Here is a 72,089-nt window from a genome sequence, read left to right as displayed (position 1 = left end):
ATGGTGTTGTGAAAATTACCCAGTTCGAAGTTTCAGGAATTTTTCGATTATTGAATATATAACAAGAAATGTAAATCATTGAGTCTACTCTCAGTCGTCTAAAGTCAGATGTGTTATAACTTGTAGTTTGAATGCTTATTGTCTTGACTCTTTTAATCCTACTTTTTGTATCTGATCATCGCTGATTGTTATGTCGGAAACACTTATCACCTATACTTGGAACGAGGGACCTCTGCAATTCCTACGACGCGAAAGTAAGAACACAAAGACTAGTATAAGTGAAGATTTATTAACCGCAAAACACGACGACGACGACGATCCTAATCGAAAATACATTCATTTATATATTGATTGTTCACGCATTTTGATTAATAATTAGAATGTAATCATATATATGAAACATACTTAAAGTCATAACAAATCACATACTGAGCATAGGTTATATCAATCGAATACAAGAATATCGTATATTATACAGAATAAAATATCAATACAAATACTCCATTGAGTAATCATTCCATTGAATCAAAATGGAAGTAATCTTGAACTAAACTCATAATGAGTAAATCAATCGAAAATTGACTTTTCTTTCCTTCATACCAATATGCTCATTGGAAAGTCAGAAGGTTCTGGATTGTAAACACCAAATGAAAATAGAGTCCCATAGTTGAACAAAACAGAGATCCAATACTTTTCAGATTTCCACCAGTTTTCTAACCAAAGTTGATCTATTATGTAAACTTTTAAGTTCAACAATCAACACAACACTCTATAATTACATGATTGATGTAACACCATAAATCTAGACGATATTTTTAAAGCTAAATGTCATCGGGCATATGATTACTGCACTAATATAATGATGATGATGATGATGATGTGTGTGTGTGCTACATATATCGACTGACATAAGTAATATATAATACCAATCGGAAATCGAAAACCTGACAGCAGAAAGCTAAGAAGATCAATTTAAAGATCATAGAAAGGGAAATAGAAAGAAATTGTCAATAGGAAGAACCATAAAGAATGTGAAAGCCATATCATGGAAATTCTTAAATGAAGTATTCAATGTATTTTAGATTGTAATGTCATATTTTTCATTAAAATACATCAGTTCTCCCCCCCTCACCCTATTTATGTTTTCGCCTACAACAATAATACATTGTGAATACTGTAAGAAGAAGGAATTACTTTCTGTCATTCGGTTATTTGTTTTAACTCTTTGTTATTTAAATAGCCATATAAATTACTGTACTATTGTTATGTAATAGTACATATGCATAATCTATTGCATAATCACTCGTATATACATACATTGTTCTAATGAACACAATTGTTACCTTGATAATTATTGAATTAATTAATGCAGCATTCTACTTCCTCTACTGTTTCATAATAACATGATAAGTATAATAGTGGATATGAATAAATATATATGAAAGAAATCACTTAAATAGATTATAATTAGCAACAATGTATTCATAAGAATAGGTTGATCTAGGATTACTTCAAATAGGTTTGAAGTTATTCATCCAATTGACTTTCGAACTTACCTACTTACTTACTTACTTACTTACTTACTTACTTACTTACTTACTTACTTACTTACTTACTTACTTACTTACTTACTTACTTACTTACTTCTACACTTACTTACTTCCAAACTTACTTACTTACTTACTTGTGTCTGTCACCCCTCGTCGAGGAGCATAAGCCGCCTAAAAGCACACTTCATCTCACTCTGTCCTCGATAATCCTTTCCACTTCTTTCCATTTGCTATTTATCCTTTCCATGTCTGCTTCCAATTCCTGCCACAATGTGTTCTTTGGTATAATTTCTATAGAATATTTTATTTATATCCCTAACATTCATTGTATCTGTGTGTCTTTCATCCGGTATGATGGAATATACTAATGCTGATATTCATAATCGACAGATCTAAATCAATCGAAATGTGTTGAAATGAAATATCCAATGAAAATTACACTTATATTTTTTTACAGCATTTATCCATTAAGTGAACGGGAAAATTTATTTATTTATTTGAACACATAAATATTGATACAAAAGGGCACCGATTACACATGCACCGTCCAATCACTTGATTTGTGTGCGCTATGATACTACTGCCCAGGTGCCCAGACCGAAGCGGAAGGTTTCCTTAGAGGGCCACACCCGGAACCTTCGATCTAAAGGTCTGATTCACAAGGCAGTGGAACAACGTCAGGAGATGTAATCCCATGTTAGCCGATAATCAACAATTGGCTCATACACCATTTGTTTCCTTAGAATCCTGGAACCCATATCCACGATTGATTTGGAATCAGGGTTTTACAACTCCCCTAGGTGTATCCTCCGTGTCCAACAACCCGGACAAAGCGCCGAACATTCGCTTTTCATCCTCTCAATTTCGTAAACAACATCCGTTGTGTGAGAAGGCAGTGAGTAGGTTTTCCCTAGGAGAGTTTACATACGCGTGGCATTCCGAGCGAGAGAGAAAACTCTCCGAACTCTCGGCCATACCAGGGCATTTGGAGGCTAATTGATAAATACCCATACACTTATTAAATAGAATGGATAGATGAACTTACTTTACAAAATTATTTCCAGATTTATTTGTAAATAACTATTACCTACCTGCCATCGTTAAAAAGATACAAGTATTCATAAGCAATCGTCTACACAAGATATTCAATGGTCGTTGACCGAATACCATTAATAACAATTTACTGTGAAACATAATAAACCAATTTTCAACTGAAGAAGAAATCAGGTAAAGACATTCTAGGTGGATGGGACATACATCACAGAAATCATGAAATTGCATCATGAAACAAGTGGTAACTTGGAATCGTGAAAGAAAACGAAAAAGTGGAAGACTGAAGAACATACTATATCGAGAATAGGAGGCAGACATGAAAAGGATGAATAGTAACTGGAAACAAGTGGAAAGGACATAGTTGGATACAGAATGCTGATAGATGACCTATTATTCTCCACAAGGGGTAACAGGTGTAAGTGAGTGAGTATTATCTATCCATTATTTAAATTATAATTAAATATTTCTATTTTGGTGAATGTTATTTATGTCGATAAAAATTGAATGTAGAGGACCTGACAAGTCAGCATTGTTAAGGATGTCAGAGCGACAGCGGACTCAACATTGTGACGGGGGTCGTGGCACAGACTATGGTAACAAAAAAGATTGGACGGTGAGTAGAACAACTGCAAGAGTGACCATTTCAAAGGAGGGACGAGTATGATGTATGCTACTCATATCGACAAACATAAGTAGTATAGGACATCAATCAGAAGTGGAATGTCAATCAAAGAGAGATTGAACTGAAGAAAGCAAAAAGAAATTGAGAATTGGAAGAATCCTGAAGAATGTAAAGGAAAATTGACAGAAGATTTACAAATGAAGTATTCAATGTATGATTTTCACATTTTTACAAAGCAACCTGATTCACACGTTCTCGTCGTGCCTCCTGGATAGTGGAACTCAGTCCCATGAACTAACGTAAACAGTAACCCGAGTGGTAGAGATCGGGTTAATCAATCTCTCGACCGATACTCACAAACTGATTACGAAACCCACGAAAAATCAAAGCACAATTACTCCTAGATTGCAGAACGACAAAGAAATTCATAAAAGTGGTGTATGGTATGTAGGGGGTTGGGCAAACTCCAACTGATTGCACGAAACATCTATTCTAGCCCCAGTAGTTGTGGCATGTTTCTCTTTACAAGGGCCTACTAGGCTGGAAGGGGCACCAACTTTATCATTTCCTATTCAACAATAAATTAGTTATCCCCATTTAAGTTCTCGTTCATAACACTAAATTATAGTAATAACATTCAAATAATGAGTGAGACATCATAATTACTTCTTCTCTTCTGTACAACATTTTCTCTCTTTTTTTCTCCTTTTTTTTCTTTACTAAAAAGAGAGACAGAGACAGAGAAAGGGGGAGAAACTTGTCTCGAATGAAAAGATCTCATGTATTGATAATTGGATAAACATTTATCATCAAAACTAGAAAACGATAAAAAAAAATAGTTCAGTTAACTAATGTTGACGAATTGAAAATTGTGAAATCTGTTTTTTCGTTTTTTTGTTGTTTTTTTTGGTTCCTTTTTTTGTTTTTTGTTTTTGAGAAATGCCTCCACTAAATTACACTTTATTCTCTTATATTGACGAATAACTTTCACATCACCTATCCATCCATCCATCCATCCATCCACCCATCTATCCAACCATTCTTTCTTTCATACTATTATGATGAGTTGTTAGCGAAGGAGCCAAGGAGAAAGAGAGAGAGAGGGGAGGAAACATTTTTCTCTTAGTAACCATGCTCTAATGATAGTCGTTTTTTGCAAAGAAAAATTTTTCGTTTCTCTGTTGTTGTTTTTGTTTGTTTTTGCTTTTTTGTAATTTAAAATAAAACTCACTAATTCACAACTAAATTTTTATTACTATTCTATTCCAAGTTACAATCATGATATTTTAAACAGTTTTAAACAACTTGGCGGCCTGTTTGAATATCTAGGCTACATGTTCCTTACTTACTTACAATACGTCTGTTACTCCTAATGGAGCATAGGCCGCCGATCAGCATTCTCCAACTCGCTCTGTCTTGGGCCTTCCTTTCCAGTTTTGTCCAATTTTTGCTCATTCTTATCATGTCTGTCTTCATTTCTCGCCGTAATATGTTCCTTACCATCTAGATATTTTAAAAAGTTACCTGTTTGTTATTTGTTTTTTTGTTTTAACATATCATTATATCTATTCATCGCACAACTTATTCAGGTTCATTTCTGAAAAGTGTACAACCTTTCGTTGTACACGTTACAAGTTACATTGCAACTTGGGTGATAGCATTCGATCTGCATTAAGAAGGACTTGAAATACATGACATTGATCATCACACAGTGATCAATCAATTGTAAATACATCACAGTCCTAAAGGATGTCAGTAGCGGCCCGGATAGCTCAGTGGTAACGTCTCTGACTGTGAAGCTGGATGACACGCGGTCGAATCCGTCAGGGAACATCAGTCCCCCAAAGTTACAGGTATACTTTGCTGAGTAGTGCCATGTAGCACGAAACCTAGGTTCACGGTTTCCTATTACTACTTCCAACCACCATCTACGTTACAAAAGAGCCCAATTAGAGACATCATGGTGGATAGCAGGTAATATACATTGAAAAGAATGTACATTATTCAGATGCTTATTCCTGAACTGTTAACATGTAACTAACGATCATTCTATATTTATCATCAACATCAATTAAGAAATTCATTTATTTTATTCTATTTCAAAAACTTATTACTGTTATTAAAATAATGTTGAGTTAAGTTAAGAATCATACTGTAATACTTTTATGATTTTCAAATTACTTTTCCTAATAGAATTAACGTAATCTGTTAACGTTGATTCATGAATTCAACTATGAAAATACTACAATCTCCACAAATCCATATACTAGTAATTATCATGTGCTAACTAGTGACTAACTTCAAGATGGATTTCTTGGAGTTCCTAGTGGGAAACAGTCCCCAGTGGAGTCAAATCCGTGTCTGTTGTGAGGCAGTTACTCGCCAAAGACAATAGAAGATGGTTACACAATATCGTAGATTGATTGAAACTAGACATAAACACCGTCGGATGCCTACTCGATCATCTAGAACTTAAGCATTAGCGCGCGAGACCAAAGGCTTTGGGTTCGAATGCCACGAGTGGGATGGCGAATGAGTACTGGTGAAGAGTTTCATACTGGGACGAGACGCCCTTCCAGTGCTTCCAGGTTTCCCATAGTGGTCTAACACTAATTGATTCATAATCTCAACTAAAAACTTAAGAATCTTTACGACCCCCATATATTTTCACTGTGAATACTAAACCATAAACAAATCTGTGACCTTTTTTACATTTTCAGTCATCTAAAATTGCCTAACACATTCTAGATCTATAGGGAATCCAACACTAACAAACTTCACTATGATAGATCATCACCTAGCTACTTGAAGTAAACATATGAGATAGCATGATTAGCATTATAACAATAACAATTTGTCTTTAGCAACTTCAAAATATTACAGTATTATCAGTTTAGGTGTTGTGAAGATTAAGTTTTTGACTGAAATCACGAGTCAATTGAAGCTAGATCACCATGGAAAACCTTAAAGCACTGGACGGCCGTTTCTTCCTAGTATGGGACTGATAATTACCATGTGCTCACTAATGACTAGCTTCGTGAGAAAATTCTCGGAGTTCTAGTGAGAAGCCGTGACCAGTGGAGTTAATCCATGTCGGGTAGAAACAGGTATCTACCTCAGTACAATGGAAGTTGGTCGCGCAATTTCGTGGATTGGTTGATGTTAGACACTATCACCATTGGATACCGGCTCAGTGGTCCAGTAGGTTAAGCGTTCGCGCACGAGACCGGAGGCCCTGGGTTCGAAACTCGCGGGGTACGGTATCGTGGGTGTGCGCTGCTGAGGAGTCCCGCGGTGGGACGAAGCAGTAGTCCAGTGCTTCCAGGTTTTCCATGGTGGTCTAGCTTCAGTTGACTCATGATTTCAATCAAAAAATTACAGTATTTGTTGAAAGTAGATCCTAAATCATAAGTGTAGAAAACTACGTTTTTGGTTGGTTGTAAGGTAAAGGAACAGAGATGAAAGCGAACATATTTGACGCTGTTGAAAAATATTATTCCCTTTTTCATTGATCACCTTCATTAAGATTCACCTATTTGGTGATTGTCTATGAAAATGCTTGTCCTTATAAGCGTATGCTCTGTTTATCCGGTCGCTATTTTCATACAACCTCTTGATAGTTTCCATTTTACTTGCACCCTTTCAAATGAATACCAAATTGTCTTACTGAGTTGTTGATTAACTTCTTTTCTTGTTTTTTTCTCCTATACTACTCATTACATTCTAAAAGTATGCAATGTACCTTCAAGGTAGACGTAAACCTGGTAAAGGTTACATGTTACTTGTTAATTTGTACATACTGAGCTACAATATGATAAGTTCCAGATTATCCCTCCATTGATTTCAGATTTCAATATTTATCTAACTGTAACTAAGGCATATTAATTTTTATAAAAAGGTTGTATCGACAAGTTTGGTTTTGATTTAGATCATGAACCGATTGATGTTAGACCACCTTTGGAAACCTGGAAGCACTGGACGGCTGCTTCGTCCCACTACGGGACTCCTCAGCGGCGCACACCCACGATACCGTACCCCGCGAGTTTCGAACCCAGGGCCTCCGGTCTCGTGCGCGAACGCTTAACCTGCTGGACCACTGAGCCGGTATCCAATGGTGATAGTGTCTAACATCAACCAATCCACGAAATTGCGCGACCAACTTCCATTGTACTGAGGTAGATACCTGTTTCTACCCGACATGGATTAACTCCACTGGTCACGGCTTCTCACTAGAACTCCGAGAATTTTCTCACGAAGCTAGTCATTAGTGAGCACATGTTGATTACTAGTATAGGGGTTGTGGAGATTATCAATCAGTTCATGATCTCAATCAAAAACTTAATAATCTCCACAACTCCTATACTAATAAAGTTTCATTTTCTTTTTAGTTTGATATCATCAGAAAAACTGTGTAATTTACAATCTAATCAATCAAACTGTCCTTAAAGTTTTGTATCCCAATATAAAAGTATCATGAATTGACCACTTCATGATTCATGTTAATCAATTTTAACGATGTTTGAGAGATCCAGAAAATTCCCCGAAAAGTCACACAAAAAAAGTCTTTGAAAACTCTGAGAAACATCTTATCCAGTCAACTAGAAACATCTAGAAAGTCACATGTCACGTTTCTGATTGGATAATTACCCATACTATTACTATGTTTAGTAGTATTCTAGAACTTTCCAGAAACCCGATGTCATCTAAAATGCTAGAAAAACCTTACATTTCCCTTACATAAATGAACCTTTGAAGTAAACCATTTTCTTTTATATTTCTTGCCTTTTCTATGGTGTTCAAGTTGCTGTGTAAATTTAGTCTAGGGAGGGAGGAGAGGTTACTATAAGAACCAAATCTTACTTTGGAACCAAATCTAGCTTTCAATTAGAAAACTTATCAAGTGAATTAATAGAAAATATTCTAAATGTATTATTTTAATACAGAGAAAGGGAAAAGGTCTAATGATTAATTATTTATGATTATAAACCATTACAAATACCGATTCATCTTGATCTTTTATCTACTAACAGTCATGAGAAGGTGACCATTTGTTTGTTTGTTTTTCTTGAAACCAATTAGATTTTGTTATGTAACACAGTAGAAAGAACATTGAAACTGATCTACATAAGGGATGAAATGTTCTAGAATTAGTCATGTTTAATTGACTTTTTCTAAATTGTTACTTAATGTGAATACTGATTGTAATTCACTTCTCAAATACAAAAGAAAACAATTTACAAATGATTGATCATTGGATGATAATCAATGTCATGTGTGTCAAATCCATCTTAGTGCAGATCGAATGCTATCGATCAAGTTGTAGTGTGATCACTAGTCTAGGTGAGTTGACACTGTTTGTACTATGTTATGATAAAATGGTGGTTGTAGGTAGACAACAGAAAATCCTGGAACTATATTTCGCGCTACTGGGTACTCGTCTGCAAGGTGTACCTGTAATCTTCAGGGAACTGATGCTCCCTGATGGATTCGATCCCGTCTCAGCTAGCTTCACAGTCGATAAGATTCGATCTGCACTAAGAAATACCTGAAATTCATGATACTGATCATCATCCAGTGATCAATCAATTGTGAATACATCTCAATCCTAAAGGATGTCAATCACGGTTCGAATGGCTCAGTGGTAACTTCTCTGACTGTGAAGCTGGATGACACGCGGTCGAATCCATCAGGGAACATCAGTCCTCCAAGGTTACAGGTAAACCTTGCTGAGTAGTGCCATGTAGTACGAAACCTAGGTTCAGGGTTCCCTGTTGACTACCTCTAAACACCATCTTATAGAAAACAATTGATAATCTAAGCAACTAACTGACTCAATTCAGTTAGTTAGTTAGTTCCCTATAAACAACATGAAATCTGGTATAAATTTTCATTGGTATTGTAGCGGTAAATAAATCCCCAAAATAAATAGCACTAAGTTTTCGACATTGGATGCTGACCATATGTTTTAGTGAACTCACCTAGCTGAAGGCGCTCGGTCAGGCATCCGCACCAGATCACGTGTGGTAACGCCGTGCTCAACATCAACCGCAATCGCTAGCCAGATTAGATCAGAGAATTCCGATATATTGGTCATCGCCAAATATACTCTTCCGATCTCCTCGACTCTGTCTTTTGATTTCTCTGGGCGGGAACGAAATATATTAGAAGGTGTTACTGGGAGAAGCGTTGTCAAACACTGAATACCTGTGACATCATCATTGGTGAGCCCGACGTGATCTGGTACACCTAATTGCAACTGTGAGTCTGTTCCTTTTTGGGATTTTTATATATCATTGCCTTATTTTTTTTACTTTTTTTTAAACATTGCGATTTTTTTCGTGTTTTTTCTTGGATATATATATTTTCCCCTCGTTCATTATCGTACTTCATACTTCATCATGACTGAACAGACACCTAAAGTACTCAAGCTTAAGACTTTGTCCCCACCTTCGTTTCAACTGATGCCTTTCTGGCCCGACAACATCGAAGCCTGGTTTTGCTACGCAGAAGCCGACTTCTCCGAGCACGGCGTGATCGACACACGTGCACAAGTACTCGCTGTAGTCAAGGCACTACCGCGCGAATTCAACAGGTACGTAACACCTAGTATGTTTACTAGTGATGTTTCCGATCCTTACGAATTCTTAAAACGCTCGATTCTTAAACGAGGAGACCTAACCTATCGACAAAGGTTAGATCAACTCTTCAACAATATCGACCTGCAACACGGTTCTGCGACAGACATGTTGCAACGGATGAGAGAGGTTATAGGCCCAAGAACTTTCGACGAAGGTCTATTCAAACAACTCTTCTTGTCAAAACTCCCTCAACAGGTGCAAGCAGTTCTGGTCTCGTTCCAGAACAACGCCTTAGACGAGCTAGCTGCATCTGCCGACCGCATTTTAGAAATTACGAAATCTACTACCGAGGTATTTTCAGTCAAAGAAAAACCTCAGAATGATATAACCGACTTATGTCACACTCACGCGTTATCTTAGTCTTCGTACCGACCGTAAGAGATCGCGCACACCACGTAGAAACATTTCTCGTAAGCGATCTGTCTCTAGACCACGAGAGACAGATAACCCCGACTGGTGCTGGTATCATAACCAGTATGGAAAGTTTTCCAGAAATTGCAGAAAACCCTGCAATTTTCCCAACACGAAACCGACTGATTCGAAAAACAATTCGGGAAACTTCCAAGCCGGCACGCGTTAACGGCAACCGTAGCCGGCGAACAAAGCCGTCTGTTATACGTCACAGATGTGACAACGAGAGTTCGCTACCTCGTCGACACTGGCGCAGAAGTTAGCGTTCTCCCAGCAAATCCTAACGACCAGCTTCAGGAATCGGCTTTTAACTTACAGGCGGCAAACGGAAAACCGATCGCTACGTATGGCAAAAGGTACGTTTACCTTAACGTGGGTTTACGCAAACCCATCCACTGGATTTTCGTTATTGCAGATGTTTCTATGCCAATCATTGGTATGGACCTTCTACAACACCACAATCTGATCATCGACACGCGCAAACGGAGGCTAGTAGACGGAAACACTAATTTGTCCGTTTGCGTAACTTCCTTTTCTGGTTGCAAATTATCCCCAGTCACAATTAAGCACATGATAGACCCACTCTATCAGCCACTACTCGATAAGTACCCTGGGATACAACAAACTCAACCGAAACTACCGTGTGTAACCAACGACGTTACACACCACATCACGACTACAGGACCACCTGTATTCTCTAAAGCACGACGACTAGCTCCTGGAAAGCTAAGGTTAGCGAAAAACGAATTCGATCACATGATGGACTTAGGAATCATACGACCGTCAAGTAGCCCATATGCATCTCCGTTGCACATGGTCCCTAAAAAGGACAGCAACGATTGGCGTCCAACTGGTGACTATCGGCGATTGAACGCGAAAACCATTCCCGATCGTTACCCGTTGCCTCACATTCACGATTTGACAGCTACCTTGAAAGGTACAACTGTCTTTTCGAAAATCGACTTGGTTAAAGCGTATAACCAAATCCCTATGGCTACTGACGACATACCGAAAACAGCTATCATAACTCCTTTCGGACTCCATGAATTTTTGCGAATGCCTTTCGGTCTAAGGAATGCTGCTCAAACATTCCAAAGATTCATAGACGACGTTTTTTGAGGTCTCAACTTCGTACACGCGTATGTTGACGACTGTCTAATCGCAAGTCCGGACAGAGAAACACATCTCAAGCATCTGGATCTTGTTTTTCAACGACTACAAAAACATGGCATTACTGTTAACGTTCAGAAATGCCAATTCGGAACCGACTCGTTAGACTTTCTGGGACACACTATCGATGCTCAAGGTATCCGACCTCTTAGGACCAAAGTGGCGGCCATTCTGGATTACCCAGAACCGACCACGATCAAGCAACTACGCACGTTCAACGGCCTCGTAAGTTTCTATAGACGTTTCATACCCAAATGCGCATTACTTATGAAACCTCTGACCGACCAACTTCGGGGAAATGCGAAATCCATTAATTTGGACGACACCGCACGAAAAGCATTCTCCACAGTTAAGGAACTGATTGCTAAAGCAACAATGCTCGCACATCAGGACACCCGAGCACCCATTAGCATCGCAGTAGACGCATCGGACTCGGCAATCGGAGGAGTCTTACAACAATGGGTTAACAACTCCTGGCAACCCTTGGCATTTTTCTCTAGAAGGTTGCTAGACACCGAATCGAGGTACAGCACATTCGGTAGGGAACTCCTAGCTATGTATTGTGCTGTACGGCATTTCCAACACTACATCGAAGGTCGTGAATTCACTCTTTTCACGGACCATAAACCGCTCACTTTCTCGTTAAGCTCTCCTTCTGACAAGTACTCTCCCCGTGAGTCTCGACAACTGGACTACATTTCGCAGTTTACTTCAGATATTCAACACATCTCTGGAGCAAACAATGTAGTTGCAGACGCTTTATCTCGTATAACTTCCTCGAACAGTTTCCAAGGAATCGACCTTCTTAAACTCGCCGAGCTTCAAAAAGAAGACAGTGATCTTCAGCACGAGTTATCGTCCACAACACTTAAACTACGCATCAAACAGATGGGAACAGGTAAGGAAACCTTACTTTGTGACACATCTACAGGTAGGGATCGCCCAATCGTGCCGAAACATTATCGACGCAATGTCTTCAACACATTGCACAAACTTTCGCATCCAGGTGTTCGTGCAACCATCAAGCTTATAGCAGAAAGGTTTTGCTGGCCTGGAATGAATAAAGACGTGAGGGAGTGGGCACGCCCCTGTGTAAGCTGCCAAAAATCTAAGGTTATCAGACACAATAAATGTCCCTTAGGCTCGTTTAAAACTCCCGATGCTCGTTTCGACCATGTTCATCTGGATTTGGTAGGACCTTTACCAGATTCAAATGGATACTCTTATCTCTTAACCTGCGTAGACCGTTTCACTCGATGGCCAGAAGCTGTACCTATCAAGGACATCACTGCTGAAACAGTGGCCCGCACCTTCGTCGAGCGATGGGTAGCAAACTTCGGTTGCCCTTCAACCATCACCACAGACCGCGGACGTCAGTTTGAATCTGAACTTTTCCGTCGTCTGACTACACTTTTAGGGATCAATCGCTTCCGAACGACCGCCTACTATCCACAAGCAAACGGGTTGGTAGAACGTTTTCACCGACAACTGAAAGCTTCGCTATCAGCTGCAAACGTTTCACAGTGGACCGACGCTCTTCCACTCGTCTTACTAGGTATCCGCAATGCAGTGAAAGCTGACATTGGATACACTGCGGCTCAACTCGTTTATGGAACGACACTTCGACTTCCAGGAGAATTCGTGGATCCTTCATCCTCTTCAATGAACATGGATCTAACCTCCTACACGAACAGGCTTACAAACGCAATGCGTTCAGTTAAACCTGCTTCCACTCGACCTCAATCAACTGATGTTTTCGTTCAACCTGACTTACGATATAGTACACACGTTTTCGTTCGTCGAGACTCGCATCGACGACCATTCGAATCAGCATACGAAGGACCCTTCAAAGTTCTTCAACGTGAATCTAAGTACTATATAGTCGATAAGAACGGAACCAACGATAGCATCAGTATCGATCGCTTGAAAGCAGCGTATTTAGAAGGAAATCCTATCTACGTGGATTTTCCTTCGGTACAGTCGAACGACACGACTCCGACACTTATAATACCTCATCCGACAACCAACACACACGATGATACTTCGACAGTATCCGAAAATAAACTTAAAACGACGCGTTCTAGAAGAAGGGTGAGATTTCCAGAACATTTAAACGACTATTGCACGTAAGGCACTTCTCGACATTTTATATTATTTTTTTAAAAAAAAAAACAATTTCAATATGGTTATATATTTTTATTTCTATTAAAAAAAAAACAATTTTTTTAACGCTATTACGTGTTCATGAGTTTATTTTCCATTTTTTCCGCCGACATTGTGTTTTTACGCACATACGAGTGTATTTCGACATGCACTTACATTTTATTTTTTCTTTTCCAGGACGGCTTGAAAAGAACGATGACGTTTATGAGGATCCGAAATTTTCATTGTACATTTTCTTTTTTTACTATGTTGTACCTCCGTCCCATATAGTAAGGAAAGACGACCAGACGCTGCTAAATTTAGTAAGCTATCAGAAGAGTGTTTACCAACGACAAACTCGTTGGGTTTAAACTTCTGGCTGGCCACGTCTTAGGGTCGTCACTGCCCCACTAGGGGGGAGTGATCTGTAGCGGTAAATAAATCCCCAAAATAAATAGCACTAAGTTTTCGACATTGGATGCTGACCATATGTTTTAGTGAACTCACCTAGCTGAAGGCGCTCGGTCAGGCATCCGCACCAGATCACGTGTGGTAACGCCGTGCTCAACATCAACCGCAATCGCTAGCCAGATTAGATCAGAGAATTCCGATATATTGGTCATCGCCAAATATACTCTTCCGATCTCCTCGACTCTGTCTTTTGATTTCTCTGGGCGGGAACGAAATATATTAGAAGGTGTTACTGGGAGAAGCGTTGTCAAACACTGAATACCTGTGACATCATCAGTATCAAGGTTCTATACCATATGAAGAACATGAAATGAAATTATTTATGAGAAATGATAGAGTAATAAAAATGGTATTAATCTTAGTGGTAATGTGTTGTGTGCTACTGATGTCGACAGATATAGGCAGTATGTATTATCAATCGAAAGTGGAAGAGCACGAGAACAGAGAATGATTGGTATGGAAACGAAAGTACAATCAAGTCTGAAACATTTAATGAACATTTTGGCAATGAAGTATTTGCTGTATGGTTCTCATACTTTACTAAAATGTTCTGTAATTTGTATTCAAATACATAAGACCATCCCTACTTGTATTCTCGTTCACTACAGAGTAACACAAGAGATAAGGTGTATAAAATGCATATTTTTGAATAGAAAACAATGTAAAAGAACTTGATGTAGGGTGATTGTTTTGTCAAGTTATGAACGTCTACGTCTGAAACCATCTTGATTTTCCAGACTTTGCTCTTCAAAAGACCTAGTTAAGCTTTGGAAGATTATTGAGACTTATATTTTCGATAATATGTTAGCTAGGGTTTTCTGCCATTTCTTATTAACTGAGACAACCAGCTATCGAGATCAGTCAAATAGAATCACATTCAATTTCTAGACCCTAGTTAGTATCTTGGTCAATTCAACGGTCAAAACGGAACCATCGATGTGAGACTCTTCTTTGTTCGACAATAATAAAAACAATTTCATTATTAATAATAACCGGTAGTCTATACTTCTGTCGTTATCAAATAATAAAAACAATGTTAATTTGAGTGTTGATGCCAGTTAAGTGAATAATTCATACATCTTAATTTTCAGCTGAAATTTTACCTACTCATGAGTAGCTCTTTAAGTGCTAATTAATTCTTTCTATAGTGTCAGAATCAAATACCGTTTACAACTTTCGATGGAGTTTTGTTCTCTGAGCTGGATGGTTTGGTCATGGAGCTTTCATCGTTCTTCTGAACGACATCATCAGCACAAACTTTTATCTGTGCTGATGATGTCGTTCAGAAGAAAGATGAAAGCTCCATGACCAAACCATCCAGCTCAGAGAACAAAACTCCATTAAAATCATCCACCTGAGCTTCAAATCTTCTCTACCATTGTTTACAACTACAGGAATAGTAAATGTACCTTGCGTTTACTGATATAATACTTTTAATGGCTCAATTGAATCTTATTGTGTGTAGAAAACTTTAATTAAACTTTTACTTAAGGAATTTATGTGTATTAATGAGACTATAATTTATGGAAGACCTTCGAGTGATGCTAAACTAATCTTGAGAGTGTACACCAAATAATAAGGACCAAATGAGGGTTATAAACCTGTGTGAGGAATTAGACATGATTTGCAGTTGATGACTAATGTTAGAAATTAGATTTAGGGTTTTATCGCGTGTGCATCCAGCTTCACAGTCAGAGAAGTTACCACTGAGCCATTCGAACCGCGATTGACATCCTTTAGGATTGAGATGTATTTACAATTGATTGATCACTGGATGATGATCAGTATCATGAATTTCAGGTATTTCTTAGTGCAGATCGAATCTTATCGACTGTGAAGCTAGCTGAGACGGGATCGAATCCATCAGGGAGCATCAGTTCCCTGAAGATTACAGGTACACCTTGCAGACGAGTACCCAGTAGCGCGAAATATAGTTCCAGGATTTTCTGTTGTCTACCTACAACCTGTAATCTAATACCTGATTCGTTCGCCCATAAATTATATATAATCGTTCTTCTACGGATAACAATATCCAATCTCAGGTCTGATACTCTTAATGGGCATAACATCTCTTGATGACTCCATCACTTCGTAATGTTGGCTGTTAAGGATAACGGATATTGATTGATTTAAATGCTTTACGATTTTCGAGTAAGGTATCTATGTGTTTGGTCAATGATTTACACATGATGTGCAATTGTGAAATGTAGTTTTTTAACAGTTTTGTAAGAAATCCTCCAAAATACCCATATTATATGTATATACAGTTATATCGCTATAGAGCTTAGTTATTTAAATCACCTACGCAATAATCTGCGTCCATGATTGCGGTCTATTCAAGTTATACGGAAATAATGTGACCTCCTAACTTGCATCGAAGTCACACTTAGAGGTTAATACTTAACCTAAATTACCCTTTCGTGATATTCAGAGGCTATGGTTACCTTGATGACCATTTAAAATAAACATGTCGTTGGCGAAGAAATGTATTAGTAGGAGTAGTTAGAAAAATAGTACGACCACTGCCAAATGAGCCAGACCATGTTATGCAAATGAATGATTAGCGTTGGTTGTCTTGGACCCTACTGAGGGTCTGTTAAACATTCGACAGTCAGGGACCCACTTACAAGATGATCTGGCTAGAGCCCAGTGATATTTCACTGGCCCTACATTTATACCACAGTATTACAGGCCTTTTAAACTCTGCCCTGGGAGTCAGAAGATCTTCATTTAGAAGAATTATGACGCCTCATGATGAAAGCCGAATCCCTTCGGAAGTTACGAGGCCGATGCCCCTTCTGACAACCAGAGCGACCATTTATTTAGGTACATGGAATGTTCGTACAATGTGGGACACCGGAAGAGCCTTCCAGATTGCTGCAGAAATGAGAAGATACAACCTAGAGGTACTAGGGATCAGTGAAACACATTGGACACAAGTTGGACAACAACGACTAACTACAGGAGAGCTCCTGTTGTACTCCGGCCATGAAGAAGAAAATGCACCACATACACAAGGAGTTGCATTGATGCTGTCCAAACAAGCACAAAATGCACTTATAGGATGGGAATCTCATGGACCAAGGATCATCAAAGCCTCGTTTAAAACAAAGAAAGAGGGCGTTTCAATGAACATCATCCAATGCTATGCGCCTACCAACGACTACAATGAAGACGCTAAAGATCAATTCTACAATAGGCTGCAGTCAATAGTCGAGAAGTGCCCAACAAAGGACCTGACCATTCTGATGGGAGATTTCAACGCCAAGGTTGGAACGGACAACACTGGATATGAAGACATCATGGGACGATACGGACTGGGAGAAAGAAACGAAAATGGTGAGAGATTTGCAAATCTATGTGCCTTCAATAAGCTGGTCATAGGCGGCACCATATTCCCACATAAACGCATACACAAAACCACATGGACTTCACCGGATCACTCTACACAAAACCAAATCGACCACATCTGCATCAACAAAAAGTTCAGGAGGACGTTGGAAGACGTGAGAACCAAGAGAGGAGCTGATATAGCATCAGATCATCACTTACTGGTCGCCAAGATGAAACTGAAACTCAAGAAGCACTGGACAACGGGGCAGACAGTATCACAAAAGTTCAATACGGCCTTTCTTCAGGATACTAACAAACTCAGTGAATTCAAGATAGTCCTCAGCAACAAGTTCCAGGCCTTTCATGATCTACTCAATGGAGAAGGAACTACTGTGGAGAGCAACTGGAAGGGGATCAAAGAGGCACTCACTTCAACATGTCATGAGGTCCTGGGTCACAAGAAGCACCATCACTGTTGATACACTGGATAAGATTCAAGAAAGGAGAAACAAGAAGGCAGCAATCAATACCAGTCGAACAAGAGCAGAAAAAGCCAAGGCACAAGCTGAATACACAGAAGTAAACAAACAGGTGAAGAGGAGCATCAGAACCGACAAACGTAAATATGTGGAAGATTTAGCAACGACGGCGGAAAAGGCTGCAAGAGAAGGAAACATGAAACAATTGTATGACACGACAAAGAAACTCTCTGGAAATCGCCGCAAACCAGAACGACCAGTAAAAAGCAAGGAAGGCAAGGTAATCACCAACATTGAAGAGCAACAAAACAGGTGGGTAGAACACTTCAAAGAACTGTTGAATCGACCAGCTCCACTGAACCCACCCAACATCGAAGTAGCACCCACGGACCTCCCAATCAATGTTGGCCCACCAACAATTGAAGAAATCAGCATGGCCATCAGACAAATCAAGAGTGGCAAAGCAGCAGGACCAGACAACATCCCAGCAGAGGCACTAAAAGCAGACGTAGCGGCAACTGCAAGGATACTCCACATTCTCTTCAGCAAAATTTGGGATGAGGAAGAAGTACCAACAGACTGGAAAGAAGGACTTCTGGTCAAAATACCGAAGAAAGGCGGTCTCATCAAATGTGATAACTACAGGGGCATCACTCTTCTCTCAATACCGGGAAAAGTCTTCAACAGAGTATTGTTAAACAGGATGAAGGACTGCGTAGACGCCCAACTTCGTGACCAACAGGCAGGATTCCGTAAGGATAGATCGTGTACAGACCAAATCGCAACTCTACGGATCATTGTGGAACAATCAATTGAATGGAATTCATCACTCTACATCAACTTCACTGACTACGAAAAGGCATTTGATAGCGTGGACAGAACAACACTATGGAAACTTCTTCGACACTACGGCGTGCCTCAGAAGATAGTCAATATCATACAGAGTTCATATGATGGATTACACTGCAAAATTGTGCATGGAGGACAGTTGACAAAGTCGTTCGAAGTGAAGACCGGTGTTAGGCAAGGTTGCTTACTCTCACCCTTTCTCTTTCTCCTGGTGATCGACTGGATCATGAAGATGTCAACGTATGAAGGGAAGCGCGGGATACAATGGACATCTAAGATGCAGTTGGATGATCTAGACTTCGCAGATGATCTGGCCCTTCTATCCCAAACGCAACAACAAATGCAGGAGAAGACAAACAGTGTGACAGCAGCCTCAGCAGCAATAGGTCTCAATATACACAAAGGGAAAAGCAGGATTCTCCGATACAACACAGAATGCACCAATCCAATCACAATTAACGGAGAAGATTTGGAAGATGTAAAAACCTTTACGTATTTGGGCAGCATCATTGATGAACAGGGTGGATCTGATGCAGATGTGAAGGCGCGGATTGGCAAATCAAGAGCAGCATATTTACAACTGAGGAACATCTGGAGCTCAAAGCAACTGTCAACCAACACCAAGGTCAGGATTTTCAATACAAATGTCAAGACAGTTCTACTGTATGGGGCAGAAACCTGGAGAACTACGAAAGCCATCATCCAGAAAATACAGGTGTTTATTAACAGTTGTCTATACAAAATACTTCAGATCCGTTGGCCGGACACTATTAGCAACAGCCTACTATGGGAGAGAACAAACCAGATTCTAGTGGAGGAAGAAATCAGAAAGAAGTGCTGGAAGTGAACAGGACACACATGGAGGGAAGCACCCAACTGTGTCACAAGGCAAGCCCTCACATGGAATCTTCAAGGCCAAAGGAAAAGAGGAAGACCAAAGAACACATTACGCCGAGAAATGGAAATAGACATGAGAAAAATGAACAAGAATTGGATGGAACTAGAAAAGAAGGCCCAGGACAGAGTGGGTTGGAGAATGCTGGTCAGCGGCCTATGCTCCATTGGGAGTAACAGGCGTAAGTAAGTAAGTAATTACAGGTCTCAATACTTTTTCACATATCTACGAACCTTCGAACTGGGTCTTTAGCTAAAGTGTTAAATAATTAAAATTCCTTCACTTGGTGATACTGATTTTAGTTCTGTGACATAGCAATAATAATAACATTAGTAATATGCAACTGCGTTTTAATAACATACTGAAGCGAAAAACCATATCAATCATCCTGGAACTGGAGTTTTTAGTATTCAGATCACTGTACATACCTTAATATATGTAACATTATTCTCCTATAGCTTCAGCTTTCTTAAGAACTAGTCAGAAGTGTTTGATAGTATGCTTTTGGGGAGAATTCTGAGTCAACCCTACCTCAATTTCCATCCTATTGGGATTAGCAGTGAATTCTTATTACATATATTTGTAAACCTTAAAAACAGGACATCACGAGTACAGTACGTAAGACTTTTTACATTTCCAAAGATGTATCGTATGATACTTAATTATGATATCAGCATAGATTTAAAACTTCACAAGTTGAGTATGTTTGGTGGCAAATAACTAAGTTTTATTTCCGCGTCACCTTATTACTCATACTTGAAAACAGAGAACTGCTACGATCTCTACGACACGAACAAGGTTGAGTTGCAACGAGCAATTGAGGATCTCAAAAGAATGCAAGTAAAGTCTAAAAGTGTTTATATTAAAAAATAATGCGGTAAATCCATATAACCAGTCAGTTGAGAACATCTACATTAACATTTTGTTTTGTGTTTCTTGATAGTGTTTCCAGATAAATAACAAAGATATTAATGAAAGCTCAGGACGAATTCATATGTCCCATATCTTTTTTTTCAGTGGTATACCATGAGGGTGCCAAAAAAGAGAGATAAAAAGAGAAGAATGGAAAACAGAACAAACTGTGTTCATAACTGGTGAGGTTTAGTCATTTGTAATCGGACAATTGAAACATAATGAGACCACCATTATTTATCGAATGTGAAATTTCGGTTTTCATTAAATATCATCTTTTTGTGTATGTTAACTATGGTCCAAAATCTAAGTTGCCATATTTTTAGATATTGCAGTCTTTCTTGACTAAACCTTCATTGTTTAACCTTGTGTAACGGAAAGAGAACGATAAAAATCCCTCCGCAGCTCTTTGTTGAACATTATTGTCATTTATTTGTTCCTTCTCCCTGTCGTGTATTTTAACCTTTGTTCAGATCTCGTTTAACCACACCTTTTGTCCTTCAGTCTTCCTCGTCTGGGCCTTTATTATGTGATTTCGAATAAAGACTTATCTTTTGTTACCTAATTTTCTATTGCATGTAGCCGGACTATTGACAGTAAGGTCGTGTTTGACTAAGCTCAAGGTCACGACGTGGTTCAGTGTGACTGTTAATCTTCTGACTGTCTGCTTGGGAGGATTGCTGGAATCCCTGCAGATAGATATTTGACCCCATCTTGTTGGGAATATTTGTATTGATTCTCAGGTATCGAACCCTTTGATATTAACTGTTTCTTTTATTGTTTAGCGCGCTACTTTGCGATAGAGAAACTTTTGACTGTATAGCATAGGCTGTACTGTTTGAGGTATTTTGTACTTTTGATGTTATTTGTTCTGTTTTCTAAATTAGAACCGTTTATATTGAGCACGGAGTTTGTGATTAGATATAATATAATACGAGTATCTCAAAAACGCGTTGTGAGCTATACAGAGGAACGTGGTCTGGTCTAATAGAATAAATTTTGGGTTTGTCAGTCCGTTGTTCCAACCGAATATTGGTTGTTCGGTCGTTACACCTTGCTTAAGGCGTACTTTCAGTTTCGTATTTACTTATTGTACGGCCCAGCATCATTGACAATAAGATCTCGTTTGACGAAATCATAGTTACAGAATAAAGCGATTGATGATGGTCACTCTTTGACATTATGCTGAAAACACCTGTTGATTAACTTGAATCCCGCTGACAAAATTTTGATCCCATTTCGCTCAGAATATTCACATCAGTTTGTAGAATTATGGTCTACTTCGGTATTAGTACTAATATAATAATAGATTTAATCCAAAAATTTTAGATTTGTCATGATATGACTACTTAATCTACGAAATCTTATGTGACTCACCCTATAGTGACTCATCAGCAGTACGACGTCCGGAATTTCTGAAGAACACATTTGAACTGAGAAGGGAGTAATATACTTGATGCAAAATGCGTGAGGCAATGTGATCACGCCTTTGTGACTAATTTATGGCATTTCGCTCGAATCTTCCCGAGGTCGCCGCTACTGACTTCCTCCGAGTGTTATTTTTTGAATGTCAACTTTAACGGTAATTATATGTTCAGCTGCGAGAATCGTGTGGTCGGTAACCAATCCCACTGCAAGTTCTTAATACGATACTCTGTACCAAAAATGCTTTTGATGGCCAAGTGACCGAGCGGCATAGTTGAGAACCGAAAACATTACGCAAAATATTTCCGTTAGTTCCGAGTGACCCATAGAAGCTATGTATTCTATACAGTAGTTCGGCTTGCATGAACAAATATTGTTTTCATTCTATCGTTATCTTAGTTCAGACAAAATAGTTGAATCTTGGTCGTCGAAAGTTAATACGGACTTATTCAATATATTGTAGACTTTAGTTTCAGTAAAATTCGGTCCATGTATAGACTACGGCAACCAAAATTAAAACATCTTTGTGGAAAAGCTGGTATAAAATCTGGAGCATTTTATCTCGGATAATTCGTGGTTGACATTTCAAAAAACATAGGCACTGAAGTGTGTTTTTAAATAACATTGAGTCACTTGTGTTTACGCTAAAGAAGTGGCTTGAATTAAGTCAGGAAACATCAGAAATATAATTTCTACTCATTAGGATATCACAAAAACATTTATTATCAAATTTCTGCCTAGTGCCCGGTTTGTTTGAAACTATCAAGTGGAGTTAAATGGTACTATGAAGCAGCTTAAGATAAATGACCTTGGACATAACAGTATCATGGCTCACCATTCAAGTGACTCCTAGTTTCGGTACAGCCTAACCCAAAAGCAAAGCTGTTTGACCTCATTTAGTAAGGTCTGAAGAGCAGATTAAGTTTCACGAGACAAGTCCGTATCTAGTGAAGTAAGTGAAAGAGATAATGTGGTGCTAGTACGAAACAACTACTCTGCACATTATTTCATGCGATCCTCGCATATGTTTATTGTGCTATTGGTTCTCAATCACACGATCCCCCATCTTCATGAGTCAATCCAATCTTAGTGACTAGGTTACGTTCCAGAAATTTCTGTACAATTTACTACATTGATTGTCATTCCTTCTGCGCCATAAAAATGACAGAACGTGACCATGTCGTATTACATTTTCATTGCACTCAGTCAACCAATTATCCACTTTCATTATTGTCGGTCATTGTAGCAACTCTACAACATGCACAACTGACAATTTGCTACGGACCATGGATATTGAACACTTCCCATTCTTTACCTGTGCTATGACTGGTGGAAAACCTTCCAAAGACTCTTTGAAATCTGAGTCGTCAGTTTCGTTTCTATCGGGGAACCCAGTTTGTTTGGAATAGATTTCTCCTCAACAGTTCGTATATGTTATAGTAGTCAATGTCCTAAATCTGATGCTGATGAACGACGTTCCACGCGCTTGCCCTCCCAACTGAGCACTTAAGTGAGAATACAAAGGTGGATGAGAGACCATACTGGGCGACAGAATGAAATTCACCGATACTCATATATATCCCATAGGAAATCATTTCATTTCTTAGCCAATGATATGCACTTGTTCTTCAGTTCACTTTATTGTCCTCAAATGACTTTCTCATCTGGCAACTTCTTCTACACAGTTATCAATAGTTGGGGTAAAGTTGCGTTAGTCTCCCAAACGTTGTCAAGCTGGACACTTTCACATTAGTGCAATACTTTGTTACTTAAACCATGATTCTAAGGTCTAACTTGAAAGAGTTCTGACCACTCATAGTAGAAGCTTAGATGTTTCGGAAGCCGCAAAGTCAAAGCTCCTTCTTAAAATATGGGCAACAACTAATGCAGGTACATAAAATCTCCGCTCAACGTGGCAGATCAGTAGGACCATTCAAGTAACTGCAGTGATCAGAATACACGACATAAAGGTACTTGTGGAAACAAGATGGATAGAAAAGACTAGTTTCGAGAGAGCTGTCGTTGTATTTTGGCGATGAGAAAGAACACACCTCCTATACTCAGAGAGCTGTACTGATACCCTTTAATGAAGCACGAAAGTGTTCATAAGATGGAAATCTTAAGGACAGATTTAGTTGGAGGCCTAAGGTTTTATACAGGTCATCTCGGTAACGTGACGGTCCGTTAACTGTGTGTTCCTCAGTGAGCATATTCTATATGTATCTCTATGAGTTTGGTCGAGAAGATTCGGAAACCAGAATATCAGCTATGTTGAGAAAGCTTAGTCTGTTAATGATTGATTAAATAGACAAGCGCCCAATGAGCGAAAACACTAAGGAATAGTCGGGAGTAAGAATTCGTACATTGGTAAGTTTTTTAAGAGTGTTAATCAATACTTGTGTACATTTACCGATTGCCTCTGTTTGCAACTAGTGAGAGAACAGTTTAAGATTAGAATTCGAAAATGAGTTCAATCAAACTCACACATTCTTATACATGATCGATTATATATCTAAATCACAGTAGGTAAGTAGAACAAACATAACATGCTTTTTTGGATTCATTTGTATGACCTGAAGAAAAAGCTAAGTTGATCAAAGCTCACTACATCCTTTGATGGGGAACTGGAATCAGTAAATGCAATTACGGAGACAGCGAATTAAGTCCACCTACTCATGTAAACTTCCTTTAACTTTGTGTTTCCACCGTTTCTAAGTAGTCTAAAACCTAAAAAACGTTAAGTCCGACACTCCAGAAGCTTTCATTCATCAAAGATCATGTAATTGGTAATTATATTGTTTCCCAGAATTCTTTTTCCTTATATCCATGTCAGACTATAACAGACATTTTCTGAACATCGAAACTGGTTCATGTCTCACAATTTGTGTCTACGAGATAGAAGAAACCACTGTGTTTTCAACTATGAGACACTTTCCGCCAACAACAGTGCTTCGGTTGGATCATCCAAAACAAGCAATTAACATTATCCCGTCAGTGAAATCTTTCAAGTATAAACTGGATCCTCACGTAACGATATACACTAAGAAATAGCATACGTCAACTGATTTACTGCTCTTAATATTTAGGAATGTATTGGTTAGTGTATATGATTATTTTTGTTTTAATCTTTCACGTCTTGTGTGTTACTATGACATTTCACGGTTGCATTTAATATGTTGGAAATCTCCATCAGGAAAGCTATTAATAGATTGACAAACAAGCTTGCGAACAATGTGAACTGTAAGATAAAGCCAACTTATTGGATAAAGTCACTCGTTTAGAATGCGAAGCTTTGTTAGATATGTTCGTTAAATTTGACAGCAAAAAGCCTTTCGGAAAGTTAGATCGGATGAAGTTCAGGGAAATACTGCATCATACATTTAAGATGACAGATGACGTCATGATTGATAGAAGTAACATCTAGCCTGTCAATTTCTAGTTTTCAGTTTTCCGTGTTTTTGACGGGGATTTCGATGGTGGTGTCAATGCTCAAGAATGGGTGATGGGATTATCAATATTCCTACGAGGTACTTTAGAAGAAAAAATAAAATGTAAATATGTGATATGAACCAATGAATGTTTTAGTTGCGTTTGATGTTTATGATCTCAACAGTGATGGAAGAATAACCAGAGAGGAAATGTTTCAGCTATTAAAGTATTCTCTTGTCAAAGTAACTATTTTGTATGTTTTACAAGTTTTCAGATTGTATCAATTACTTCTGCATTTATAAGCATGGTCACTTGATTTTATCGCACTGAGCACTGTTGCTCACAAAGATAATACACAAAACCCGGATGAAATATTTTATAACCCCTTGCTTGTCATAAATTCGGCCCCGAATTTTCATACTTTTGCTCTATCTTATGTGTGATTGACCCCGGAAATTTTCTGCGCCATTTTAGGAAGCTTGTATGGTGCCTGTATTTCCAGACTACCGAATCAACCGAGCATCTTTCAGAATTAATTTGTATGTTAAAATCAAACCTCTGGGCGTAAACATGAAAATCTTGACTGTATATTATTTTATAAACTTATCTGAACACTAGCTTGTCTCTTTCACCCGTTACCGCGCTTGTGCTTTGTCATTAGCAACCTAAAAGCCTAGGTAGCACCTAAAAGTGATTAATAACCATTTGGTTTGGTCTTAGCTAAAGAATTACCCTTGAACCGTTCGGTCTTACAGCCAATTATTACCGACTCCATTCGAACTATTCGATAAAACGGAAGTACATATTTTTTAAATTAAGCTTAAAGAAAAATGAGAGAGATCACGTCTGTTGTAATAGGATAGCGTTCTTTCCACTTATTGCTTCTAAGCCTTTATTGGCAATATAATACGGCGTCACAAAGTAAATTCTTTGTTATGCATAGTCCATTCTTAGTATAGTGCATATATATAATCTGTATTTGATCTTTCAAGTGAAATAGAATGACTCGCTCTTCAAATTCAAAGCAGTTTAGGTGTTCTGTCAATTTTTTTCAAAATCTTTCTACCCTATCTCCTGATTTTTCAGCTATATTTGGCATGATTTCACATTGAAAACAATGTTATTTTGCTTTGCAGATAACGTCAATACTTTAGAGAAACATTAGAAGTGGCATATATAAATTACATTTATAAATTGTTAAAAGCTTATCAAAGAGTTTTGTTTTTTAATTAACTTACATGCAAACTGCCGTTAACAGATAAGATGTTCTGTACTTTGTAAACCAAAAATCAATGCAAAGTTTAAGGCTATACCCCTCAAGTATCAAAGACATGAATTGTTTGTATACAAAAAATTATGTTTTACTTTGAGCTTTAGATAACCGGTACAAGTGTATGTTGTAAATTGGATAATGTAGGTGCATGTCATGGATTCAGGTTTTTATTTTCCTGTCTCCACTGTGTTACTAAGATTTTTTCCATGTTTTATCTATCATCATCTAGCCGGAATTCACCTTTCAACATAAATTTACATACTATTCATTTGGGCATACTACTTGATATTATGATATATTTTCAAATATAACTGAAAAAATGAAATTTATTAACCAAAAACAAAAGGCTTCCTGTACTAAACCAATAATGTATTGTGAACATTGATGGACCTCATTGAAACAGATCTACCAACAGTCACCGTGTAAACTTAAGTATTCAACAAAAATCCTTCAAACCAGGAGGAAACTTCCACTGACCATGAATTGTTTTTAAATTTAGTCAAACTAGATACAAGTATATATCGCTGATGTTTTGTGGCGTCTTGCACTATCTTAAAAGTAAAGGCATTTTTAGACCGCAGTTTTGGAAAATAACAAATGATATTCAACTCTACAAGCACTTTGCAGGTTGGAATATTAACGTGGCACGAAAAGGTCGTCTCGTCCTCGTATGAAACTTCTTGACAGCGCACATCCATGATCTCTCACGCGCCATTTGGACCCAATACCTTCGCTCTTGCTCCCGAATGCTTAACCTCTATACCACTGAGACAGCATTTAACGGCGTTTACGTCTAACTTCCAGGTTTTCAATGGCGAGGGAACATTGATTGGTTTATGGTTTTCAATGAAATTCAATAATTTCCACAACTCAAGGCTGTAAAAACATTAATTCTGAATAGTTTTACAAATACATACTTATTATCACAAATCAGTGATATGTGAACAACTCATAAAAATTGTAGGGCGATAAACATTTAGTTCATGACACACTCACAGTATACTACTCACTGTGGGGCTAGCTACTAGATTTATGATACTAGGTTAAAAGAAAGTTAATTCAATCGTTAAAAAGTCTCACAAGTTTAATAAAAGTTCAACATTTAAAATAGCTATGTAGAATAGTTAGAATAGGCTCAAGCAATTTTTATTCAGCTTTCCCTTCCATAAGATCACTTGCTATGCCTAGTCTTGAAAGCTTTTGAAAGTCAAAAAGTTACTGGTCGTTTGTATTTTTCACTTCTATCTATTTTGATCACTATGCTTCCCTGAGCCAAATTAGTATAAACTGAACCTGAGATCAAATTGCTTGAATCCAAACACTTAAATCCAAGTGTTCGATCAAAAACCAGATATTAATAACCAAAGTTATATTGACATAATTACAGAATGGGGAGTAGTGAATGAGTCAGTTTAATATGTAAAATAGCCGCTTATGTGTCGTAATGTTTCTATCTCTAATCTTTGACCAGTCATAGATCACATTGACTAATCTCAAAACAGATATACCAATCTTCTCTTATCACATACACTGGCAGACTATTCACAAGAAAACCGGTCAAAACTAAACAGCATCAAACATTTGTTTCTTCCTAACTTAAAATTTATTCGTCAGTGTGTATACAAATAATTTGAAAGATTATCCAGTAGGTTTTATATATAGCAACAAGGATGTACACTGTCGAGCAGATCCTAAGCCTAAACAACGTTACAGCTGTTTGCGATACTCTCATAAAAGATGTATCAGTTTTTTCCTGAAATCTATCTTTAAATAAACAAAATAAAAGATATTTCAAACAGCAAGTATATGTATTTAGAAAGCAGTCAATGTAAATATTTTGTTTAATCCTTTATTCATTTGTTTATTTTAAATTATAAAAGCAACCAACAGATGAGGATCCTGATGAAGGAATTAGAGAATTAGTTGAAATGGCATTTAAACGATTGGTATGTACTACTTTCATTCGTTTTATAAAAATTTATTGGTTACGTTTGCACCGTACCCCTTTTAGATTACTGACTACATTTTTCAGAGTGGACTGATTTTGATTGGCATTGGGATCTTGAACAGACTATTCTTTTTATGAGGGACTCAATATCTGAAGTCCCCTGAATCTTAGTGTTGATATTCATACTAAGACTCGAATCAAGTGCATTTCACCCCAAACACCCAATGCATTATCCACTGAGATAATAAGTGTTGATAATTACTAACTCGTCCAACAAGTGTGATGTTTACAGTTATTTATTTATTTATTTGAACACAAATATTGATACAAAGGGGTACTGATTACATATGCACCGTACAAGTCACTTGATTTGTGTGGGCTATGGTACTGCCCAGGTGCCCAGACCGAAGCGGGTGGTTTTCTTAGGGGGCCACACCCGGAGCCTTCGACCTAAAGGTCTGATCCACAAGGCAGTAGAGGATCGTTAGGAGATGCAGTCCCGTGTCAGCCGGTGACCAATAATTGGTTCATATGCCACTTGTTTCCTCAGGATCCTGGAGCCCATATTCACCATTGGTTTGGAACAAGGGTTTTCCAACTCCCCTAGGTGGACCCTCCGCGTTCACCTATCCGGATAAAGGGTCAGGTATTCGTTTTCCGTCCCCTCAATTTCGTAAACAACACCCGTTGTGCAAGAAGACAATGAGTAGGACTTCCCTGGTAGTGTTTGTATACGCGTATCCATATGAGAGCATTTCGAGAAGGAGAGCTGACTCTCCTCACCCTCGGCCGTGCCAGGGCATTTGGGGGCTGTCTACATAGTTATTAGTATTTCTATTATACTTTTAACAAAATGGTTAGATCGAAGTAATCCATCCAGTATATACATTTACTAACAATAGCTGATCAAATATCAGTTTTGAATAACAACATTTGGACAATTTAAACCCTTATTAATCATAAAATATCCCTGATTATTTTTCCTTGGCATTATTATATAAGAATTTCTATCACAGCCTGAGGTCACGTAAAATAAATCTATCTTAATTTGAGACAAATTTAATTAAATATAAGGGATGAATTGTTTATTATTAGTTAGACTATCTACAGTAATCATGATATGTAAATTCCGATTAAAATCTGACTAAAGTTTAGTCTGGAAACATTAACTATCTGTTCACTAATTTATCATTTCATCAAATGTATAGCAGTCAGAGTTCCAAGCACTGATCAGAACAAAACCAGTCAATAAATAGTTATAAAATTGTCAGAAGGGGTTTTGTGGAGATTTTGATAGTTTTGTAGTTGAATTCATGAGTCAATTGAAGCCAGACCACCATGGAAAACCTGGAAGCATTGGATGGTGTTAATGTCTAAGTTCAACCAATGCATGTTGGATACCGGCTCAGTGGTCTAGAGGTTAAGCGTTCGTGTGCGAGACTGATAGGTTCTGGGTCCGAATCTCACGGGGTGGAGTCGTGGATTCACACTGCTGAGGAGTCCCATACTATGACGAAACGGCCATCCAGTGCTTCCAGGTTTTCCATGGTGGTTTACCTTTACATAACTCATGAATTCAACTATAAAATCATGACATTGCTATTTGAAAATTAAAAACTAATACAAACAAATATTCGTTATATTCTAGATGATCATTGAAATGGATTCAATAAAAAGATGGATTTGTTACGTAACATCAATCGTTAATTGGAATTCATTGTGAATATATTCATGCAAAGATGTATAATTACATCAGATGAATAATACTATTAATATTTTGTGATCTTCTGAGATTACGAAAACTTCGATAATAATGCCATAACAAAAAAATACCGATTTTTATATATGCTACACAGCTATGCTATACATTGGTTAGAGTGGTCCCATCAAAGTTATACGAACGTCTAAATTATTTTGACGAAACAATTCAACTACTTATAACTGATTTAAGTAAACAAAGTCTTCAAAAAATAATTTCGTAACCTTTCATTGAGTTTTTTTTTCTTTTTTACAGGATATGGATCATGATGGAAGACTGAATTACACTGATTTTCAACAAGCTGTTGAGGATAATGCTTTATTGTTAGAAATTTTAGGACAGTGTTTTCCTAATGAAGAGGTAAGTTTTAAAATGACTAAAAAGGGATTATAAGACAAAGCATATCAGATAGATTAATTACTTTTAACAAGAATTAATACAGTAATCTGATTGCCATTAAAACTGCACCAGGCTACTAAAAAATGGTTTCGGAGTTTTATATCACAGATTGGTTTCGGTTAGGAAGTCATTAAAAATCAAGAAGTACTCAACCCCATTAAGGATCAAATCAAAGATCTTTAGGAAAGAGTCCCTGTCTGGTGCTTCGTTTTTTCTAATGGATGTTTAACCTAAGTCAGTCCATGGCACAGAACTTCAAATTTAACGATTATCACAACACCCTAGTAGTCTGAGTTAATCAGCTAACCGATAGTATACTTTAATAATTAGACAATGACTTCTTAATGATTTCCCAATTCCATGAAGTCTTCTCTTCATGAACCTCGAAAATAAGACAGAAAATTGAGAGTACTGAAAGAGTTTTACTTTAAAGGTTAGATCATGTACAAACACAAAATTATTTTTTGATTGAGATCATGAACCGATTGATGTTAGACCACCACAATTGAAAACCTGGAAGCATTGGACGGCCGTTTCGTCCTATTGTGGGACTCCTCAGCAGTGCGCATCCACGATACCGCTCGCGGGATAATATGTTTGACTTAGAGATTCTAGAAACTTATGAAAACTATGCTTCAATGGTTAACCAGTTCAATAATTATCGAATTAGGATAATGAAAGCATAATTATTCCTTTACTAAAATTCTCTTGGAAGTTTTTAAAGAACACTGATTGATCAGAGTAGTTTTCATATTCCATTTATGGTGCATATCGATAGACATAAGTAGTATGTAACACCGATCGGAAATGAAAAACCTGACAGTAGAAGGTTAAGAAGATTGAGTTAAAGAGAACAGAAAGGTAAATAGAAAGGAATTGTGAACTGAAAGAATCATACAAAATGTGAAGGACAAATAATGGAACTTTGCAAATAAAAGTATTCAGTCTATGGTTGTAATATATTTTACGAAGATATTCTGTAATATTGTATTATAAGATAGATTGTTTGTCTCCACCAGGGTGTTCATTTCAGTAAATAGATGAGTTAATTTTCATTCACATTAAGACTATTCACTATGCATAAATGAAGAAATCATTAGTGAGATCAAAATGTGAAATATAGGCATCTAGACAAATCACTAAGGATGCTCATATTTATGTAATGATTGTGAACCGTAACTGCGGTGTGTGCTACTGATGTCGATAGATATAACTAGTATGTATCATCAATCGAAAGTGAAATTTCTGAAGGCAGAAGGTTAAAAAGATCGAAGAGAAGAGAACGAGAACAAAGAATGACTGCTGTAAAAACAAAGGAACACTAAACTTTGAGACGATTGATTGACATTTTGCGAATGAAGTATTTACTGTATGATTCTCAGATATTATCAAGATGTTCTGTAATTTTCTGTTGAAATACATTCGATTGCCCCCACTTGTGTTCTCGTTCACTACATACCTACTTTGATAAAATTCTATTACTCAACAAATTCAAATCCAAATGTTGTTTAAATAGTAAAGGCGATTTATGGAGGTTGCTGAACTTTGTAATTCACATTATGAACTAAACTTGATTAGACAGTCATTACAAACCAAGGAGCACTAAGCAACTGTTCTGATCAAAAGTGAAACTCCACAGTATTGTGAATCCACGACGATGCATGACATCGGATCAAGGATCCTTCAGATCCAATCTTCAAATCACTGAGCTGAAACTCAAGGACTCATATTTCCAACATTAATTATTTTGCAATATTGCACAATCATCTTCCAATGTCATTGATAAGTAACTATCTAACACTTGAACTTCACTGATCATGACTTCTCATTACAAATCGTGAGAGTTACCTCTTGAAATTATTCACTGGTGAACATATGATTGTAATCAGTACAGGGGAATCGTGAAGATTGTTGAATTTAAACAATAATAAATATAAGATATATGTCTACCCGTTTCCAAAGTTCAACCTTTAATAAATAAAAGAAGGATTACGTTACGGTCAAATTTTACAAAGGAATGAAGAACAATAAATGTACTACGGATGATACTGTCACATTGTTATATCTAGAAGGTTGTTCTTGATATACCGCGTATAACGTTAGCACTAGAACGCCAGAACCCTTCCAGGTCGCAATGAGAATACAGAAGACTAATGAAAGAGATATTATTCCCAGATAGTGTCAATTATAGTACAAAATTGTCAGGTATTTATAGTTTTTAGTAAGAACAAAATCATCATTACAGTTCTCCACTCAGCATACAGGGGGTTATTAGCATTGTCCAATCGGGAAGCTACATGTAGAAATTCTAGAACACTCTCCCAAAAGGTGATTGGATGGAATATCTTCGGCTCCTTCTGAGCCTCCTACAGCTTTCTCGAGTTCACCTGTGGTCCATCGTCACACACATCAGTCTCTAGAATCTCTAACTATGATTTGATGATTGTTACAACGACAAAAATAATGATGTATTTGATCTTCTACTATGAAATACTATAACAATCAATTAGGTTGAATAATTCAATTGAGTACATTAGACCACAATCTCTGATTTACCATCCAGACAATAAATCAGAAACACTGTTTCTTGATGAAGAATTAAGAACAATCACACAATGGGAAATGTGATTAGAATTATAATGAAATTAATCTTTTCATATAAAAAATAATCTATGTGCTGGTCTACAAAGACGCTTATCCGTTTTTTTTGTTTTGTTTACTGATCAATCACATGCTAATTTCACTACCCACATATCAATCATGAACATTCTGAGAGCTATGGCTCAGTGTAGACTAACAACTTTACTCTACATGGTTTCGATAAACATTCTACTAGCATTGATATTGTATAACTTACTTACTTACTTACGCCTGTTACTCCCAATGGAGCATAGGCCGCTGACCAGCATTCTCCAACCCACTCTGTCCTGGGCCTTCTTTTCTAGTTCCATCCAATTCTTGTTCATTTTTCTCATGTCTATTTCCATTTCTCGGCGTAATGTGTTCTTTGGTCTTCCTCTTTTCCTTTGGCCTTGAAGATTCCATGTGAGGGCTTGCCTTGTGACACAGTTGGGTGCTTCCCTCCATGTGTGTCCTGTTCACTTCCAGCACTTCTTTCTGATTTCTTCCTCCACTAGAATCTGGTTTGTTCTCTCCCATAGTAGGCTGTTGCTAATAGTGTCCGGCCAACGGATCTGAAGTATTTTGTATAGACAACTGTTAATAAACACCTGTATTTTCTGGATGATGGCTTTCGTAGTTCTCCAGGTTTCTGCCCCATACAGTAGAACTGTCTTGACATTTGTATTGAAAATCCTGACCTTGGTGTTGGTTGACAGTTGCTTTGAGCTCCAGATGTTCCTCAGTTGTAAATATGCTGCTCTTGATTTGCCAATCCGCGCCTTCACATCTGCATCAGATCCACCCTGTTCATCAATGATGCTGCCCAAATACGTAAAGGTTTTTACATCTTCCAAATCTTCTCCGTTAATTGTGATTGGATTGGTGCATTCTGTGTTGTATCGGAGAATCCTGCTTTTCCCTTTGTGTATATTGAGACCTACTGCTACTGAGGCTGCTGACACACTGTTCGTCTTCTCCTGCATTTGTTGTTGCGTATGGGATAGAAGGGCCAGATCATCTGCGAAGTCTAAATCGTCCAGCTGCATCCTAGATGTCCATTGTATCCCGCGCTTCCCTTCATACGTTGACATCTTCATGATCCAGTCGATCACCAGGAGAAAGAGAAAGGGTGAGAGTAAGCAACCTTGCCTAACACCGGTCTTCACTTCGAACGACTTTGTCAACTGTCCTCCATGCACAATTTTGCAGTGTAATCCATCATATGAACTCTGTATGATATTGACTATCTTCTGAGGCACGCCGTAGTGTCGAAGAAGTTTCCATAGTGTTGTTCTGTCCTGATATTGTATAAACAACGCTAGAATTCCGCTGTTCTGATGTGGTATAAGCAACTTGAACTAATGCATATATCTCCAAGGTTCGATGTTACTTATGACAGTTTATCTAATTCATAGTAAGAAATAGATCAATAATTCATAAAATATTATCTTAGTAACTAAACTGAATTCAGTTTTAACAATCTCATCGGCTGACCTATTAACTACTTAAGGTTCAGTATTAGAACCCCTTATCCAGATGATCTCATATTCTTTCTGAACAATACTTTTAAGATACTATTTATAATTTTAGTAAAGTTGGATTTTGGCTATCAGTGGAATCCAGGCCAAGTTTCATCTTAAGGCTTGCAGGTTGAACATAACTACATCCTAGTATTAGTATTCACATCTACTAGGTCTAATCATTGGGCATGAAACTGTATATCTATATGTAAGAGTTTGAGTTTTTCCATTGTTGATATTAAGTCATTATAACTAAACTGTACTATCGATGCGCTCCACCCAATATGTACATAGGTGTTAATAAAGAGAGTTATCCATCGTATTCCTCATTATCACTAACAGGAATACTTTAAACTCATACATATCTACTACTTATATAACTATTGCATATCATTTTCCTTATCCCTTCTCCTTCTTCTTCTTTTTCTTTACTCAACAGGTGACTACAGCCTTTTTATCAACATTTCAAGAGATTAAAGTACCAGAATCGATTTGTTATATTAAACCAGCTAAATCATTTATCAGTTCTATTAATGCTTAAATGAAGAATAAAAAAGAGAGAAAGGCAGGAAAACAAAATGTTTCATTGAAATATTCATTTGAATATTGTTTTTTTTTATTTAATTAATCGTATCATATTTTTGGCCGTTTTCATAAAATTTGTCTAATAAATTCTATCTTATAGATTTTGTGTACTGCAATTGATCGTCTAAAATTGATCATGGTTCATATGGTAGTCAGTTACAACATCCGAATTAGTGATTTGGTACTTCCAATGAATAAACTCTACTTGGAGTCTCTCTGAGGCTACTACCGGTCCCAAGCCCGGATAAAGGAGGAGGTTTAGGTATGAGGTTAGCGGTCTTATCGCGTAGAAAACTTACTTCCTTCCTTACTTACGCCTGTTACTCCTCGTGAAGGAGCATAAGCCGCCCGCCAACACTCTCTACCCAACTCCGTCCTGGGTAATCCTTTCCAGCTGCTTCCAGTTGTTATTCATCCTTTTCATATTTGATTCTATTTCTCGACGTAATGTGTTCTTTGGCATTCCACATTTCCGCCTTCCATTCAGGATTCCAAGTTAGGGCTTTCTTCGTGATGCAGTTTGACGATTTCCGTAATGTATGTCCTATCCATTTCCATCGTCTATTCCTAATTTCCTCTTCATCTGGAAGCTGGTTTGCTCTCTCTCATAGTGGGCTGTTGCTGAGGGTATCCGGCTAAATGGATGTTGATTATCTTTAGTAGATAACTATTTATAAACAATTGCACCTTCTTGATAATGGTTGTCTTAGTTCTCCGAGTTTTAGCTCCGTACAGTAGAACTAACTGCCTTGACGTTCTTATTGAAGATTCTCACTTTGATATTGGTAGAAAACTAACTCGCTAAAAAACGTTAAATAAAAAGAAAATAATTCGAATCATTTAAACTCTGCCCTGGGAGTTAGAAGGTCTTCATTTGGAAGAGTTATAACGCCTCATCGTGAAGGCCGAGTTTCTTCGAAAGTCACGAGGTTGATACCCCTTCTGACAACGAGATCAACCATTAGTTTAGGTGCATGAAATGCATGTACAATTATGCTTCCAATGAATAGATACTAAAAGATAGAATAACTAGTCAGTAAAAATGAGCCTTTTTATATCATCATTTGACTGTGAGATGGTATGTAAATATAAGCATATGAAATGTCTAAACTCCTCAGTCTATCATTTATGTATAAAATATTTTACTCAAAACTACAGCTGGAACCTCTCTGGGGCTACTGTGTTGAGCTATTGTGTTAAGCAGATCACTTGAGAAACGATAAGACAAACCAAATGCAATAAACTCAAGGTGCTAAGGCTAACTAGTATTGCTAACTGTTCAAGGATTTAACACCATTAGGATGTATACCTCATACAAGTAGCATCTCCATCAATGCTACCTTGTTAAAACAAAAGGAAGGAATCAGAAAAACCTTACTCTGCGGAATTTTGTAACGGTCCGTAAAACCTTTAAATTATAAAGATAAATGTGAGACACAACCAAAACAAAGAAGTAAACAATGATAAATTTAAGATCAATAAGAACCAATCAACATCGAGGTACACAGAACAAGCTGTGAAACACATATGGAGAAATTCGAACGCTTCACTTCTATCTGAAGTTTGTGCTAATGATGTCGTTCAGAAGAACGATGAAAGCTCCACGACCAAACCATCCAGCTCAGAGAACAAAACCCCACCAAAACTATCCACCTGAGCTACAAATCTTCTCCACCATCTCATAAATGTGATATGTTAGTCCGTACATTATTCCTCGCCTCTTTCACAAATTTCAAATACAGTATGTTCAATCCTGTTCACTGAATTGTATTGGATTAAACTGTAATTGGATCACTTGTGAATAGATCAATGTAGGAATGCATTAAAGTATTAATTCTAATCTTTCATCGTAAAATTTGTTTACAATATTATGTTTTATACGTATTGAATTCTCCATCAAATTATCATATTGTTATAACGCTCAGTTTTACTTCGTCTAATGTTATAACGATTAGTTTCCCACATTTACACGTATGCGACGTTAATTCACCTTAGACCGAATATCTACACTAGATTCCCTTCCAGTGTCTGTTCTACAGGACGTCAACACAACTCAAATCAATGACACTTGATTAGCCTGACTACAACGTAAATATATTTCCACACTAAAGCCCGACACAATCCAACAACAATAAACAATCAATAATAAGTGATAATAAGGATAAGGGAATATATAACTCATCTGACACTTGTCAGACTATCTGCATTTTTGACTAAGCAGACAACCAGTTATTATCATTCTCGCCCATACATCACATATCTGAATACTTTCGAAGTTTTCTCCATTTTGTGAACTCACAAATAAAGCATATTCCAATGAACTACTGAATAGGAAGTATATAATGCTCTACATTTTCCATTTTTATAGAGTCTAAGTTATAGTATCATGGAAGAAGTTCATACTTATCTCCCCCAATTAATTGATCTTACAATCCCAATGTCTTACTTAAAATCTAGTAATCAATTGACTAGATGTGAACCACTAGAATTCGACCTAATAGCTCAATGATATTCAGTTAAACATAAAACCTAATTTGATCTTATGCGAAATGCTAAGTGTTTAATGCTATAGAGTTTGAAACTAGGAGAAAATAACTATCCAATCCTTTATAGTCCGAGTAAACTATCTTAACCAATGGTTGGAGACTGGGTAATATGTCTCAGAATCAATCATAATAGTGTAGGTGTATACATTCTTTGTCTTCCCTTAAATCATGGGATTAAAATTGCTTTATATCTTCCTTTATACCTGTTATAACTTGTGGTTTTTTGCCCTTATCAATGTATAACGTAATGATACCACCAATTAGAACACAGTAAATTATCGACCGAACCAATAACTCACAAAACCTGTACGAGCAGTCTATAGTCTTTATCGGTCCTGCTTCATTCCTAGTCTTACCTGTTAAGTTCAGAACATCAATCTCAGACTCCACGATATGAAGCATATATTTCAAACATATTGGGTTTATATACCAACCAGACAGACCACATCGTACCAATAAAATAGGAAACAACATTTGTACAAGATTTAACCAAAAGTGGCTGTGAATGTGAGAGGCAGTGACGAATAATAGACAGGGCATAATTCAAGAATGGTAAATCGTATAATAATAGTTCATAGGTCAAAATAATGCTCATAATGAGAAGAAGACAAATATGAATAGTTTAGTTACTTAACAATTATACGATAAAACTATACCTATCGTATCGATCCATAAATGGATCCCAAAAGTTACCATTCATTATTCTTATCTGTATATAACACTATCAACTAATTCTTTCTCCCTAATATTATATCCTTTCTTTTATAATATTACTACCATTGAAGTAATTACTTCAATCAATTCACTGTTCATCTTGTTGTATTAATAAAGTGTTAGGACCCGAGTTATACCCAGTACATTAATTATTGCTTGATATGATGGAAAGAATAGTCACAATTCGATTGATTTATCGATTATGAGTTTTAATCGTTTAAAGATCCCCGTCATATTAAAAGACTAGTATTTGAACGAAGAATATTCTTTTCGATAAATTCTCATCAGGTTCTACAATGATATATCCAATCTGCCGAGATTGTATGGATTGCCAAAGGTGCACAAACCGGGGGTCCCATTAAGACCTATTTTAGATATGTATAACTCTCCTTACTATACTGTAGCTAAGTGGTTGGTAACTGTATTGAAACCTCTCCACGAAAAGTTTGTAAAATATAGTGTTAATGATGTGTTCCAATTTGTTGATAAAATCAAAAATGCAAATACGTTTGGACTAAAGATGACGTCATTGGATGTAACATCGTTATTCACAAACGTCCCATTCATAAAGACTGTAAAATATGTAGGTGAACAGCTGATTGAAAATGAAATTAAAACTACAGTTCCTATTAATGTCGTGAAAGAGTTATTACTCAAATGTACCATGAATGTGGATTTCAAGCTCAACGGAGAAATATATAGACAAACAGATGGTGTTGTAATGGGTTCACCACTAGGCCCTATACTAGCTGATATTTTTCTAGCCAAATTAGAAAATGGTCCAATAAAAAAGATTGTTCAAAACTTCACATTTTACTGTAGATACATAGATGACACGTTCATCCTCTGTAAAGATAATACGTCGCCGCAAGAGGTCATTCAGTTTACATCTGAAGAAGAGAGTGATGGCCGAATAGCTTTTTTGGACGTTCTCTTGACTAAGAGAGCGGATGGATCGTTTCCTGGCCATTTTTTCGGATTAATAATTTGGATATATAATTGTAGAGAACCTGATGAGAATTTATCGAAAAGAATATTCTTCGTTCAAATACTAGTCTTTTGATTATGAGTTTTATTCAACATGAATTCCATTTTGATTCAATGGAATGATTACTCAATGGAGTATTTGTTACTGTTATCCCAGTATGATATTCTCTTCTGTATAATATGCGAGATATTCTTATATTCCATTGACATGAACTATGTATGCTCAGTAAGTGATTTGTTATAACTGAATATGTGATTTCATCTTAATTATTAATCAAAATGGGTGTACAATCAATATATAAATGAGCGCATTTCCTACTAGAGTTGTCATCGTCGTTGTTGTGTTTTGTGGATCAATAAATCTTCACTTATACCGTGGTCCCTCGTTCCGACTATAAGTGATCAGTGGTTCTTTTCCAGCACAGCAATCAGTGACGATCAAATAGAACATAAAGTATATCAACTTGAACTAATACATATATAAAAGTGCCTAGTTCTCTACATGATAACTGATTAACTATAATCTATCATTTTGATCAATATTTCATATAAAGTTTTATTATCTAATCATTTACAATACGATATAGATTATTTCATAGTATCTATATCATTAATGAATCAAAATGATAATGTCGAAATCCAGGCCATTGCTTAAATGTATCCTTGTACCACAATTCAATAGAATAGATATATGTGTCTGTACAATGATCATTTATGAAGTTTATTGTTCGACTAGTTTAATAACAATAAATGATCTGTCTATAAGTAAACTGAATTTCATTTCTATATACATATATACATATATTCTAGACAAGTACATATGGATACACCACCATATATACGTGTAGGTGGGTGGGTGGGTGGTTGTGTGTGTTTCTATGTGAAGATAATCGACAATATATGTATAGACAGAGATAAATAGTTGGATAGATACATAGATAGATAGACAAACAGATAAACTTAAATATTGACCTAGTTTCCAGACTAGAGATATTACTATCAAATTATCTTCCTTTGAATATTCAGGCATAGATTTTTCTTTAAAAAAAAGGAAGATATGGTTGACCATGTCATAAAATTTCGATGTGATTATAGTAGAACAGATAATAATAATAATGGTGTGATAGATTAGTAAAGGAGTAATTGGTCAAAATTAGTGATAACTTATGATAATTACTTATTTACACTTACACCTGTTACTCCTCATGAGAGAGCATAAGCCGCCCACCAACACTCTCTATCCAACTCTGTCCTGGGTAATCCTTTCAAACTTCTTCCAGTTGTTATTCATCCTTTTCATATTTGCTTCTATTTCTCAACGTAATGTGTTCTTTGGCATTCCACATTTCCGCCTTCCATTCAGGATTCCAAGTTAGGTCTTGCTTTGTGATGCAGTTTGATGATTTGCGTAATGTATGTCCTATCCATTTCCATCGTCTATTCCTAATTTCCTCTTCATCTGGAAGCTGGTTTGCTCTCTCTCATAGTGGGCTGTTGCTGAGGGTATCCGGCCAATGGACGTTGATTATCTTACGTAGATAACTATTTATAAACAATTGTACCTTCTTGATAATGGTTGTCTTAGTTCTCCGAGTTTTAGCTCCGTACAGTAGAACTAACTGCCTTGACGTTCTTATTGAAGATTCTCACTTTGATATTGGTTGAAAGTTGTTTTGAGTTCCATATGTTCTTCGATTGTAGGAATGCAACCCTTACTCTGCCAATCCTCGCCTTTACGTCTGCATCTGATCCTCCTGTAGCCCTTCTAGAGTTACTGCCGGTCCGAAGCCCGAGTAAAGGAGGAGGGTCGAGCATAGGGTTAACGACCCCATTCCGTAGAAAACTAACTCGCTAAAAAAGTGCTAACCAGAAAAAAATAATTCAAAGCATTTACGATAATCAGAAGAAATCCAATTGATTTGCTAATTAAGACTTCTCAGAATGGTTCAATTTATGATAGATAGAACTAGATGAACACAACTGGTTTTCATTTTTTAGTAATGTTGTTTTCTACAGTATGGGGTTGCCGACCCCATACCCAACGCTCCTCCTTTACACGGGCTTGCGATCGGTAGTAACTTTAGAAGAGATACAGGCGGAGTTTGATGAGCACAACTATATATATCATATTTGAAACTGGTAATAAACGCGCAACCAAGTACAAAGGAATCATTAATTAGTACAATTACCACATACCTACTTAAAATGATCGAAATCTCGAAACATTATCATAGAACCGGTAAGGATGATCCTTCAGGGTGGAGTTGGAGCGATTCTTCAAGATGACCCTGACAAATACTTGGTTTATTCAGCCAATCAAAAGACAGTGAATATGAATAACTAATTTAGATTTTAGGATTAAAATACAGAATAAAGAATTTTTGGCAAAAGTTAAAATTTAGCCCTAGATCCGAATTAGAAATCCTATTTCCTAGCTTAACCTTGAGCACTTAGTAACTTTCTCGTCATTTAAACTAATCATCTATATTCGATTATCTGAAGTTATCCTTTCTTTTTATAGTAATCTATAAGTGTATAGTATAAAACATTTTCAGACTGAGCCATGTTGGTAGGTGTAGACTACCTGGTTGGGATCTGCGAGATGATAGCAACCGACGGTTAGAAATCTTGAATGACATAGCTTAAAATCGTTTGCAATGGCGCAGGTGCATCCATTCTTTGTGTTCTCCCAAATTCTAATCTTCTGAATTCTTCATGACCCTTGTTTTTATCTCTTTCCAAATTTATTTCACTTGATCGTTCTCCTTGAATAACATCTTCAAGCCCTAATATTTCCGATTACTGCTTATACTCTTACCACCTCTCCACTGTGGGATTTGAATCGACAAGTGCATCTGTGTGTTAATGTGGTGTGGCAACTCGAACTGATGTACGTACGTACGAAGTTCTACGTTGTTACTAACTGACTTTCTGTTTATTCAATAAATGTGTTACATATAGGAGTGTAATTGAAGATTTCATTCAAACTATCCACATTTATCTGCTATGGACAACAGGTCATGGTAGTGTATCTCAATGTTACCAGATGCAAAATTGAAAATGTAATGAATGACAGTGCCTCTCATGAAATTACCAATGAAATCTACATTTAAATATACAATCAACACTTAACCCTTAAATAAACAGAAAAATATCCGAAAACTCCATATATCACATACTTTTCGAACATTGAAAGCCGGTTGAATAACCTCACACATTGACATATAGCATTGATATATGCATCGTAAATTTGACACAAATTGCTCATTCCCGATTGGTTCATACTTATTAGTTTAGTTTTACCATAGAATTAAATCGAATGTTAATAGAGACTACTAATAACAATAGTTATCTTCAATTAAGTAATATATACTCGGTGGAGTTCAACACGGTCTGTTGTGAGATAGTAACTCACTTATAAAAATGGTGGACGGTGATGTAATTCCGTAGATTGGTTGAAGTTAGACATCAATACCATTGAATACCAGACAGCTCAGTGGTTTAGAAGTTAAACGTTCTCTAGCAAGATCGATAAGTCCTGGGTCCTAATCTCGTGGGGCGGGACCACGGGTGTACACTGCTGAGAAGTCCCATACTAGGACGAAACGGTCGTCCAATACTTCCATGTTTTCCATGGTGGTCTAGCTTCAATTGACTTGTGAATTCAACTATTAAATTAATATTTACTCAAATAGAACAAATCATATGATCAGACGTCTTAAACTAGTTCTAATTAAATGTAAATGTATAAATTATATAAATCGATTGAGTTTGTGTTGTTGTTCTTGTTATTGTTGCTATTCAGCTACGACGTTTTTCTGAATGATTTTGGAATGAACTGTTAATTAAAAAAAAAACATGAAATAAATGAAGTCATAGAAATACACACAAACAAAGTGTTTAATTAAAGTAATCAAAAATTACTAAGATAAAACTGTGTTAATTGTAGTTATCAGAACTTAATAGCTAAGTGGATAACACGATGTTGTTTGAAGCAAACAGTATTAAGTTCGAGTTCCGAAGTGAACTACAACTGTGAGATGCAGCTACATCCAACTGACGGGTGCTAAATAGGACGAAACATGCATTTTGGATTCTACTGCTAAGCACTATTCATCTTTGTTTGTAATGTCTTCATTGCAGTTCATGTAAATTCTATTGTACTATAATTCAACGATTAAATACCTGAAATTTAAATGTTTATTAATACATTATTATATCAGGAAAAATATGAGATACGTGTATTATTTCAATAGTTGAAATCATGAATCAACTGAAGCTAGAACACCATGTAAAATCTGGAAGCACTGGACGGCCGTTTCGTCCTAGTATGGGACTCCTCAGCAGTGCATATCATCAACCCCCCCCAAAAAAAAAGATATGAAACCAGGACCTATCAGTCCCGCGCGCGAGCGCTTAACCACTTAACCGCTGAGCCAGCATCCAACGGTATTATTGTCTAACTTCAACCAATCCACGAAATCGCGCCACCATCATAGAAAACTTGGAAGCATTCGTCCTAGTGTGAGACTCTTCAGCAGTGAACATCCACGATCCATGATAATTACTAATCATTAAAAAAGAAATGTAGAAATAAAATGTTTTAATTAAATAGTAGTATGTTGTGATTCTTTTTTTCGATAATAACAGTCTAAAATCAATACGGTACATTTGTATAGAGGAAGTTGTAGAAAAAAAACATCGTTAATTAATTATAGCATTGCAATTCCTAGTACGAGAGTACTCATTCCTTACTAACTTCGAGAGTAAATTCCAGGAGTTCTGATGTGTCGTTGAAAATAAACAGATTTTCTTGCTATTCATTTAGGACACATGAGATTAGATTACAAGGTCAGTCAGTCAGTCAGTCAGTAACAACGTAGAACTTCATACGTACGTACATCAGTTCGAGTTGCCACACCACATAAGCACACAGATGCACTTGTCGATTCAAATCCCACAGTGGAGAGGTGGTAAGAGTATAAGCAGTAATCGGAAACATTAGGGCTTGAAGATGTTATTCAAGGAGTATAATACAATGAAATAAATTTGGAAAGAGAAAAGACAAGGGACATGAAGAACTCAGAAGATTGTAATTTGGGAGAACACAAAGAGTGGATGCACTTGCGCCATTGCAAACGATTTTGAGCCATGTCATTCAAGGTCTCTATCATCGATTGCTATCATCTCGCAGATCCCAACCAAGTAGTCTACACCTACCAACATGGTTCAGTCCTCTTGTCAATGACTTCATGAACTTGTGCCATGTTTTGGTCTGGCCGCCCCTAGCTTTCTTCCAACCTACTCCTATACCACTGAACACAGCACGTCGGTGGTTGGGCATAAGTAACACGGGTCCCAGTCATCTCAACTGATGAATTTTCACTACTTCATCAATTGATTTGCCATCCCTAACTGGTACCCGGTTCCTAACAAATGCGTTACTTACTCAATGATCCCTGGATATACGAGCAATGTTTTGAAGACACCTATGTTCAAATACTACGAATATGCTCTACTCTTACCGGCCATGTTTCACTGCTGTAAAGTAGGACGAAACGAACTGCTGCGCAGTAAACCCGTCCTTTGGTTGATAGACGGATATCTCGCCTCCGCCATAAATGACGCAAGTTGGCAAAAGCTAGTCGAGCCTTCTGTATCCGTGCTGAGATTTCGTCACACACCAAACCACAAGGGCTGATGAGACTTCCAAGATAAGTGAAGCGATCGACAGGCCCAACTTCTCCACTCCATATCATTAGTTCAAGTGCCGATGCAACCCAATCCTGAAGCAACATTTTGCATTTTGAGGGGGAGAGTCGCATGCCGTACATGCTTGTATTGTTTCGTATAGTGGTCAGAAGACTCTGCATTTTGTCAGCGTCTTCACCAAACAGGACTATGTCATCGGCATATTCTAGGTCAAAAAGTGAATCTCCCGGTAGAAGTTCAACCCCTGGAAATTTAGATAAGGAAAGTGTCATTTCTAAAAGCACCCCAACAGCAAAGTCAAACAAGAATGGAAAGAGTGGACAGCCCTGACGATCACCACTTGAGGTAATCAATTCTGATGACAGTTCGCCATGAGCCCTTACTTGACCAGTTGTGTTCGAGAAGAGAGCCTTTATAAGGTTAATGTACTTCTTTGGTACTCCTTTCAATAACAAACACTGCCACAAAACCTCACGATCAACAGAGTCAAATGCCGCATTAAGGTCGAGAAATACTACCATTGTGGGGCGTCTGAATGTGTGTCTGTGTTCTAGGACTTGACGTAGTGTGAATATCTGGTCTATACAACCACGTCCAGGTCGAAAACCAGCCTGATTTTCTCTGGTCTGCTCTTCACGAGCTTTAGTTAGGCGTCGAAGAATTATTGAAGCTAATATTTTAGACACTATATTAGTCAAACTGATTCCTCTGTGATTGTCACAAGAGGGCTGTTGTCCTTTCTTATAGACTGGCACAATCAGTGATTGAGACCAGTCAGATGGGATTACGTCCAGTTCCCAAATTCTACCTAAGACCTCAGTTAATCTCACTGCTAATACTGGACCACCATCCTTAAAAATCTCAGGAGTAAGCCTGTCAGGGCCTGCTGCTCTCCCTTGCTTCAGATTTCATATAGCTTTCTCAACTTCGTAAAGAGTCGGAGGACCTACATTAACTTGCCATTCAGGTTGACTGGAGATCGTGGGAAACCGAAGTGTGACTGAAGGCCAGTTGAACTGATCCCTAAAGTGTTCTCCCCATCGATCCAATCTCCTGGATTGAGAATGTATAATATGTCCATCTTTCTCTGAGAGTGTTTCGCTAACAGTCGGTTTCCTAATACCGGCTTCCTTAACAAGTCTGAACAGTTGTTTGCTATTACCTATTGCCGCTGCCTTTTCCATCTCTCTTGCTTTCGCTACCCACCACTGTTCGCGATCATTGCGTAGGCTTCTTGTCAGCTTGCGCTTAAGTTGACTCCGCTCTTTATTATGTTCAGAGTCAGGTGGAATGAGTTTCCGAGCATCTATCAGTGCGATAGATGCTGCTGAGATCCAGTGTTGCTCCCTAACCTTACGGGTTACCGTACTAGCAGATATCACCACAGCATTTCGGATATCATTCCATGCTACCTCGGGGTGGGCATCACATACATGGCTGCCTAACTGTTTTCCTAGTTGTTCCTGAAATATACTCTTAGCCCGACTAGTATTAAGTAGGCCCCTAAGAGGTTTCCTTGCAGCGTCTTTCCTTCCTACGTCCAGTAAGAGGCAGACAAATACGCGCTCGTACTAGATCATGATCTGAATCTAGGCATGTGCTCCAGAATGAGCGACAGTCTTCTATCGAGCCCCTCCATCGGTGGCTGATTGCGATGTGATCTATTTGGGTCCAACGTTGGGACGAATTAGGGGGTCGTCATGTTAAAAGATGTTTTTCCTTATGCTTAAAGTTAGTATTTGTAAGAAACAGGCAGTTATCTGAGCATAGCTGCAACAGACGGTCGCCATTATCTGTTCTTTGAGCCACGAAGCTATAAGATCCACCCAGGTGTCTTACCCTTTCGCTTAGCTAGTTCTGCCCTAGAACTCAATGCTATACCTGCTCCGGCGAGGCCACGAGAAGCAGCATCAGGGCTTCCAGACACACGGAGTGTGAATCGAGTTGGTTCTTTATTTTGACATGGTGATGTTAAATGAATAACGCTACTCGGATCCTGTATGCGCGTTTCGGAGACGCAGCACACATCGATGGCACGAGACTTAAAAAAAAGAGTAATTATACTGATCTAGTCCGAATGTTGATTAACTAACTTAGATTGTCTGTATAGTACCAGTGACCTTCGGTTAACTAATGACACGATAAATCTGAGATAACAGTCGAGAGCAATGCTAAGCGATGATTGCTCTAAAATGAATTTTCTCACGCACTCTCTCCCGATAGCCAGAATAGAGTACAACTCAGCAAACAGATAGCGTCTAATTATGCTGTTCGAATTTATTAATCATTAATACAATAACAGAGAGCGAGACCCTTGCTACACACCAGCAGAAATAAATTACAATATGTGTACAACCACTCTACAAGTGGAGACGGACTGAGTGGTGGGTCCGTAATAAATGGACAATAATAGATGATTGGTAAAATATAACAATAATTTAAGCGTCAAACAAGAGCTTACAGGTAGAAGTATACAAGATTATATGGTTTATGTACTTAAGGATTATACAAAATATAGACGATAACTTCAGATAGGACAATTGTGAAAGTTCAACCTTAGTTGATATTTATCACAACATAGCAAGTTCTAGTGAGAAGCCGCAACCACTGTACTTCAACTGTGTCGAGTATAAAAAGTTACCTCCTGTAGGCAATGTGATGCGTCCTTATTCTGCCTACCCAGTAATATACAGAAGAGAACTGGTCTCGATCTAGATTAAAGCCTCGACACGATAAGTTGATTGGCTCAACCTTGAGGCTAGAAATGCGTGAGTCCCAATGGAGACCAATGACCTTGAGCAGAGACGAAAATGACTCCATCGCCTGATTGGTTGGTAAGAGAGAGAGAGAGAGAAAAGGCGAGTCAGCTATATCTACTCTCTATTCAGATTGGTGTAAATATATATATATATATATATATATATATATATATATATATATATATATATATATATATATATATATGACTAACACAAAGATGAGATAAATGCACGTATAGTGAAAGCCAGAACGGCTTATGCCAATCTGAGCCACCTTTGGCGCCTTCGTGATGTTAATCTGGCTGTAAAAGGTCGGATTTACAACGCGTCGGTGAGAGCAGTTTTGCTCTATGCTTGTGAAACCTGGTCTCTCCGAGTTGAGGACGTTAGACGACTCTCTGTGTTCGATCATCGCTGTCTCCGAAGGATTGCTGGCATCCAGTGGCAACACCATGTCAGTAATGCAGAGGTTCGGCATCGTGTGTTCGGGCACAGAGATGATAATGCAATTGATGTCACCATCTTGAAACACCGACTTCGGTGGCTTGAACATGTTCTCCGAATGTCGTCCCAGAGAATTCCTCGTTGTGCGTTATTTGCCGACTCTAGGACTGGTTGGAAGAAGCGGAGAGGTGGTCAGTGCATGATATGGTGTCGTGGTGTGAAAGAAAGCTATGGAGGACTGGCTTCTGTTGGTCCTTCACGACTCTCTGGTTGGGGTCCGAGAGATGGTGCTACACTGTGGCTAGGGACGTTATCAGATATGGCTCAGAATAGAAGCCAGTGGCGATCCTGCTGTAACCTTTTACTTTCTTCACAAAAAGTGGTTGTGTCTCCCTTAACTGAAAGATTTCTTCTGATTGTACTTTTCCGTTCCCTCATTATTACTATTATTATTACTACACTACCTTGCACCAACCTCTTCGTTATTGTTCTCTTTTTTTCACGCTCCTTACCTTTTTTTCTTTCTCTTCGAATTCTCATTGTTTTGTGTGGTGCATATATATTGGCGCTCTCTTGTACCAATATTTATGTGTCCAAATAAATAAATAAACACAACGACAACGCATAAACAATTAGAAAATTATAGATGTCCAAACTAAGCATTAGGATAGAAACAAAAGTAGTATTACAGGTTACGTTTAAATCACAATAGCTTCGGAATAGAAAAGAGTATGACAGGGAATCATGCATTAAACAGAAGTTTATGTTTTATAAAATAACCTAGGGACAACACTAAATGTTAGTATTTTACAAACTTTGAATTAAGTAATATGATGTCCTTAAACATGGCTTCTGTACTTCCTTATTCAAATCACTATGAAAGATGATCATGGAATTTTGCGGATTGATTGAAGATAGACTTGTACACCATTGGATATCAGATTAGTGGTTTAGAGGTTAAATGTTCACCCATAAGACCGAAAGTCCTGTGTTTGATTTCTGATAGCGGAGTAGTGGATGAACACATTAGAATGAGGCAACTGTCCAGGATCTCCTCGTTTTTGTTGGTAATCTAACGTATATTCATTGTCTTAAAATTTCACTGCAAACCTTAAAAAAAACAGAATTCAAATCTGTATTGAGAAACTAGCTAGTGTTTGGAAGCTAGAATAAATTCCATTTACATGATAACGATCATTAAATGTCTTAGCTTATAAGAAAGGATAAAAATCTTGTTACGACCACAGAGGAATCAGTATCTAAGGTACTAATCTCTATGATCATCCGATGTCTATATATTGTTCGGGAACAGCAAATTAAGGGAACCCAGTTTACTTTTGGACTAAAACTTGAATGCAGTTATCAAATGCTAACTTTTCGTTAGATTTTAGAAAATTGGTTTATTTATCGACGATTGACTACAGTTTTATTCCATGGCTTGAAGAAAACATAGAATTGCGTTGACCTAGAGATTCTATGTCAGTGTTTGTCATTGAAAACCGCACTAAAAAGTACATAAAACTTTCTTTGAAAGATCCTAAATAGCATTTACTAAACGAAGTTTACTCGACATCTTCATAACTCCTGAAGACATCCTCAAGACCTCCCGAAAAACAGCTTTACATTTACGGTGAAAATGTGATTGTTTTTGTCTTAGTTAATTGCAGTCTCCAGTGGTTGACCCTACAGGAGGTCGGGCACAGTTCAGATATCCAAGTGGTAATGTCTCTGACCGTGAAGCTGGTTGACACGGGATCGAAGCTGTTAGGCAGCACCAGTTCCCTCAAGATCACGGGTACACCTCGCTGATGAGTGCCAAGTAGCACGAAACCCAGGTCCAGGGTTTCCTGGTGACTACCTCCAACCACCATCTAATTGTAGTCTCCTTCAGCAAGTTTGAACAAAATGAGAACTGCAATATAATTTACGGAATACAAGATGAATCTGATAAATGCATCTGATTATAAACAGATATGAACAGTTTTAAAGAAATAAGCTCTCGTCCTTAGATGGTTGAAGTTATCCATTACGTTTTGAATGTTGAATGATTTGTGTTGTATCTAGAACTTTTGACCATCTTTCTATTCATGTAGAGGATGAAAATGGTATGTTGGAATGAAATTGTTGTTAAATATTTTATTTCACTTGTCTACAACTATGTGTTATATTCATTTCAATGTAGTGCAGTTGGACATATGAAGCGAAAAACGCAAATATAGTAAAAGTTAAAGTTTGAAATAAAATCTCTAATGAAAACTAGACTTTAATATACAGCAGTCGGAATTAGTGAATACGACAAACTTATTGAACATTGAAGGTATGGTGGATAATATCATGCTTATAGATAACAAGGATTGAAGTTTTTAAACTATTTTATCAAAGAATCCATTTGATGATTATTTATACTCATAGTTCTTGAATATTTCTACATGATTTAACAATTCATAAAGACTGTGATAAAATAGAAACGTGAATAAGTGGTAGTCATAACTTTCTTAAAGATGTAAATTAACTTCTTTTGTATTGAAATCATGAACCAATTGATGTTAGACCACTATTGAAAACCTGGGAGCGCTGGACGGTCGTTTCGTCTTACTGTGGGTCTCCTCAGTAGTGCGCACCCACGACCCCATTCGCGGGATTCGAACCCAGGACCCTTAGTCTCGCGCCCAATCGCTTAACTTCTAGACCACTGAGCCGGCATCCAACGTTGTTAATGTCTACCTTCAACCAATCCACGAAATTGCACGACTATCTTCCAGGTTTTCAATTGTGGTCTAACATCAATCAGCTCATGATCTCAATCAAAAACGTAATAATCTCTCAAACCCTCCACTGATAATTACCATGTACTCACTAGTGACTAACTTCGTGAGGGAATTCTCGGAGTTGTAGTGAGAAGCCGTGATCAGTGGAGCTAATCGGTGTTGGGTAGAGACAGGTATCTACCTCAGTACAATGGAAGATGGTCGCGCAATTTCGTGGATTGATTGAAGTTAGGCATTAACATCGTTGGATGCCGGCTCACTGGCTTAGAGGTTAAGCGTTCGCGTACGAGACCAAAGGCCCCGGGTTCGAATCCCGTAAGCGGGATCGTGGACACGCATTGCTGAGGAGTCCCACTATAGAACGAATCGGCTCTCCAGTTCTTCTAGGTTTCCAATGGTGGTCTAACATCTAACACCTTTAGAACTCCCATAAGAAGGATTATTACTTATATTTTTATTGTGTAATTGGTATACTCTTTGGAATGATTTTTTTGGATTCTCTCATGTCTAAGCTTTCGTTTGACCTACAAATCGTTATTATATGTTCTGTTATTCCAGATTTTTAATTAATGAATTATTCCCTAGTTCCTCTAGTTTTGTATCACTTATGTCTGTTATCTGCACATTACAATCCCTTAATTGTTTTGCTATGTGGTTAGATATCTTGACTATATTTCTGTATGCGTTTTTGTTATAAATTAATTAAGCACAATTGAGAGCTGATCCATTCTCTATTTTCGTCTTCTGATTAGCCAGTAAATTAGGAATCCGAGGACCAGTAAGGATTAAGGTTTTGGTTGTTGTTCATTGGTTGCTCTTTTAGATGGTAAATAGGTCACTGATCCCATTGGTGAATATAAGTGAACTAATCGATAATCAGACTAGAGAGTATACGATGTCTACTATAATAACATCCTGATAACATGAGCTCCAAAAACAATATAACCATTTGTTTCCTTTACCCGCCACTGCATCAGATGGTTAACACAATAGATTTATTTTTGGGTACTAAGGTCGTTGAATAAAATTATACTGAACATTACCTATTTTTAATCCATACACCTAATTCACCTTATATTCTGCGTCCAACATATAAAGCTCAGCTGAACTGCAAAGATTGCTTTCCCATTAAAAAAGAATATTCTTAGAAATGTGAGCATTACAAAGCGTAGATCAATCCATTTATATTCTTTGAATATGTCTACTTTTCCAAACACATGTAAATTGGTAAATTGAGTTGAAGACAATATGGGATAAAGACTTGCCTAATTTGTTTTGAATTACTGAGCATCATGTTACACATAATTGTATCAATTTTACTTCATTAAATGAGTTAATTTATTATACTTCGTAATGATCTGATGCAGGTTTAAGCGCTTACTGTATCATTATTCAATCTACTAGGCAAATGAGGAAACTGAGAGCTGACTAGGAATCTGTAATTATCAAATTGTAATTACAATTTACTCAAACTACCAATGTATATATCTGTCCTACTGATCCATATAATAATATATAGGCTTAGACCATGATTAGGTACATAATCGTTATCTTCTAATAATATGTCTAGTCTACCGTATCTCACCTACTATATAACCTTGAAACAGAATGTAAACACAGGTATATGATATGTCTTAACTCTTACAGCCTACATAGTTAAACCTGTTTTCAATCTTTGATTAATTTTTATCACAATTTCATCATTTTTGAAGATTAATTGGTTACAGTTTTTTTTTTTAAATTAGCAATACTACTGATTATTATGTATGTAATCAAAATTGCAAGAACTATCTTAAACTTATTCTAGTAGAGATATGAATAAACCAACATTCATGAGAACTAGAAACATCATGAATGTACGTCAAGATATTGTATCATAATTATGATAAATGGGTTCAATCAGGTACAAACTGATCATTATTTCATATTAGCATCGAGGTTTTATACTTGACATTTTGATCGAATGTCTTCAATTACTCGTTTGTTTACTGATTTATTAGATCGACAATCAAACTCAATCATCTATGATATATGAATGAATCACAATTGCTTTCCCCTTAGAATTTATATCATTTTAATAATTAGGAATTCTATTCTATTAGAAATGATCAATATTCAATTCACGAACTAATAACTTTCATATGAAGTAGGTGGTGTATTTGGGTTCTACATAAGTTCAAAGATTCGGTTCACTACTATTAATAATAACAATCTTCAGGTTGATCATAAATAATAATGAGCAGTTGTATCCACAGTATCCTATGATAATAACTGTCATACATGTGAATAACTTCAGTGGATAATTCTCGAACTCCTATTGGCAAACGGTGTTCAATGAAGTTCGACCATATCATGTGAGACATATATCATGGAGGTTAATGTATAATGGTAACCAATGGCAAGAATTCGTTGAAGTCATACGTATCAGATATTAAACACCAATCCAGTTGTTTAAAAGTTAAGTGCCAAGACTTGAAGATCCTGGGTTCAACCACAGATGAAGTCATGAATGAACTAAGACGAAATAGGTTTCTTGCGTTTTAGTGACTTTTTAATGAAAAATAAGTTCATAATGTTGATTTTTTTCAGGCTATTAGGATTAATAGAATGAGAATAAGACTTCTCATTTAGAATCCCGATACTAGTCATTAACATTTTTATCATGAAATAGTTTCAGTTCCGTTTGAGACACCGCGTAAACTAACAGTGGTCGATCAGATGTGGTCTTAAATAATAGCAGTGGGAAACTATCACTCTTAATAAATAATATTAAACATTATATACTATTGTTAAGTTGGTAGCTATTGTAATTTATTAGACAGATGGAGACTATGCTACCATTTCAAACGATAAGCACAAGTCTCAGTGAATATATTGATACCAAGATGCAGGGTATAGCTCAAGACTTAACTCAAGGTGTTTCCGTGCATATGACGTACTATTGGGGTACTTTAAACCTTCAGGCACTGAACTAGCGCTTAAACGACAAACAATATGACTACTAATCAATCAGAACCTAGAAAGCTAATTTATTTGTTTGAACTTTGAAAACGGATTTCTTTAGTGGTAAAAGTATACTTCTGGGACGAGCCAATAAGAATGAAGAACACAGTTTTTAATTTTTGCGCGAAATTTAATTATCTCATATGCAACGAATAGTAAAATGACCTCTGCTAGTCACCATCCATGTTTGTTTATAAGGCTTGTGACTTAAAGCAATATCAAGGCACTCCATGCAGGATGAGCATATACCAACAAGAGACTAATCAGTTGCAGTCATAAACAACAATAGAAAGATACAACAAACAAAATCAAGTGAATACTGTCATCTGCTTTTGCAACCTCAATTGGTGTCCATCAAAGATGTCCACTATCTCCACTTTTGTTTAATTTCATCATAGATCTACTGATGGAAATAACGTTCTCGTCGACTGAATTCTCGGACATTGATCTCCTACTAGGAGATCCACTTATCGACTTAGATGACATAGTCCTGTTTCGTAAAGACGCTGATAAAATGCAAAGTCTTTCGGTAGCACTGAGCAACAATGCCAAAATGTTTGGAATACGCTTCTCGCCTTCTTAATGCAAGTTGTTGCTTCAGGACTAAATTGCGTCAACGCCTGAACTAAGAATAAGGAGTGAAGTAGTCGAACGCGTTGACAACTTCACTTATCTTGGAAGTCTGATCAACCCTAATGGGTTGGTGTCTGACGAAATCTCAACACGGATTCAGAAAGCTCGTTTGGCGTTCGCCAACTTACGTCAACTATGGCGAAGGCGAGATATCCGTCTATCAATAAAAGGACAAGTATACTGTAGGGCGCTTCGTTCTATTCTACTTTACTGCTGCGAAACATGGCCATTAAGAGTAGAAGATACTCGTAAACTACAAGTATTTGATCGTAGATGTCTGAGAAATATTGCTCGCATCTGTTGGGATCACCAGGAAGTAATAGTGAGGTCAGACTCAGGGTATTATGGAATGATGATGGTAAATCAGTTGATGAGGTTATAAATCTTCATTGACTGAGATGGTTGGGCCACGTGTTACGTATGCCTGAACACCGATTACTACGACGCACAATGCTGACTAGTGTTGTGGATGGTTGGAAGAAAGTTAGGGGTGGCCAAACCAGCCAAAACGTGGCATCAGTGCTTGAAGTCACTAACTTCTGATTTGAGTCATATTGTTGGTAGATGCAGATTACGTGATTAGGGTCCGCGTGACTATCGTAACCAATGGTTGGAGACTCTTACTGACATGGCTCAGAATCGATCACGATGGAGTGGCTGTATATACTCTTTGTCTTCCCTTAAACTATGAGGCTAAAATAGCTTTCTACCTTTCTTTCTACCAACTAATTCTTTCTTCGCGTACTATATCCTTATATGCAATCTTTCTTTTATATATTACCGCCACTGAATTAGCTACTTCTATGAATCCGGTGTTCATCTTGTTGTGCTAATGAGGTGTAGCAACTTGGACCGATGTATATATGTGCCTGATCCTACATTGTAGCTGACTGATTGACTGACTATCAAGTGAATTTTTTTCATCACTGTCTGTTTCAAATGTCGCTTTAAAATCCATAAGCCATCATTTTAATTCTGATTGGTTTGTTACTCTATTATAATTTTACCATCTTTTCACATATAAATATATATCTGTTTGTTATAAAGTTGAAAACTATTTTTCATCCCTAAAATTGTAATGGAGATTTTTATACAAGAAAATTTTATTGATCACATTTTGTATGAACAATAAGATAGAAGAAAAAAAAACAATAATGATCTGAAATATTAAAAAAAAAAAGAAGACACAACCTAAAAATCATTTCAAACTATGAAAATAATGCTGTAATACAAAGTTCCAAATTGTATCCATGCTCTACATACATTTACATTGTAATAATGATTTACTTAGAAATGCGAAAATCCATTTTTGGCGACATTTGTCGATTGGTTTTGTTTTTTTTAATTTTTAGATTTAGATATATTTAACCAAGATAAATTATCCAAAGGGGTGGAATTTAACTCATTAACCAATCAGAGTTTGCCATTCTTGTATATGCGCACATTTATCAATAAATAGCGAATAAACTGAAATCTTATTGGTTAATTAATGATAAATATTACAACAGATTTAACTATAGGCATAGTTACTATTTTTCAAACATAAATTAAACAATCGTTTTATCATCCATCAGATATCGAATCTTTGTGTACAGAAACTTTTTGGTAAGTTTGTAGAAGCTATTTTTCCCCCTGTTTATTGTATGATGACTGTTTATAGTGAGTCTTTTCTTATTTTGTAGTTGAATTCATGAGTCAATTGAAGCTAGATCACCAAGGAAAACCTGGAAGCACTGGACGACCGTTTTTGTTCTAGTATGAGACTCTTCAGCAGTGGTCTAGCTTTAATTGATTCATGAATTCAAGTATAAAATTACTAAAATCTCCATAAAACCCCCTTAAAGTTTTCAAGGTAAACTTGTTGCACATTTAGGAAGAACTTTAAATGTATTCAGATAATTTATCAAGTTCAGCAATAACTCAATATATTTTATTGTTTATATATATAGCGACATTGCGTTGTTACATTCCATTATCTGTGGTACTTAACTTTCTTAAACCCGACATGGTTAAACTCTACAAGTTATAACTTCTCACTAGAACTCTAAATCAGTTCATGATTTAAAATCTATGAGAATTCTGCAATCTCCACAAACCTTATACTGATAATTAAATAATAATTTTCACGAAAAGAAGTGTGTAATACGATGTATTAGAAGTATATTTCAATAACACTTAAATCAATCATGATTTCTTCAATAGTTATAGTCATACCTCCGAAGTTAATTGTTAGCTTTAAAGAAAAGAAAAAAAGAACTACAGTTGTTTTAATCCCAATATTAAATAAAATATTTACAGTGAATTGAGTAAAAGATGAATGAGATCAAGATACCTAGTACTGATAGCAAATAAAAATGGCTGTATTTCATAATAAAATCAATGAAATAAGTGAAATTATTGACGAGTACTTTTAAGTACAAGTATACAATTTACTTGTAAAACTGTTGTTTCATCTTACACTGATATAATTGGTCAGTAATAGAAATTGATTCTTTTAATGTACCGATTAATCAAAAAATATATATCAGAAGGGGTTTTTGTGGTTATTATAGTAATTTCAATAGTTCAAATCATGAGTCAATTGAAACTAGACCATTGCTGAGGAGTTCCACAATTGGACGAAACGGCCGTCCAGTGCTTCCAAGTTTTCCATGATGGTCCATCTTCAATTGACTCATGATCTCAACTACTGAATTAGAAAAAGACATTTTGTCATCAAAGATGACATTTTAAGGGCTGAGGCTATGCCCAATATTTTTGATGTTCTCGGGCATTTTTCCATTCATTTAGTATGCGAGTACTCCATATTAGAATGTAAATTTCATTAGGAATTTCATTTTAAGACCTAACTTTCGATATCTGTTTGTGCTTTCCGTTCAAAACGTCAGATAATGCAACACTAATGTGTTCGTAGAATAAGGATGAGAATAACTCTAAATGGTTCAAATGAAATATTTAGTAATAATCATATATTCCAATATACAACACCTATCCAAGTTCCGGATAACATACACTTATTGCGCAATGGAAACGCGGTGGTTAGTATTATTTCATTTATTACGTCATTAGCTTACACGATCATCACGAAATACGATTTCCAATTTTAGATGCACCGATTTATACCGACCAAACTAATGACGAATACACCCAGACGAGCAGCCTAGAGTCCCGACTGGTCTTTTTTGGCCTAGCCCTGCCTGCTAAGTCCAAAACATCAATCTCAGCCTCCACTATATGAATCATATATTTCGAACATATTGGGTCTATATACGGATAAATCAAACCACATCACATCATAAGATAGAAAATAATATTTGTATAAACTCAAGCCAAAAGTGGCTGTGATTGCGAGAAACTGCTACTAATAAATTGGGGATATCTCAAGAATAGTAAATCGTATGATAATGGTCAATAGGTCAAATAAAAGTTTATAATCAAAGGAATATGATTATACATATAATATGGTTGCTTAATAGCTATACAATAAGAATATACGTACAATATTAGTCCATGAGTAATTCCTAACGATTACTATTCATTTATTCCTGTCCGGATATAACATCATTGTAACAATCTATTGAATATTAGATATTTAGAAACAATATAACTAAAAATATTCTCATATAACTCAGTCAGTTATAGTCAACATAGAGCTTTGCACAAATGTGCATAGGATCAACTTGTTATACCCAACATTAGCACGGCGAAATGAAAATAACATGAAGAATAGAAAAATAGATTGAAATAATCTAGTAACAATGATGATAGGAAAGGATAAGCATCAAGAGTATGATTCAAAAACACAATGTAGAAAGATATGTATGAAGAGCAATTGAAATTTGAGAACGAGTCAGATAAACCGTCATTATGGCCGATTCCTAGCCATATTACACAGTCTCCAACCGGTGGTTACAATAACCCAGGGGACCCCAACTTGGTCAGTCAGCACCTACCAGCACTCCCCAACTCAACAACCGATAACTTCATTGACTGATGTCACTTTTTGGATTAACCGTCCCTATATAACTGATATTACTATGATTTTTTGCACATTACATCAAGTTTCAAGAATTTATCTCTAATTTTAAAATCATCTTTAATATTTGAGATGAAAAAAGTACAAAATGTAACTTTATGATTTGGGGATATATGAATATATCTAAAGATTGTGTGGTTTTCACACTTCTGGTTAGTTATTCAAGCTGACACCCCTTTCTATGGATTCCTGTTCACAAGAAAGCTTATGCTTCAACAAAGACTCCAAACTTTACTATATATGTTTTCAAACTGAATTTCACTTATGTTGGAGCTACAAAAAGATTACTAGATAAAGATAGCGAATCTATTGATGAAGTGGTGAAGTGTTATCGAGTAAGGCAGTTGGGGCATGCATTATGTATGCCTAACTACCACCCACCTCGACAAACTATGATTTCCAGTATGGGAGTAAACTATAAGAAAATAATGAATAGCTATATCAGGACTTGAATTCAAATCATAAAACCAGTAGCTGTTGAACTAAGCTGTGTAGGCAATTTCAGACTTACTGGTTGGGAGTCCTTAAGTCTATCTAAATCAATGGTCGGTGATAATGTGTAACACAGAAAAGAGTTCGTTATAATGGTGCAGAAACATTCACTCTTTATCTTTACTTAGTTTTACAGATTAAAACTACCTTATGTTTTTTATTCCATGAATTCATTCTTTTTGAATCATGTAATTAATGTCTAATATCTTCTATCTCCACCAATACTATTATTACTTCTTTTAGTCTGCCATTTGTCTCTATAATGATAGATAAGACGTTCAATTAGATCTCGTTTTAGCCAAGAACCATGAAAACAAGTGGATTGATCTTCTCAGATGGATTTTCAATAAACTCAATGTATTGTGAATATCGGTTGATCGATCAGATGTTATTTATAAAAGCTTTTAAAGGTTATGGTAGGAAAAATATCTGACAATCTTTCTGTTGTGTTTTGCAGTCTAATCCAGTTAAGGTATACACTTACTAAGGCATACCGAACCCAATATCTAAAGAGGACTGAAATGAGTAAGAAGTAATAACTGACAAAACCGAATTAAAATCTTAAATTATAGATGCATATACGAATTTCCTTCTGACTCAAACGGTAGCATATTGGACAGTGCCTTGAGTAGTAGGTGAATAACTGGCTCCTACCAATAGCATATTTCGTCCATAATTTCTCACCCATCGCTTAACTTTTAGATGAAACGTAAGCACAAACACGTAATGTCCCTTGCAAGCCCTAATTATCACTTCCTGTGCTGAATTGGTGGCGTTATCTGGAACATTTTTATGCTTACTATGTCATACCCATTACTTTTGGTAACTTTCCTATTCATTTATTGGGCTACTGCTTGCATACTGTAGCGTAATTTCCTCCAAAAATTCAACTTCAACCCCTAAATTTCACTATGTTTGTGTTTTTAATCCGATATACCTGGCTGCTCTATACTAGTGATCTCTATAAAATGAAGTTCAAAACACTTTAAGCATCTTTGATCTTTCATAAATGAAATGGTTGGTTATGACTTCTACAATATTGTTCCAAACTGTCATAGTTATTGTAATCTTCAATGCTGAAACTGTTAATCAGTTTTTTTAGAAATGAGCATTTTTACGCATGCCGCTTTTTCATTGCGATGATATATTGCCTAAAAATGAGTATAACCAGAATAATATTTTCTCCAAAATTCTAGTTCTTTACAGACATGTCATCGCTGTATATCTACTATAAATAAAGTGAATTTAACTTGCTCAAATAGCCTTGGTAGATAGAATGTGATATGACCATGTGGATTATAATACGATATTTGAAGTGAACTCACGGTGATGATACAAGAATTCATAACTAATATCGTTGTTGCACCTTCCCACCCAACTACAAGAACTTTATATCTTGCTGAGATACGCTATACTAGATGATATACCGGTGAATAGTTACGATTTTATGGAAAAATATCATCCTTCACTGATCCACTATTAGGCGATATAATATGACAATGAAAATAAAAATCGGGCGGTTTGTGTTGATTGGTTTAAATATCGAATATAGATTATCCAACATAATTTTTCCGACCACACCATGTTGCAGCCTGAATCGTATCCAACCTTTAGTAGTAGAAAATTTTCACCGGCACTAATCAACGACTTGAAATGTCGATTTTTATTATAGCTCTATTTCTTATCAGAATGACAATTCACCTCGTATGAGAATAACACTTGGGACTAATAAAATTCTACACATTATTCCTTAAGTAATTAATACGATTACTCAACATAAAACTTAAATATTAATAAAGTCATTTAATCAAAGATGGATAGTGGCTAGTAGTAGAATCCAGAACGCGTGTATCGTCCTATTTGGGACTCGTCAGCTGGATATACTTGCATCCCAGAGTTCATGTTCAATCCAGAACTTGAACCCAGTACTGTTCTCTTCAAACGCCATATCCTTGATATCCAAGTAGACAAAGTGAGGTAATCCAACTCTGCATATATGATATCAAAAAATGATCTTGGAGCACACAGTAAATCAATAAACTAAAATTAATAACAGACAATTATAAAAAGTAAAAGTCATGCGGAAATTTGAATTAGACGGAATCATATAATCCTATGATTGACTTAACAACTAATTTAAACAGATCTATTCTTTCAGTTCCACTATTTAACTAGATACCATTAATATATAACTTTACAAAAGGAAAAAAAATTACTTTATGCGACAAACTTTTTTAAATGAAAATGACTGACAGATTTAAAGTACCAATGTTTATCGAATGTGATTGGTTGAGTTACTTATATTCACATAAGTAGTATATAATGATAGTCAGGAATAGAGTGTATTTCAGTAGAAGAAAGAACGAGAACGGAAAGTAATTGGTATGAAAACGCAGGAACAATGAATTCTGTGACGATGGATTGATATTTGCTAAAGAAACTGTCATGTTTGAGATAATTGATTCATAATTTGCAAATTAAGTATTTACTGTATAGTTCGTAGATTTTAGTGTGTTATTCTGCCATGTCGTGTTCAAAACATTATTATTAGAAGAAAGAACTGAATTCTGATCAATCTTCATTCGCATATGTTCATCATGTGTAAAATATCACAGTATAATCATTTTGTAACAAGTATTTATGAAATCGATAGATTGTAGCTGATAATGGGATTCAGGAAGTGTGTTTAGTTTCATTTAGGACTTATTGCTCAGATATACTTGCATCTGAGTGTTGATGTTCAAGTTGGAACTTAAACTCAGCTTATATGATACTAACTAGAGGTTATCTGAACTTTAATAGCTCAGAAGTGATATTTACCTGATTCTAGTATCAGTGTGAACATCAACGCTCTAATACAAATACATCCTACTGACAAGGCTCGAGGTTAGACATTAACATCGTTGGATGCCGACTCAGTGGTCTAGAGGTTAAGCGTTCTTACAAGAGACCGAAGGCTCTGGGTCCGAGTCCTGTGAGCACGATTGTGGGTGTACACTGCTGAGTCCCACAATAGAACGAAACGACCGTCCAGAGCTTCCAGGTTTTCAATCGTGATCTAACACCAATCAGCTCATGATCTCAATCAATAACTTAATAATCTCCACAACCCCATACGGATAATGTAACAATCGTTGGAATGTTACTGTTTCTTCGCTAATTAGATTATTTCTTTAGATAACGGCTTGAAGGAATTTTTCACACAGCAACTGTTAGGAAACTTGTTACTCCTTGTCTATTAGGATTATTTATGCCAATTTTTGTTGTCATTTGAAGGCATTGATAATGAAAACTGATTTTTATTCCAACATAAATAACTTAAAAACAACACAATAAAGTTTATTGAAATTATGATTACTGATAGATCTGTTGCTTGGATGCTTGTTATTGACTTCCTAGATGCTTACTTTAATCCCAGACTACTTATATACTTGAACTAAAACAATAGGGAAAAGGGGAAAATTTATGTATAGAAGCTTTATTTTAATGTTAAGATATGTAAATAAAATTGAGTTTATTCATAGAGTTTCGGATGGCGTTATTCTCTCAGAAAGTTTTAGAAACATACTAGATATGGTAATAGCATATGTGATCGTCTAATCAAAGTATGACACAATCCTTCGTTTTTCTAGGTGCATCTGAAAAGCCTCCTACCTACTTACTTACGCCTGTTACACCCAATGGGGCATAGGCCACCGACAATCATTCTCCAACCCACTATGTCCTGGGCCTTCCTTTCTAGTTCTATCCAGTTTTGTCTCCAGTATTCTGCGTAATGTGTTCATTGCTCTTCCTCTCCTTCTTTGGCCTTGAGGATCCTAAGTGTGGGCTTGCCATGTAACGCAGTTGGGTACTTTCCTTAATGTGTGTTCTATCCACTTCCAGCGCTTCTCTTTGATTTTTTCCTCCACCGGAATCTGGTTTGTTCTCTCCCACATTAGGTTGTTGCTAATAGTGTCTGGTCAACGGATCCGATGTATTTTTCGTAGACACCTGTTAATAAACATTAGTATCTTCTGGATGATGGGTTTCGTATTTCTCCGGGTGTCCGCCCCATACAGCAGAACTGTGTTGACATTTGTATTGAAAATTCTTACTTTAGTGTCGGTTGACAGTTGCATTTGTTGTTGTGTTTGTGCTATAGAAGAGCCAGATCATCTGCGAAGTCTAGTCTAGTCGTTAATTGAATAAAACACTATCAGCCTTTTCCTAGGCTTCTAGAGACTTTATCAAAGGATTTATGTAGACTCTCAAAAATTACCCTTTTTAATTCAATTTGTTTGTTTGCTTACTGTTATAACTGACAAACATTTACTTTGATTCTATCTATGTATTATCAGTTCATACAAGCAACTACTCAAAACATTTATCTAAGGCCGACCTAAGAAACTACAAAACACAGATATATTAGCCTATTTCAAAGTATCGAAATTGATCAATATACTTAAAAATGACATCTAATACATCTCTTCTTTCTTTCTTACTTACTTACTTACTTACGCCTGATACTCCCAATGGAGCATAGGCCGCTGACCAGCATTCTCCAAATCACTCTGTCCTGGGCCTTCTTTTCTAGTTCCATCCAATTCTTGTTCATTTTTCTCATGTCTATTTCCATTTCCCGGCGTAATGTGTTCTTTGGTCTCTTCTTTCCAGGTCAAGTAAATAATTGCAAAGCAATTAAAACAAAATGACAAGTAGACAGAATGCAATAGGTGATCAGTCAGTTCAATTAATTCGAGTGGGAGGAAATCAGCCGGCGATAGCATTAGAATATGGTTACATAACATCATGAATTGATTTAAACTAGACACAAATCATTGAATACTTACTCCATGATCTAAATGGTTATACATTTGCAGAGAGACTTAAGTGTCTTACATTGTTTCCCTTGTTGGAAATATGCATTACTGGTGAATTTTATACTAGGATGAAACAACTATCTATGATGTAAACAATAAAATAACTAGTAGACAAAGTTATCATTTATTCATTATTAAATAAGCAGATATAAGAGTAGCAATCAGTGGATTAAAAAGTGTTGTGTAGATTAATTTGATAATAACATTTGCATATTGAGAATTCCCTACCTAAGTGATGATGATAATTAAATGCATAGAATAAGGCTCACTTTATTGACAAACTATGCAAATCCAGGGAAAATTGCAATCGGTACATCTACATTCTTGAAGCACAGTTATTCTTGAGTTCTCTATGTGAGTGAGAGAAATTACTATAAATGTCAAAAGTTATTTGTGAACATCACATAGTAACCATATTTTGTTCACAAAAATAATGCATTTATACTCACCGTCAACCCCACATAACCATGTACACACACACACACACACACTAAGAAGGATATCCTCTTATCTGAAAATTAAAAACTTTGCCACAGGAAGTTAACATTTGTCAAAGGAATCGTGACATATCTATTGGGACAGCTTCCAAGAACTACGATGGAGACTTCAGAGGCCCTAGAGGAGCCAAAGGATTCCATCCAATCAGAACGTAATGAAGCTTTCGAGAATATCAACGTGGCATGCTACTATTGGGCAATAGCATAACATGCCTCTTTACGGATTGGTTGAACTATAATGTTAATTTAACAAACGTTAATATCTATAAATACACGTGATTTTCTGTACATTTCGATTCTTGCCCAACAAGCACTTTCTTCAGCCTTCTTCTGCTATCTTATTTGTGACTTGGAGGATTCTAGCGTTCGAGTGCTCAAGTTATACGCGGTATATTAAGAATCTAACTTACTTACTTACTTACGCCTGTTACTCCTCGCGAAGGAGCATAGGCCGCTCACCAGCATTCTCCATCCAACCCTGTCATGGGCAATCCTTTCCAGCTCCTTCCAGTTCTTATTCATCCTTTTCATATCGGATGCAGAGACTGCTGCCACACTGACTGTCTTTGTCTGCATTTGTTCGTGTATATGCGATAGGAGGGCTAGGACATCTGCGAAGTCCAAATCGTCAAACTGATTCTGAGCTGTCCATTGTATGCCGTGTCTTCCCCCAGATGTCGAGGTTTTCATAATCCAGTCGACCACCAGAAGAAAGAGGAAGGGAGAAAGTAGACAGCCTTGTCTGACTCTGGTCCTTACTTGGGATGCATCTGTCAGCTGTCCTCCATGCACGACCTTGCACTGTAGTCCATCGTATGAGTTCTGTATAATGTTGACAATCTTCTCAGGAACTCCGTAGTGTCGAAGAAGTTTCCATAACGTCCTCCTATCTACACAGTCAAATGCCTTTTCATAATCAATGAAGTTGACGTACAGTGACGAGTTCCATTCAACTGATTGTTACGTAACAACATTTTTCACTTACATGTGTGCACGCTTGCATTGCATATGGTGTTATCGATTTGTATTTAATAAATCTAGAGAGATTGTTGAGTTTAAATTGATATCATGAATGGATGAATGTTAGATCACCATTAAAAACCTGGAAGACAATTGTGGACGGTCACACAATATCATGGATTAGTTGAAATTAAACGTTAACATCGGTGGATGCCGGCTCAAGCATTCGTGCGCGAAACCGAAGGTCCTGGGTTCGAGCGCCGAATTACTCGATTTATCCAACATTATATTTTTGGTAGAATATGGGATTCTCTGTGCAAATTATTTCAACAAGTTTCCATTTCTTATTTCTTGATCGATCCTGATGATAATTATTGACTGGAATCGACATTTGAATAATGTACATTCTTTTCGATGTATATTGCCAGCAACCATAATGTCTGTGCCCTTTCCTAACTTGTACATTGAAAGGTCATGAACTTTTCACAAACTCACCTGAATACGTTATGCAATTAATTGACATAATAATCTGTTGAAACAAACAAAAGACAGTTAACTTATTGAAATATCTAGATGACAAGAACAAGTAGCCCAAATATTCAACTAGGTGCGCCGTTAAGGAGTCCCATACTAGGACGAAACAATCGTCCAGGATTTTCAGGTTTTCGGTGATAGTGTCTAACATTCATCCATTCATGATATCAATTAAAAAATCTGGACGTGTCACAAAATTCCCAAGTATGATATCATAGTGAACATTAATATGTAGTCATACAGATATTTAATTATTTAAGGAATAGTATTAGATAAAAGATATTTTATATAAAACAAATCTATGCTTATATAGATTTGCTTGAATAACTAACTCACAGACACATGTACATGTGTGTATACATAATAACGAAATAAACATGAAAGAAGACAAACTGGCGGCGGCACGGATTCCACTGTGTAGCTAAGCAGATGATATATATATATACCAACTTTCAGACATGACATACACGCACACACAAAATCAATAATCAGATATCCTATTTAATAGACATACTGTCTGATAATTTTCAACCTATTTAGTTGTTTGTAAATATTTTGACAGTTTTTTTGGTTTTTCAGAATGTTACCAAAGTGACTTGATAAATTTTTTTTTGTTTTTTTTTTTAAAAAAGAAAAAAAAAGTTAAAACATTTAACTACACTTACTGGTTGTCATTTGGAATAGTTTCAAATATTTTCAATGTTATGTATATGGAGTAAGTGGAATGTTTAATTAAATACTGAAGTAAAAAGAAATAAAAAATATTGAATATAAATTCATTTGCTATTGTCTGCTTGTATCTTCCCAATTGTTGTTTAGGACTGAAAGTGATAAGTCTTTAATTGATATATTGGTATACTATGAGTATTGCATCCATATTGCCTTAATTCACAAACATTATAAGGAAAGATGGATAGATAATGGTTAGCAGTGGAATCTAATTCGATACGCGTTTCATCCTATTTCGAACTCATCAGTTAGATGTGCCTGTCACATATCACAGTTAATGTATCACTCTGGGAATCAAACCTAGTATCGTTCATTTCAAACACCATCGAATTATCTACTTAGCTACTGAGTCCTTATAGCCATTTGCTTGTGCAATGCATTGAAGTTTAAATTCACTTGGTATTGTTTTACTTGAATCTTCCCATTGATGTTTAGGACTACAATTGATTAGTTTCTTATTGGCATATCGGTATACTGTGCGTATTGCCTCGATATTGCCTTAATTCACAAACATTATAAACAAAGATGGATGGATAGCGGTTAGCAGTGGAATATAGGACGCGTGTTTCGTCCTTAACCCCAGTGAACAAGTAAGTGGTTATTAGGACTCAATAACTAAGTGGATAACGCGATAGTGTTTGAGACGAACGGTATTGCGTTCGAGTCCTAGAGTGAATATCAACTCAGATGCAGGTACATCCATCTAATGAGTCCTATATAGGACGAGATGTGAGCCCTGGATTCCATTGCCAAACACTATCCATCTTTGCCCATAAATATTGAATATGTTTAATTATAATGTTATTATGTTTTGACAAGTATTAAGTTTTAATTAAATTTTCGTCATACAGACAAATCAGTCAGATATCACATAGAGGTTTTGGGAATTCTTATCTGAAATTGTGAATAGGGTATGACAAACAACTAGGATAAGACTTGTGGCACATTTACTTTCCATTCATTTATTGAGTGAACACTATGTGAATGAAGTATTGTTTCATTTTAGTATTGATTTATTTGTTAAGCTTTCGTACTTGTTCTGGATAGTATTCTCAATGTTTATTTAATTAATGTAGAAGCAAGTTTTATAATTATTCTATAAGATGACATTTCTTGTGATTGATTGTCTATGTGGATTTCGTTATTCTCAATTGTTCTAGTTTTCCTATTGATAGTTTCATTTGACTGATCTCTAATCTTGTTGTTTGTTGATCATTTTCAAAGGAGTTGTCAGATCGAATCATACCTGATATATCATCTATTGATTGTTGATTGATATGAAAGGTAAATCCTAAGAATCTCAGAGGATTTCTGAAAGCATAGTATTCAAATTTCTACTGATGATTTGATTTCAAACTTCAACGTACACTTCAATTGTTTTTAATTGTTGAATTCGTTAGTCAATTAAAACTAGATCACCATGGAAAACCTGGAAGTACTGGATGGTCGTCTCGTCCTAGTATGAGATTCCTCTGTAGCAGTGTGCATCCATGATCCCACATCGCGAGATTCGGACCCAGGACGCGCGAACGTTTAACCTCTACACCATTGAGCCGACCGGCATTCAACATCGTCACTGTCTAACTTCAGCCAATCCACAAAATTGAGCTACACATCTACCATTATCTTCAGTGAGTAATTACATCACAACAGACCTGGTTGAACTCCATTAGTCACGGCTTCTCATTAGAACTCCAGGAAATACCTCTTGAAGTAAGTCACTAATGAGACTATGATGGTTATTATCAGAAGGGGAGTTTTGTGGTGATTTTAGTAATTTTTAATGGTTGAATTCATCAGCCAATTTAAGCTAGACTATCATGAAAACCTGGAATCACTGGACGGCTGTTTCGTTTTATGATCTGCCATGCCAGGATCTATTAGTGTCGTATTCTTAAAAAAAACACAGATAGATTTCGATTATTGAATTGAAGTTCTCAACGAAAATTATTCGCTTACAAGCAACATTGACTGATTAAATGAACGGAATGTGTTTGAGAATTCTAGATATTACACTTGTGTTGAACATTTAAAAGAGGATGGTTATCCTCACATGGATAGCTTGTATTTCAATAAAGGAGAATAAAATATTATAAATATTCATTTGTTAAAATACATAACATTAATAAACATCTGATGACTGTGTTGGATTGATCCAGAAAACTCCTCGAAAAAAAAGCCAAAAAAGGCTCTGAAAACATTGAGAAGTCTCTTGTCCAATCACATGTCGATTTCCTGACTGGATGATTACCTATAATGTTACTATGTTTAGTAGCGTTCCAGAATTTTCCGGAAACCCAAGGCCAACTAAAATAATATAAATACCCTATATTTTCTGTACATAAACTAACCTTTGGAGTAAAGCGTTTCTTCCATATTTCTCACCTTTTTTCTCGTGTTCAAGTTGCTGTATAGATCTAGCTTGGTGGTTACTAGAAGAGATTAGGAACTGAATCTAGCGTTCAATTAGAAGACATATCAGACTAAAGAATATGGACAATGATTTATAAATTTTAAAGACAACATAAAAGTTTTTAATATTTCATATCAAAGAACTGCCTACATAAGCATTCATTCATATAGAGTAGCTCGATTTCTTACCATTTCACCTAACTTGTTATGTTATATTTTTTCAACTAGTAAAATTTCTAAATTCTCCACGAAACCCCCTCTGATAATAATCATCTGCTCATTAGTGACTGACTTCAAGAGGTATTTCCTGGAGTTCTAATGAGAAGCCGTGACTAATGGAGTTCAACCAGGTCTGTTGTGATGTAATAACTCACTGAAGACAATGGTGTACGGTGGTGCAACTTCGTGGATTGGTTGAAGTTAGACATTAACACCGTTGGATGCTGGCTCAGTGGTTTAATGGTTAAGTGCTCGCGCGCGAGACTTATACGTCCTGGGTTCGGACCTCGTGCGGAGCGGGATAGTGGATGAGCACATAGATATTAGTCAAGTATTTTTCTTTGAAAGTACAAACTCGACGAATATTATGTCATTGAATTGATTGAATATTTCATTGAACCAGTCATAGTGATTCACAATAATTGACTGTTTAGCTCATAAACTCTGCTTATAATGTACAGATGTAAAAAAATAGAATACATGATATATTGTGAATATCCAACTCTAAGAGATATGTATGTAATCAATAATGGTAATCTAAACTGATTTGTTAAAGAAAGATACGTTTAAATTAGTTTTACTATGAGTTATGAGTGAAATTAGCCAATAGCTTAGAAAAAAGTCTGAGCATCCCAGATTTAGAGGGTTATCAAATTTAAATAACATCACATATTTCAAGTTATTTAGAATAAATGGATTGTGACTAGCAGGGAAATACAGAACGTGAGTTTCGTCCTATTTGGGATTCGTCATATGAATTTGTCCGTATTCCAGTATTAATGTTCACATAGGGACTTGAATCCAGTACATTTTCATTCAAATGTACAATGCGCTATCCATTGAGTTATTGAGCCGATTCAACTATTCTAAATAACTTGTAATGTAATTGTTATATTGAGATAATCAGCATAAGATACATGTATGCTAAATGAAACGAATCAAAAACAGTATGATAAATTAAACCTATTCTATATAATGAAACTACACGTTTCCCAATAGAAGTTAGACAGTGACGATGTTGAATGCCGGTCGGCTCAATGGTGTAGAGGTTAAACGTTCGCGCGTCCTGGGTCCGAATCTCGCGATGTGGGATCATGGATGCACACTGCTACAGAGGAATCTCATACTAGGACGAGACGACCATCCAGTACTTCCAGGTTTTCCATGGTGATCTAGTTTTAATTGACTAACGAATTCAACAATTAAAAACAATTGAAGTGTACGTTGAAGTTTGAAATCAAATCATCAGTAGAAATTTGAATACTATGCTTTCAGAAATCCTCTGAGATTCTTAGGATTTACCTTTCATATCAATCAACAATCAATAGATGATATATCAGGTATGATTCGATCTGACAACTCCTTTGAAAATGATCAACAAACAACAAGATTAGAGATCAGTCAAATGAAACTATCAATAGGAAAACTAGAACAATTGAGAATAACGAAATCCACATAGACAATCAATCACAAGAAATGTCATCTTATAGAATAATTATAAAACTTGCTTCTACATTAATTAAATAAACATTGAGAATACTATCCAGAACAAGTACGAAAGCTTAACAAATAAATCAATACTAAAATGAAACAATACTTCATTCACATAGTGTTCACTCAATAAATGAATGGAAAGTAAATGTGCCACAAGTCTTATCCTAGTTGTTTGTCATACCCTATTCACAATTTCAGATAAGAATTCCCAAAACCTCTATGTGATATCTGACTGATTTGTCTGTATGACGAAAATTTAATTAAAACTTAATACTTGTCAAAACATAATAACATTATAATTAAACATATTCAATATTTATGGGCAAAGATGGATAGTGTTTGGCAATGGAATCCAGGGCTCACATCTCGTCCTATATAGGACTCATTAGATGGATGTACCTGCATCTGAGTTGATATTCACTCTAGGACTCGAACGCAATACCGTTCGTCTCAAACACTATCGCGTTATCCACTTAGTTATTGAGTCCTAATAACCACTTACTTGTTCACTGGGGTTAAGGACGAAACACGCGTCCTATATTCCACTGCTAACCGCTATCCATCCATCTTTGTTTATAATGTTTGTGAATTAAGGCAATATCGAGGCAATACGCACAGTATACCGATATGCCAATAAGAAACTAATCAATTGTAGTCCTAAACATCAATGGGAAGATTCAAGTAAAACAATACCAAGTGAATTTAAACTTCAATGCATTGCACAAGCAAATGGCTATAAGGACTCAGTAGCTAAGTAGATAATTCGATGGTGTTTGAAATGAACGATACTAGGTTTGATTCCC

At 36.5% G+C, this 72,089-nt stretch overlaps 1 protein-coding gene across 2 annotated transcripts; it reads left to right on the top strand.

The window, feature by feature from the left end:
* Positions 1-24,944: 24,944 nt before the first annotated feature.
* On the top strand, positions 24,945-35,589 carry EFCAB1_1 (EF-hand calcium-binding domain-containing protein 1). 2 transcript variants are annotated; one of them, XM_051218079.1, is made up of 7 exons: positions 24,945-25,190; positions 25,220-25,363; positions 25,397-25,501; positions 25,536-25,621; positions 28,533-28,598; positions 30,615-30,719; positions 35,340-35,589. In XM_051218079.1, exons 1-7 carry the CDS (start codon positions 25,124-25,126, stop codon positions 35,439-35,441), a joined length of 675 nt encoding a protein of 224 aa, XP_051064514.1. In that variant the 5' UTR covers positions 24,945-25,123; the 3' UTR covers positions 35,442-35,589. The 2 variants fall into 2 exon arrangements, with proteins under 2 accessions (XP_051064514.1, XP_051064513.1); XM_051218078.1 differs by having other exon boundaries at positions 25,654-28,598.
* Positions 35,590-72,089: the final 36,500 nt, after the last annotated feature.

Source organism: Schistosoma haematobium, chromosome 7 (genome assembly GCF_000699445.3).
Source record: "Schistosoma haematobium chromosome 7, whole genome shotgun sequence".
NCBI lineage: Eukaryota > Metazoa > Platyhelminthes > Trematoda > Strigeidida > Schistosomatidae > Schistosoma > Schistosoma haematobium.
This window is presented reverse-complemented; position numbering and strand designations above follow the sequence as displayed.

Bases quoted from the DNA above. Each gene is read 5' to 3' on its own strand.
- EFCAB1_1 (XM_051218079.1), top strand. From the start codon at position 25,124: ATGTTGGAAATCTCCATCAGGAAAGCTATTAATAGATTGACAAACAAG. The intron at 25,364-25,396 runs GTAACATCTAGC...TCTAGTTTTCAG, and splicing joins TGACGTCATGATTGATAGAA to TTTTCCGTGTTTTTGACGGG. The intron at 25,502-25,535 runs GTAAATATGTGA...TGAATGTTTTAG, and splicing joins TTTAGAAGAAAAAATAAAAT to TTGCGTTTGATGTTTATGAT.